This window comes from Pelobates fuscus, chromosome 3, assembly GCF_036172605.1.
Source record: "Pelobates fuscus isolate aPelFus1 chromosome 3, aPelFus1.pri, whole genome shotgun sequence".
NCBI classification, from domain to species: Eukaryota; Metazoa; Chordata; class Amphibia; order Anura; family Pelobatidae; genus Pelobates; species Pelobates fuscus.
Genome location: NC_086319.1, coordinates 116,765,485 through 116,837,573, shown reverse-complemented (window position 1 = coordinate 116,837,573; position 72,089 = coordinate 116,765,485).

The following is a 72,089-nucleotide window of genomic DNA, read 5'->3' as shown; positions in this document are numbered from 1 at the left end:
TGCTAACTCTTGTCACTACTTCCCATTTTAATCTCTAGATTGTAAGCTCGTGGGCTATCTGGCTAAGTACTTTGTATACAAGAGCTTCAGTGGCTAGATCTCAGTTCAAGTGCAGGGCCCTATTAGCTATTTATTGGTATGTGTATATTGTATCGATTTGCACAGAGCCACTGAATATGATGCCATTTTAAGAAATGCCAGTATAAATAATGCATAGTTTTATAAATGTACTTTCTTACTCCTCCTTATTTCTTATGGTATCTATTTTCGTGTGTATTCCTCAAACCTGGGTCTGCACAGTATCTTAGCTGTTCCTAGAACTGCACTAGACAAAGATGTCCCACCTGGAATCTGCTGAAGATACTGCCTGTGACAAGAGCAATCTCGCCACATTGCATTGGAGAAGCCTGGTTGCCCGCCTCCTGCCTTTGGACTATGGCCCTGGGAGATTGGGCCCTTTAAAAACAGTATTCGGCCATACCAGAGTGTATGTCACTCGATCTGGCCATTTAAATACTGTGGGGAAGGATTGACCACTGCTTGAACTTCAACACGGAGCTCTGTCTTGTCTTTGGGGGGATTTACTGTATGCTATTAGAGACTGATTGCCAGGAGTGTAAGCTGCTTTTCCTGTTCGTCTGCTAGCAGCTATTCGTGAGGTTCCAGTTCGGGAGTTGGAGTGCTATTTTGTATCCAGTTTGGGAGTTTGGTGTTCTGCAGTAGCTGTGCCTGTATCTCTGGGAAGGGGAAGATCTACTAAACGGTGGTTTAACCCCTTTATGCCCGGGGTGCCGTTACACTGCCAACTTTCCCTCTCTGTCTCTTCCAACTTGGGGGTTATAGCCCGGGTGCTCCTAGCACAATTAGGACATCACTGTCCCACCTGGAATCTTCTGAAGATACTCTAGAAACTCTCCCTCTTTGAATATCCTACCTTGGGGGTTACAGACAAAGTGCTCCTAGCACAATTGCCTCACTTTCCACATTGTTTCAATCTTTCTTTAGTCCTTGATATTTGTCCACCTTTTCATGTTCCTTCTTCTTAAATGTTATGGTCACTGGGTATTGCCATATACACTAACACTGTAGTCTTCTGTTCCTTGTCATCCACCATAGTGTCTTGTTGGCTTGCCAGTACCTGCTTTTCCCTGCAGACAGGATTCCATTTTGAAGTACACTGCCACACATTGTATATTACAGAGGAACAAGCTTGCAATCAGCAAAATCAGTGGCACAGAAGCATACTACAAATCAAATAATCTGTAATAATCCTAAATTGGTAAATCTAAGAAGGTGTAAGTGACACTGGCAGTAGCAGAATAGCAGCTAGCCAAGATAATTTTTTGTGTCCTGTCTAGTTAGTTTCTAGTTTTGTGTTCCTGTCTAGTTAGTCTTTATTGACCATTGGCATCATCCTTACATACCTCTGTTCTGCCTAAAATTGTTGGTAGTAGTGGAGGTGGTAGTGCTGGTGATTGTTGATTGAACAGAATCAGGTACAGTACCAATGGAGTTCCTGTCTATAGACTTGTGGTTTGTTTGTTCATGTTGGTACAGACCAACACTACTGAAATGACCCTTCCCTTGTTCCCTACTAACATCCGTACCACACAATTTGCCCTTTACAAATTGGCCTCCAGGGAGGCACTCAAAGCGATTACAAAAGTTTTTTTTTTTGAATTTGACAATTTTTATTCTTTTCATCATTGAAGGCATAAAACAATATGCATTAGGATACAGAAGAAAAAATAGGGAAGAGGGGGAATGCATGTATTGAACATAACATCAGTATAATGCACTCAGTATAGGGTACAGAAGAGAAGAAGGGGGGGGGAGAATATGTTAGTTAAACCTTACTAAGGTAGCGTCCCATGTGCACACTGCAGTAGGGCTGGTCTCAGACCGTCAAAGGGTCCCACCGAGCAAGAGATGTAGTGGTGGTGTTTCGTGGTAGGTTGCCTACGTCTCTTGGAGTACTCGGCTGAGTATGTTCGGGTTGCAGGTGCCTATCTAATGATCGCTACAAGGGGTCGTTTGTGGCTCGCGGGATGAAGGGGTCTTAGGGGGGAGGCGGGGGAGGGAGTGGTGAGTCTCAGAGATAGGTGCATCCCAGGTAGGGTCTTGGACCCTGGTGTACCTGTCCTATAGAGGTTCGTGTGTTGACCTTTGTCTCTGGTCTGGAGGTCGCGGGTGCTTATCCAGTATCCTTGTGTGGTTGTTAGTGTGGGTGGGCTTACGGGTCTCCCAGATTCCCCAAGCTATAGACCAGTATGACCTCTTGTCATGGGTTCCTCTTGCCATAGATTCATATGTTTTGGTTGTGTCTACTGCTTGGATGCATTGGGCAATGGTGGGAGGGGAGGTTTGTTTCCACTTCCTGCTAATGACCGTTAGAGCGGCTATGATAATGTGATAGGCTAGGTAGCGTTGGTACATTTTCAGCTCGTGTGGCAGCTGGAGGAGTAGGAAGGCCTCAGGTTGGTGTGGTAGTTTTGTATCGATGCATTTCGTTGTTAATTCTGCCACTTGTTGCCAGAACTGTTGGAGCTCTGGGCATTGCCACCAGATATGCAGCATGGTGCCTCTGTCCCCGCTGCATCTCCAGCAGGTGTCAGATGAGTTGGGGAAACAGCGCTTCAGACGCGTCAGGACCAGGTACCACCTATACAGCACCTTTCGTGCTAGCTCTAAGTGGGTTGTGCAGAGAGACATCTTTTGGTGCATCCGGAAAATATGTCGCCATTGGGCCTCTGAGAGTTGCCGACCAAAATCTCGTTCCCACGCCATTATGTGGGAGGGTTTTTTTTTTTGAGGCTGGGCATTTTCAGATAGATAAATCGCGGAAATAAGTTTGGTGGGCGATTTAGGAGATAGATAAAGTCTTTCTAAGTTCTGCCAGTGTGCGTTCATTGCCGTGACAGGCAGCGGTTTTGGATGTTTGTCAAACCATGACTTCAGTTGCATGTAGGCGTATTTGGCTATCGAAGGGAGAGCAAATTCCAGTTCTAGCTCCTGATATGTCTTTAGTTGCGTGTCACGTAGTAGTTGCGACATCGTCTTGATGCCATGTCTATGCCAGAGGGAATGGTTAAAATCCGGTATGAGGTATTGTAAGGAGGTTATGCTGAGGGGGGGCGAGATTTGGTCAGGGTTATCCATCCGCTTTTTGTAGGCGTTCCATATAGAGAGAGTGAGCTTGGTCGTGGGCAGCAGTTCGAGGAGTTTTGGTATTCGATTTTTTGGTAACCAGGCCAGTGTAGAAATGTGCATGCCATCCGCGTGGTCTTTTTCTATTGTGGCCCAGGCCTTCGGTTCTTGTTGTGGAGAAGTCGCTAATATAGGTGCTATCAGCGTTGCCCTATAGTATCCCATTATGTTCGGCATTCCCATGCCTCCTTGTGCCACTGTGCCGTATAGAGTAGATTTCGCCACTCGTGGTTTCTTGTCGTCCCAGCCATAATTAGTGAGTAGGTTTTGTAAGTCCCGAATGTAGGTGCAGGAGAGTCAAATCGGGAGGGTTCGAAAAAGATACAGTATTTTCGGTAGAGCTATCATCTTCACCGAAGCAATGCGTCCAGCCCAGGACACGAATTTCTCTTTCCATCCTTGGAGGAGGATTCGGAGTTCAGTGAGCAGTTTGAGGTAATTTGATTTGTACAATGCTGTTGGCATGGGAGTGAAGTTGACCCCCAGGAATTTAACATGGTCTTGCCTCCAATCATATGTGAAGTTGGTTTTAAGTTGGTCCATCTCCTGTTTGGGGATATTGATTCCCAGGGCTAGGGTTTTTGCTATGTTCAATTTATAATAAGAGCACTGGCTATATTGGGCGAGGAGGTCATGAAAGTTTGGGAGGGAGATGTGTGGTTGTTCTAGCATCAGGAGGATGTCATCTGCGAACAGAGACAATTTATATTCGCGGCCTTTAATCTTAACTCCGTGGATGTTTGGGTTGTCCCTTATCATTTGCGATAAAGGTTCCAGCGCCAAAATGTAAAGGAGAGGGGATAGTGGGCATCCCTGTCTGGATCCGTTGGATATAGAGAAGGGTTTGGAGATGAATCCCCCATTGACTACTCGGGCAGATGGGGAAGAGTAGAGAGCTTTGATGAGTGAGATGAACGTGGGAGGGAAGTTAAACTTGTGGAGGATCGCGAGGAGAAAGGGCGAGTGAAGCAGATCGAAAGCTTTCTCCGCGTCCAGAGAGAGAAGTACACTTGGGGCCCTCCCTCCTCGCAGCCCATTAAGAATGCCATCTGCTCCCTGCCTGCCGCTCACAAACCCCACTTGGTCCTCTTTAATCAATGACGGGATGACTGGTGCTAACCTATTCGATAGGATCTTGGCTATAAGTTTTACATCAGTGTTTAGGAGGGATATAGGGCGCAAGTTTTGGCACCTGTCTGGGGGCTTCCCTGGTTTAGGGAGCGTGGCGACATGAGCCATTAGCATCTCTGGGGGCATGGTGCCGGTTCTGAGTACATGGGTGTATAATCTCTGGAGATATGGGCTGAGTATTTGTGCAAATTGTTTGTAGTAAGCATTAGATAGGCCGTCGGGGCCAGGGGACTTCCCTATCGGGATTTCTTGTGTGGAGATGGGGTGCTGTATGATTCGGATGTGGGCTTCCGAGAGGGTGGGTAGGGTGGTTTTTTCGCAACCAAGTAAGGGATTTTGGAGTTCGCTTGTTTGTGTTTCAGTAGTGTTGCCAGGTGTTTCCCTGCTTTGTTTCCCTGGGTGTATGATTTAATCTTCAGTTTTGTTAACATATAGGTCGTTTTGCGAAGGGCTATGGTATTGAGTTGAGCGGTGATGTCCGCAATGGATTTGGCTTGTGCTTCAGATGGGTGGAGGAGATGGGCATTTGTTGTGTCCCGGAGTTGTCTCAAGAGGCTTAGATAGTCTCTCTCCCTTTTTTTGTTTAAATAGGAAGCTCGGCCCTCTTATGGCTGTTTTGTGGGCCTGCCAGAGGGTTGCTATGGAGACTTCAGTCGAGTCATTCTGTTCGAAGTACTCATGAAGGTGGTCAGTTAGCTGTCGTACAAAGGGTGCGTCCTTGAGAAGGGAATCATTCAGACGCCATGGTGGTTTACCTCTGTGTTGGTATGTGTCTTGTAGGGACATTGTGACAGGTGCGTGGTCGGACCACATGGAGCATTCCGTGGTTTGTTGTAGGAGAGGCCCAGTCAAGAGGATATGGTCTATTCTGGAATATGTTTTATGGACTTGTGAGTAAAATGTGTATTCCTTGTCTTGTGGATGGAATGTCCTCCAGGCATCATACAGGCCATGGTTGTGTAGTAGTTTCGTGAGCGCTTTGTTGGTGCGTGTGAGTGAGATATGTCTGGCTGATGTCATTGGGACAGTGGAATCCATGCGTGAGTCCATGGTGTGGTTGAGGTCTCCGCATATTAGAACTTGGGCGTTGGTGTTGGCTGGCAATTTGTGGAGATCTTTATGTAAGAAATTGTGTTGGTTGACATTCGGACCGTAGAGACCTACCAGCAGAAGGGGATGGTTATTTATTAAGCAGTGTAGCATTACAAACCTGCCGTTTTTGTCTAGTTTGACTTGCAGGGGCTCTACAGTGAGGGAGCTGTGGAGGAGAATGGAAACGCCCCGGGATTTGGAAGAGTGGGTGGCATGGGACTGGTGGGGGTAGTCCCGTGTGGCGAAGGTGGGGGTCCGGTTATGGACAAAGTGCGTCTCTTGGATGCATACTATGTCTGCTTTATTGCGTTTTAGGTCATCCAATAGCATGCGTCTTTTATGGGGTGTGTTCAACCCTTTGACATTGTGCGAGTAAATTCTCATGGTGGCAATAGGAAATGTGGGTTGTAGCCAGTGGTGGCCTGACACATCAGAAGGTCAGTGAGTGAGTATGTTTGTGGGTTCTCTGAGCGGGTGGGTTGAAGGTTCACAGTTAAGGGGTAGGGGTCGTGACCTGGAGAGGTCTGGTGTTTCTGTCACACCTTGGGGGGTTGGAAGTCTAGACTACCAGTCAGTGGCTGTCTGGGCTCCGTTTCAGAGCAGCTGAGTGTGCAGAGAAATTTAAGAAAAAATAGAACATATAACATTAAAACATCATAACTATGAAGAACATGTTGCATAGATCATATATCATATACAGTTTCTAGTACCCTAGTAAGCGAGGTACAGTGGTGAGTGTAGGCTGTTGTACGTCTCGCTGGCGGTATGGGTTGGTGACTAGCGTGTGATTGTATGTTGATATCGCTAAGGTATCGGTTTTGGAGGTTGTTATTGACGTCTCATTTCATGCAGACGGTGCCTACAAGGGGCTTCGATTGAAATGCCTAATGGGTGTGTGAGTGGGCCATCCCCGGCTGTGGATTAATTCAGAGTACACAGTCCGTAAGTAGGTGAAGATGGCCTCTGGTGGGGTGGGAGCTATGTAGTGCTCCATTAGTTAGTTAATTTAGGGACCTTGTTCAGTCCGCTGGGGTTTCCAGCGTGTGTTGGGGTGGAACAACTGGCTACGTGTGATAGTGGTAGGGTGCCCGTGTAGTTATGGGGAGGTCCTCGTCCACCCTTGCATGTCAGTATGCTGTACACCCTAGGGATGTGTAAGCACTTCATTGTCTAGTCAGCACCTCCTGACTAAAGGGCTCGAGACACTGGCCCAGCAGAAAGCCTACAGTCCTGCTCAGAGTAATCGTTAGGGTAATAATAAACAATGGTAATTAAACATGGAACAACATATATGATATGTAATAGCTAAAAATCAGAGCTATGTATTATACTTGCAGCTTCTCATGAGCAACAGTTCTTAAGGCCTATTAGTTAGTCCTCTTGCATTCTGCGCCCCTGTTTAGGGGGACGGCGGTTTTTACTAGACCCAGGGTCAGGTGGGCCCCAATTTTCCAACTTCTTTATGCCCTCTTCTGGGCTGGTTATGATCGTAGTGTCCCCATTCCGCGTAGCAATTATCTTGGTGGGGAAGCCCCATCTGTATCTGATCCCCCGGTTTCTCAGCTCCGTGGTAACTTGCTGGTATTCCCTGCGTCTCCTGAGGGTGCCTGCGGAGAGATCCGCCATCATGCGCACCGTTGGAAAGTCATCATGCGGGCTGGGTTTGCTGCGGTGCCTTTTGAGTATGAGCTCCTTGATGTGATAAAAATGCACTCTAAGGACATCGCGGGACGTGGAATCTGTGCCCTGTCTACCAAGAGCATGTCAGCCGGGATGTCAGGCGCGTATGCATGCAGGAGGCCTCTTACAAAGAGTGGCAGGTCATCCTGGGTTACAGATTTCGGAACACCGCGTAGCCGTAAGTTGTTTCTTCTCGCTCTGTCCTCATAATCCGCCATTTGCGCCTCCATGTTCTCCAGTCGGTGTTGCAGCGTCAGGACTTGGTCTGCCGTCTCGGATTGCGTGGAGGCCAGGTCTTTGCAGCTTTGTTCTACTTTGGAGGTCCTGCCCGACAGGTCTCTCACCTCCTGTTTAATTTGATCTGCGGTCACTTTCCAGGTATTGATCAGGGTGGCAGACATATTCTCCATGGCCTTTTGGAAGTGGCTCTTCGTGAGGCAGTCCTGCAGGCGAGGTCCCTCTATTGCGGGGTAGGCGGCATCTGCATCTGTGTCCTCGCCGCCATCTTGGAGCGCGGGCCGCGCAGATTCAGTGTGCGCCGTTTTTTGCCCGAAAAAGGCCATTTTGTCAGTTTTCGCCATAGATTTCTTTGCCTTATGTTGTGACATTTTGCTCGATGTCGTTATATGCTTTCTCTGCTTGCGATTAGTGGTTAATTATGGAGCCCATGTGCCGGAGCAAATCCTTACACGGCCATCTTGCTAGGCGGTCAGCCACGCCCCCGCGATTACAAAAGTTTGAAGAAAGCGTCAGTGCTTCAGAAAGTCTTATCCTTAGTTGTTAAAAAAAGGAAACAATGATATGCTCTTGTGGGTATAATGTTAGTACACCTATACAATAGAAAATATGCCTTGATAAAAACAAATATCACTATCAATATCAACAAATATCACTGTGTACCTGATGCTAACGTCAGGAATAGGGTGGTGTTGATAGTCCACAGCTTAATGTTGTAGCTTAATGTTGCAGTTACAGTTTAAAATAAAACAGAGACTATAAGCAGGATGTAATCAAACACATTTTATTTTTAAAAAGAAAAATGTCTTGTTCGTGGTGATAAAAATATAAATATACGAAGTAATCAAGAAATATATAAAAAAAAAGTGGTATAAAACAGTGACCACTAATTAGTCCAGTACAAGTAGTTAGGCAGTAGAGTTACCCTTCCGTTGAAGCATCTGTAATAGTAGAAAGTTCTCTCTTCAAGCCGCACAGGTAATGGTAAAAACCGGAGGGACGTTGTGATCTCAAAACGCTGGAAAATACTGCTGGTGCTGGGGAAATACAGATAAATAAAGATGAAAATCTGGATCATCAGCTCATCAACACGTTTCACCCGTGCTTGGCGGACTTTTCCAAGATAGTAGAAGATCTGTGTGTCATAGCATATATACTCTATATGATTGTGATGCCTGTCGAGATTTCTTAAAGATACATACATTTTACTGTGGCAGAAATTTTCATGTACAAACCACCATTACATATAAATGGTGCATTGCACTGGTCAATTAAAGGAACAATAACGTCACTTAAATTACTTTAGCTAAATAAAGCAGTTTTAGTGTATAGATCATTCCCCTGAAATGTCACTGCTCAATTCACTGTCATTTAGGAGTTAAATCACTTTGTTTCTGTTTATGCAGCCCTAGCCACACCTCCCCTGGCTATGATTGACAGAGCCTGCATGAAAAAAAAAAAAAAAAACTGGTTTCACTTTCAAACAGATGTAATTTGCCTTAAATAATTGTATCTCAATCTCTAAATTGAACTTTAATCACATACAGGATGATCTTGCAGGGTCTAGCAAGCTATTAACATAGCAGGGGATAAGAAAATCTTAATCAAACAGAATTTGCAATAAAGAAAGCCTAAATAGGGCTCTCTTTACAGGAAGTGTTTATGGAAGGCAGTGCAAGTCACATGCAGGGAGGTGTGACTAGAGTTCATAAACAAAGGGATCTAACTCCTAAATGGCAGAGGATTGAGCAGTGAGGCTGCAGGGGCATGTTCTATACACCAAAACTGCTTCATTAAGCTAGTTGTTCAGGTGACTATAGTGTTCCTTTATTGTATACAGACATAGGCAGGGCCGGTGCAAGGATTTTTGGCTACACAGGCGAAGATGAATTTTGCTGCCCCCCCCCCCCCTCCCCACACGAATAAGATGTATCTTTAGTGGTGTCTCATATCCAGCCTTTTGAAATCCCCATGTAGTGTATTGTACCCCCCTTTAGTGTGTCTTACACCCCCTTGTATGTCTCTTACAACCCCCATGTGTATCTCCTTTCCCCCCAGCCCCTTTGTGTGTCTTTCTTTCCCACAGCCCTTTTCTGTGGGTCTCTCCCCTCAGCCTGTTTTTTGTGTGTCCCTCTTCCCCTCAGGCTCCTTTGTGTAACTTTTCCCTCCCAAGCCATATAGACATAGATATATAGCTACACACACATACAGGCACATAGTCACAGAAATATGCAGGCACACAATCAAACAAACACAGCCATACAGGCACAGTCATACAATCAACACATACAGGTACACAGACATACAGTCATACAGACACACACACGGAGACATGCAGACACTGGCATATAGATAAATAAAGACACAGTTATACAAACACAGACATACAGAGACATGAAGATGTTGGCATACAGAGACATACAGAACAAGGCATACAGGCATGCAGAGACATACTTACACAGGCATGCAGGGACATATATACACAGACAGTCACACAAAGATATACAGAACAAGGCATACAGAGACATATGGATACGGTCATACAGAGACATACAGACACAGGCATACAGTGACATTCAGAAACACACGGAAACAGTCATATAGAGACATACAGACACAGACAGACATAGTCATACAGAGACATGCAGACATGTATACAGAGCAGGGGCAGATCCAGAACCTAATCTTGGGTGGGGGGGGGGGGGTGATAGTGAGTTTTAGTGGGGTAATAGGGGCTCTAATTAAGGAGTTAAGGGCTGTAGTAGGGGGACAGGAGCTATAGTTGAGAGTTAGGGGCTGTAATTGGGGGCTTAGGAAATGTAGTGGGGAATTGGGGCTGTAGTAGGGGGTTAGGGACTGAAGTAGGTTGATGGCTGCAAGTGGGAACATGGGCTGTAGTGTGGGGGATATGGGCAGCAATTGGGGGAGAGGGGCTGTAGTGGGGGTAAGGACTGTAGTAAGGGAATAGGGGCTGTACTGGAGTTATGGGGTAAAAGGGAGTGGAAGGGATGTGAAGTAAGGGAGTTAGAGGCTGTAGAAGGGCGTATAGGGGCTGTGGTGGGAGCAAAGGGGCAATGTGGTTGGAAACGGGCAGTATGGTGGGAAACAGGGGCAGTAGAGGGGGACACAGGGGCAGTATGGTGTGGGCACAGGCTGTAACGAGGGACACTGAGGCAATAAAGTGGTGTCACAGGGACAGTATGGTAGGGGGTAAATGGGAAGTAGAGGGGGGGACAGGGGCTGTTGAGGCGGGTAGAGGAAGTAGAGGGGGGAGACGGGCAGTAGAGGCGTGTGAAAGGGGGGCAGAGGCAGGGGGCAGGGGCTGTAGAGGGAAATAGAGGAGGCACAGGGGATAAAGAGGGGGGCACAAAAGCAATAGGGGGGCATGGGCAGTATAGTGGGGACAGGGGCTGTAGAGGGGGGCATGGGCTGTATAGGTGGCACATGGGCAGTATGGTGGGGCAGAGGCTTTAGAGGGAAAGAGGGGCTGTAGACAGGGCAGGGGCTGTAGAGGGAAATAGAGGAGCTGTAGAGGGGCAGTATGGTGGGGCAGGGGGAGTATGGTGGGGCAGGGGGGAGTATGGTGGGGCAGGGGGGAGTATGGTGGGGCAGGGGGGAGTATGGTGGGGGCAGGGGGAGTATGGTGGGGGCAGGGGGAGTATGGTGGGGGCAGGGGGAGTATGGTGGGGGCAGGGGGAGTATGGTGGGGGCAGGGGGAGTATGGTGGGGGCAGGGGTAGTATGGTGGGGGCAGGGGTAGTATGGTGGGGGCAGGGATAGTATGGTGGGAGCAGGAATAGTATGGTGGGAGCAGGGATAGTATGGTGGGGGCAGGGATAGTATGGTGGGGCAGGGATAATATGGTGGGGGCAGGGATAGTGTGGTGGGGGCAGGGATAGTATAGTGGGGGCAGGGGGAGTATAGTGGGGGCAGGGGGAGTATAGTGGGGGCAGGGGGAGTATAGTGGGGGCAGGGGGTGTATGGTGGGGGCAGGGGGTATATGGTGGGGGCAGGGATAGTATGGTGGGGGCAGGGATAGTATGGTGGGGGTAGGGGCCGTATAGTGGGGGCAGGGGCCGTATAGTGGGGGCAGGGGGTGTATGGTGGGGGCAGAGGGTGTATGGTGGGGGCAGGGGGAGTATGGTGGGGGCAGGTGGAGTATGGTGGGGGCAGGGATAGTATGGTGGGGGCAGGGGCCGTATAGTGGGGGCAGGGGGTGTATAGTGGGGGCAAAGGGAGTATAGTGGGGGCAGGGGGAGTATATTGGGGGCAGGGGGAGTATAGTGGGGGCAGGGATAGTATGGTGGGGGCAGGTGGAATATAGGGGGGGCAGGGGCCGTATAGTGGGGGCAGGGGGAGTATAGTGGGGGCAGGGGGAGTATAGTGGGGGCAGGGGGAGTATGGTGGGGGCAGGGGGTGTATAGTGGGGGCAGGGGGTGTATAGTGGGGGCAGGGATAGTATGGTGGGGGCAGGGATAGTATGGTGGGGGCAGGGATAGTATGGTGGGGGCAGGGGGAGTATAGTGGGGCAGGGGGTGTATGGTGGGGGCAGGGGGAGTATAGTGGGGGCAGGGATAGTATGGTGGGGGCAGGGATAGTATGGTGGGGGCAGGGGGAGTATGGTGGGGGAAGGGGGAGTAGAAAGGGGCTGAAAAAAAAACGTTTTGATTTAAAAAAAAAATGCTACAAGTTCTTCCCCCACCCCCTCCCACTCCCACTCCCACTCCCAGAGACTTACCTTGGGCCAGGAGGGAGAACCTTACCCCTGGTGGTCGGCTGGGAGGGCTGCACTGGAGGCTGGAGCTGCAGTCAGGACCGCTGGGGAGTCTGGAAGCAGTAGAAGTCCCGCCCCCTTCTGACATCATCAGAGGAGGACGGCTGACTTCACTGCCAGGCTCCTGCTGTGTGCTGGCTGCAGGGAGAGAGGTGAGTTTACAAATCCGAGTCTCCAGCCAGAGGCAGGGGATTCGGATTTTTGCGCCCCCCCTCCTCTGGCGCCCTAAGGCGGCCGCCTGTGCCGCCTTATGGACGCGCCAGCCCTGGACATAGGTATAATCATGTATCATAAAGAGTTATACAATATCTTAAAATAAATATACTGATGCATCTAATAACAGAAATATATTCAGTAAGAAACAAATGTATGTCATCTACAATGTATCTACATTTCCCAGGCACCAGCAGTATTTTCCAGCGGTTTGAGATCACAACGTCCCTCCAGTTTTTACCATTACCTATGAGACTTGAAGAACTTTCTACTATTACAGCTACTGCCTAACTGCTTGTACTGGACTAATTAGTGATCATGATTTTATACCACTTTTTGATATATTTCTTGATTACTTCGTATATTCATATTTTTATCACCACAAACAAGACGTTTTTCTTTTTAAAAATAAAATGTGTTTGATTACATCCCGCTTACAGTAATCTCTGCTATATTTTAAACTGCAACATTAAACTGTGGATTATCAACACCACCCTATTCCTGACGGTAACATCAGGTACACAGTGATAGTTGTTGATATCGATAGTGATATTTGTTTTTATCAAGGCATATTTTCTACTGTGTAGGTGTATTAACACTACACCCACAAGAGCATATATTTTTTTCCTTTTTTTAACAACTAAGGATAAGACTTTCTGAAGCGCTGACACTTTCTTCACAAATCTCATTTTCAAGGTCAATAGGAATCACCTTTCATGTGTTGAGCAGCATTCACCTCCATTATACATATTTTTATTTTATATATTTTTTAAATTGTGCTTTTGTTGTCTATATTTTATATTTGATTACAAAATTTGCCTTGTCGCAGTGTATTAGCCTCAACTCTTTGCCTTGTGGCTACTGAAGGTGTGGGTTCATTTGCATCGGAGGTGGTGGAAATTATTTCCTTCCCTTAAATTCAGTAAAGGAAATTTATGTACTGTACTAATAATCTCTACTAAAGTTGTTTCTATAATATAATTACTCCCAACAATGCTGGTATGATGGAGCTCCCATACCCTGACTGAGTACCTCCACCCAGCCTGTACCACAGGAGACTATGGAGCACTTCAGACCCAGTCATGAAGCTTGACTGGGGTCGAACTCATCCTCCAGACCAGGCTGCAGCTCTCTTCTTCCAGGCAGGTATTGTCCCCTTTGTTTCTTGTGTTCCATTCCCAGACAGCTATCGAAACCTCTGCCTGCACTGTGATCTGCTGTTGCCTTAGCTCTCAGGCTTACCTCTTTTTAACTTGTCCTAGAATCCATAGAGCAAGCAGCCATCCGAAAGGTCCTGAATATATCATTATTGAAATCCCCAAATAAAGCAACCAGGACACACAGTTCCAAATGGAACTAAAACACAAAGATTTATTCGTACTCAGTACTAGCCTATGTGCACATCACTTTCAGCTTATTGTGACAACCTCAATATAATACAAATAACCAAGTTATCCGGGGAAACATACAGGAACTCAGAATGACAAAGTAGGATATTTATAAGGGGGTATGGCAGACAATATCTCTACTACCTGCAGGATAATTAATATACAAATCTACCGAACATGCATATTAACAAAAATTGCTACTCAGGTACATATAGCTGTTTCAGGATCCCTACAAACAACAGATGGGAGAGCACACAAGAGAATGAGAAGAAAAGGAGAGCACACAAAACATTTAACAATTAACAATAATACACAGCCTGCACCTATTATGGGCACAAGGTGACTTAAACATACAAGGCATCTGGTAAATCACAAGAGGTGTCAGAGATATACAATCCGTTTTATAACTCACAACAGCAATTCCAGTCATGTACAATCCCAGCCCAAGTTGTATTAACTCTAGGGAAAATGAAGGCCGACAGTTATATAATCACTGCCAGAGAGAAGGGCACAGTTTATATAGTTCCAGTGATGGTGACTTCCATCACAACTGATAATTTGTTTATATTTTTTGATGTGACATTACTCATTTAAGAACCAGAGAGTGAATATTTTAGCATTTAAGGTGAGCATAATATTGTATGTTTTAAGAAAATTGTAGGGCTAATCTGCAAATTTGCAGAATGTCAAATTCTTTCTTTTTTTTTTTTTTTTTTTTTTTTTTATATATTTTTTTATTAGAGATTTTTTTTCTTTACATATACAGCAATATACTGGTCTCATATTTTGTTTAGCAGACAAATACAGAATCACATAGCATTCTATTAAATTATATATCATCGAGATTTGTCTTGTATTCAATTATAGCTCAGTATATATCACATACGAACATAGTCTACAATCACAAAAAAGAAATAAAAACACAAAAAAGGAACAAAAACACAAACAATAAAAGCCCCACACCAAATCTAGAGCACATGATCAATTAGTTTCAATACTTGCTTATATGTATTATATTATCACTTATCTATATTCATCGCTTTCCATATATCAACTGCTAAATTTCGAATAGTGGTATAATCAAGAAGGACTATTGGAGGAGCAAAATAATATCTTATATTTATACAGCCAATCACCATACCATTGTTTTTTCTTCGAGTTCTCATTGTTGATCATCTCGTGTTCCATAGATATTTGGAACAGGACCTGATCAATCAATAACCGTTTGGTATACGGCTTAGATGATTTCCATTGTCTCGCTATAATAATTTTAACAGCGACTAAACAGTGAATAGCAAAACAAATGTCTTTTTTTGAATCAAATGACAAGTTTAGATGTAAAAGAGCAGAAGCGGCATTCTCCATAATTCTATTAGTAGTCACAGTTGTAAAAATATTAAAGGCCCAAGACCATATATATTTGACAGCTGGGCAGGCCCACCAAATATGTATGTATGTACCTGGGTGAGTACCACATCTCCAGCAAGTTGGATCGGAATTATGGAACATTCTCGCCAATCTTGCCGGAGTATAATACCATCTATAGAGGACTTTAAAGTGGCATTCAGACAGGTTCAAACAGTGAATATATTTATTCACCAGGCTCAAAGAGACATTCCAATCATCCAGAGAAATTTGCAGTTCTAGTTCTTGTTCCCACGTCTTAATCAAGCTGTGGGGAGACTCCTTAAGAGCTTCCAACATTGATGCTGCAGCAGACATAATCTTATTAATAGATTGGAAATTAAATATGACTTCTAACTTTTTAACAAAAATGGAAGATGATTTAATCACGTTTTTGTGAATAAAGTTTTTTATGCGGAGATAAGTAAAAATTTCTCTGCGCGGAATATGCAGAGTGTCAATAATATTCTGGAAGGGTAGGATATTGTCTCCCTGCATAATTTCTGCAATTCTTATTCTATCCGCGCAGACCCAATTCTTTAACGAAAAGTCTTGTATAAGTAGTTGGAATATATCCAAGGGACATGTCTTAGGTATCATATTTATTAGGCCTAATTTTTTTTTAATTAGTATCCACTCTTCTAATATTTGGGATAGTATCGCTGAATTATTTATAGGCGAATTTATTAAATTTTTACTTGTAACTGTCCACATCAAATATTGTAATTTGTCCACATGGGCCACTTCGGCCTCCATAATATACCATGGTTCCAAGACCTGTTTAGGGTCCTGAAGGAAATATATATGCCTAATAATGCTAGCGTGATAACTATAAAGAATACTAGGGAAATGTAGGCCTCCATTTGTCAATTTTTTGGTTAAGATCTTTTGGGCAATTCTTGGTTTTTTGTTATTCCAGATAAAATTGTTGAAGTATGTTTGGATCATCGCCAACCAAGGTCTGGAAACCCCAAGCGGAATCATGGAAAACAGATATAGCCATTTGGGCAAAATATATGAATTAATGATGTTTATTTTTCCTTGCCAGGAGTTTTCTAAATTTCTCCATTTTCTAAGTTTGAGGTTCATATTTCTCATAAGAATCGAGATATTCCGCTCCATTATTTCTGACACTTTAGACGTTATAACTAATCCCAGATAGTTTATTTGTGAATCGGTCCATATAAATTTATAGCTTAGGGCTAAACTATTTACTATCTCATTATTCAAGTTCATAAACATTGCCGTAGATTTATTTATATTTAGCTTGAAATTTGAGATAGCAGAGTATCTGTCGATCTCAAACATTAAAAATTTTAAAGACGACTCAGGGGTAGACAACGTAAGTAACGCGTCATCCGCATAGAGAGATATTTTAGCATTCAACGAATTGGTTTGTACACCTTTTATTAATGCATTGTTCCTAATGTTAATGGCCAAAGGCTCAATAGACAAAATATACAACAGAGGAGAAAGAGGGCATCCCTGTCGCGTACCATTTTTGAGTGCAAACCACCCTGCTGTGATGTTCGGACCCACAGTTCTGGCGGAGGGAGAAGAGTAGAGAGCCATAATGGCATTGTGTATCCAGCCCATGAGTCCAAAAGCCTTAAGGGCTTCACTAAGATAGCCCCACCCGACCCTGTCAAATGCTTTCTCGGCATCTAATGACAGGGTCAGGAGGGGAAACTCATTTCTGTTGGCCCAATCTATAATGTCGATTATTCTCCTGGTATTGTTGGATGCTAACCTGCCTGGGACAAATCCAATTTGATCAGGGTGAATCAGTGACGAAATAATTTTCTTAATTCTATCGGCAATTATTGCCGCGTATAGCTTCATGTCTGTATTGATTAACGCTATGGGTCTATAATTACCGGGATCAGAGCTTAATTTATTTTGTTTCAGTATTGGAATAATATTCGCCTGCAACAATTCAGATGGGAAAGATTTATTTAGGGCTATTTGATTGAACATTTCTGTTAAAGGATTACTTAATAGAGGCTGCATCTGTCTATAATACATATTCGTAAAGCCATCTGGTCCCGGAGTTTTGTTAATAGGAAGTCTATTTATTTGCAATTTGACTTCATCCACCGAAATGGGCCTATTTAAAATTATTAGGTCTTGCGATGTAACTTTAGGAATCTGGGTACAGGCTAGATAATTTTGAATATCGTTTAAATTAGGAGACAGTTTGAGATTGTACAGATCCTCATAAAATTGATTAAATCTCTCCCCAATTGCAGAAGGTGTCGAATAGATCTTTTGTCCATCTGTCAATAGTTCGACTCTATTTTTGGCATACTGGTTTTGCAGTCTTTTTGTCAAGTTTTTATTTGCCCTGTTTCCCGTATAATAATTGTTTAATTTTAGTTTGTGAATATTTAATTTGATTTTTTGCTCAACCTTCAAATTGATCTGTTTTTTTAAAGTATTTAGCTTGGTTTTTAATTCTATAGATGGCTTCTGTTTATTAAGTTTCGATATATTATAAAACTCAATGTATAAATCGGTCAGGGTCTTACCATTAAGAACCCTCATTTTATGGGCTAATTTAATTAAGTAACCACGCATAACGGCTTTGTGTGTACACCAATTATTTGCCGGTGTTGTATCAGAGGAACTATTTTCTAGCCAAAAATTATTTAATAATTGAATTAATTCCTTTTTATTGTCTGCATCATTAAGAAGAGCATCGTTTAGTCTCCATGTAGTACGGGCCATAGGGGATTTATTTCCAAGATCCATTAATATGAGGCTATGGTCTGACCATAGACTCTCTCTGATTTCAATTGAATTGCACAGAGATATCGAATTTGCGTCAAGGAGACAGAAATCAATGCGTGCATACGTACCGTGCACACATGATTGATGAGAGTAATCTTTATCAGTGGGATGTAATAGTCTCCATATATCATGGATATTATATTGTTTAGAAATATTGTAAAGTCTTTTAGCCTGCTTAATAGTTCTTTTATCACAAATTTTTTTAGAAATATGCGTCTTGTCCATTTTAGGATCCCATACGCAATTAAAATCCCCCGCTATAATTAAATGTCCCTTGGATACTTTATCGACTCGGTCCATTATGGTCGCAAATTTAGTCATAGGATCAACATTCGGAAGATAGACATTAACAAGAGTGTAGGTCACTTTATCAATAATGCAAACAATAATTATGGATCTAGCTTCTGGATCCAATTCAATATATTTAATTTCCAACTCTATATTACAATTAAACACAACTGCAACTCCTCTTTTTTTGTTATCTCTTAGTGAGGCGTGGACAATATTAGAGTATTTATGCCCTCCCCATCTTTGTTTGATATCTTTGAGCCAATGAGTTTCCTGTAAGAATGCCACCTGCACATTATGCTCATTAAGAGTATTAAATAGTCTTCTCCTTTTTTTTATTAGTATTCATGCCCTGAACATTCAGTGATAAAAACCTAAGCATCTGGAGTTATCAAAAATTGCACATCTATTATACTATTCAAAGCCCCGATGTCTGGAGGCAAAAAAGCTTTAGTATCATTAGATAAAATATCTTTGTCAAGGGTATCGTATGCTCTAAAAAAAAAAAGGACAAGAAAAGAACACCCATAGAAAAACACAACAACAAACATATTGCGCCTAATCTCGCCGAATAAATTCGTAGTAGATTCAGCGTCAATACACAACATAAAACAAACTTAAAAAGAACGTAGTTATTTTTTCTCTTTTTTAACCCGTAGATTTCTGATTGCAATAGAAATCAACGGAAACAGTGTAGTAGCACTACACCAAGAGGGGCAACCCATCGAGAGGCAAGGGGAAGGAAAAAAGGAAAAAGGCAGCCTCGTAGGATCATGCTATTTCTAATAGATAGAGAATGAAACAGTAACCTCTTCTAGTAACGAATAGACAAGATTCCAATTATTTCAATTAATTTCAAACGAAATAGACGCAATACGTATCAGCCTTTATTTTATACCGCTATACATCCGGGTGGCATAGCATACGGACACCTGGTGCAGGATTGTCCGTTTGCCCCTGCCACTCGGAAGTGGTTAGGCCAAGCCTTACACTACTTAAACATAGTGAGTAGTGATAATAATAATAGTACAAGAAGGGGAAAAAAAAAAAAAAAAAAAAAATTTATATCAAACCCCTATGTCCTTATATTGCATGATGTTATCTATGGATAGGCCAGATATCCTTAAATGGTTTATTCCCAAATTTAAGCCATAGCCATAGATCAGATTATTCTATAATGGTGCTGTTAGATACACTATGTTATGATCATCACCACGGAACAGTATCCATTGATATAGATCTATAGGATCATAACATCTCATTGTGTAGTTATATTCTATTATATCAAAATATTTGTGGATAAGCCACATATCCTCGTCGAAAGCACAGTCTATACATTGTGCGCCACCGTCAATAAGTCGACCATAATAATTAAATTGTTCTATGGTGACACCATTACGCACAGTATATGATATTTAGCACCTTACAAAAATATAAACAATATACATCCACAAACAAACAAAAAACAAACAAAAAAAAAACAATTTTATCTAACCCGTGTGTCATTATATTACATTATGTTATCTGTGGATAGACCTAATATCCTCATCAAAACACAATATATACATTGTGTACCACCCTCGATAAATCCCGCTTAATAATTAATTTGTTCTTTGGTAAAACCATTACACATACTACATCATATTTAGGACCCTACAGAAATATCAAGCAATATACATAAAAAAAAAAAAAGTGTCATTTGTGTTACTTCGTGTCCGGATATCTCCACACAAACCAAACCCAAATTCTTTATAGTAGTGTTAAATTGACGTTATAGTCATTATATAGTGTCTCTCAATTAACATCTATCTACCCTGCATCAAACCTATTACATACATTATTTATCACCTCATTTAAGTCATCCAAATTAGCTAAATTGTTCTGTATAAGTGCTATTACATATATTATCCAGTACTCAACCCCATAGAAAAATATTGATTACAATACCTATAGTAATGAATCGTGCTATTATATTATTTCGACATATCTGTGCATAGACCTCAAAAAATATTTTTCCATATCATCTATAATAGTGTTATAGTGGTACAATTAAGCTAGTAGACATTATACAATGTGTAGCAATTAGTGTCCAAAATTCCCAAAACGTTGCAGCAAACAACCAATTTACTTTATATCTATTATTTACACCCTTACTTAGGCCGCAATAGTTGGTTAAATTATTCTGTAGTAGTGCTATTACTTTTTACGCTTATTATACTTATTATACGCTTATTATACCATTATCATCCCCGCATATCAGGAGACTAAGCAACCACCACCCCAAAAATCCTGTTTCTAATAATATTAATAAACCTAACAAACCTAAACCATGTGTATAAAAAAAAAAAAAAAACACAACTAAGTCAGATGATTAAACGACTGCCCTATCTATTAATCATCCTGATTCACCCTCCCCCCCTCCCCCTGACCCCACACAGCACTCTGGATCTGCTATAGTAATTTCTTGCCCCTCAACCATTCAAGTAAATCAGAATTTGAATCAAAAGTCTCTCTTTTTTCTTCATGTGTCAGAGACAGCTTTAGGGGATATAACCACCTATATCTTATGTTGTGGGCTCTGAGAATTTGGGTTGCTGAGCTAAATAATTTCCTGTTTTGACGAGTTTCATACGATAGATCCCGAAAGACCTGAATGTTTTGGAAACGTCCAGAATTACTTTGCCCAGTTCTGACCGAGTTTAGAATTGATTCTTTGAATTCATAAGAAAAAAAACACGCAATAATGTCCCTTGGTAGATCTTTCTGAATAGATTGGGGTTTGAATATCCTGTGGCACCTTTCTATTATTTGGTCATGTGGGTCAAACTGAATTCCCAATGTTGCAACAAAGTCCAGCAGAATTTGTTTAGTATCTTCTTGTCTATCTTTCTCCGGAATATTCCTAAAACGTAAATTCTTACGACGACTGCGATCTTCTAAATCAATTAATTTATTTTCAAGAGCCAAGATCTTGCTTTGGGCCTTCTTATTCTCGTCTGTAAGAGATTTAACTTGGAAGTCAATTGCTTTAAATTGATCCTCCATCCTTTGGATATTGACCGAAAGGAGATTTATCTCTTGTTTAAATTCTATTTTTATTTCTGCCGCGGTCACCGCCAATTCATTCTTTATTTCTTCCAAATGTGATCTTAAAGTAGTGCGTAATAAAGTAGGCGTAATTAGATCTTTTTCAATAATAGTTAACCCCTCGGCTTCACATGCCTCAAGAGTAGAGTCATTAACATTATCTTTCAACTTCGGATTTTTGTGATGTTGAGGGGAGAAATAGGTATTTAATGACTTGTCCTGTGAGACCTCTCTCTTATCCTTTCTTGATGAGGATTTATTATCAGTGGATTTCTTTGAAGCCATAATCAGTTGTATTGTATTGCCACTTATATTATGTGATATATAGGCAGAGGATATATAAAATTGCAAAGTATAAAATTGTAATGTGCGCCTCGAGGCTTTAACAGTGTCGAGAGCCCCAGCTGCGTTATTCAGAAAAGAAACATAAGTTCTCCCACATGGTTAATATGAATACTTGCAACCTTAAACAGCAATGATAAGCTGAAGACGTTTAGGAGAGCTCTCAACTTCTCGTTTGGACAGATTCTTAGGGTTAAGAAACCACAATCCCTGTCACTCTAAGAAGTAAACCAGGTCCTTGACAGAAAAAAAAAAAAAAAAACCTCATAAAACACAGGTGAGGAAGGTTAGATTAGTTTAAACTGATTCTGCCAAATGTTCCAAACATCCAAAAACATCCAAAAAAAAAAAAAAAGAGACTGGAATAAGAAAATCACAGTTAAGGAAAATATATCCAAATTTCTGTCTCAGGAAATGAGCAGGGTAATACCCTTGTTGGTCCTTGAGGGCTAAACAACCCAGTTCATTCCAATGGTCTTTTTGTTATAACAGATTTGTGGCAAATTTATGGCAAAAAAAAAAAAAAAGAAAGCGACCACGTAGGAAATCAAAAGTACCTTCACTTGAGAAGAGAGAAGTCTCACCCGAGGCAGAGCCACAGCAAAAGCGAACTGCCGTTATTATATGCTGAGTTATGGGCTAAGTTGAGGGGAGGGGGAGCGGTGTGTATGCCTCCTAGGATGAACCATCGAAGCTGACGCGAGGATGCCGGCAGGAGTGCAGACGCCTCATCCGAGAGCGGCCGCTTCAAAGCCCGCCATCGCCCGCCATCCCCCTCGCCAGCGGATGCCCCTCCTCTTCCGTCACGACGATACCGCACGCGGGCACGTCCACACGTCAGCACGTCATAACGCCATAAACCTCGTAAAAAAACACATTATACAATGTGTAGCAATTAGTGTCCAAAATTCCCAAAACGTTGCAGCAAACAACCAATTTACTTTATATCTATTATTTACACCCTTACTTAGGCCGCAATAGTTGGTTAAATTATTCTGTAGTAGTGCTATTACTTTTTACGCTTATTATACTTATTATACGCTTATTATACCATTATCATCCCCGCATATCAGGAGACTAAGCAACCACCACCCCAAAAATCCTGTTTCTAATAATATTAATAAACCTAACAAACCTAAACCATGTGTATAAAAAAAAAAAAAAACACAACTAAGTCAGATGAAAATTCTTTCTTTTTAATGCAATCATAATACCATACCACAGTTTTACAGTTTGTATCTCATTTAATACTGAAATAAAGTTGTGTCATGTCTTAGTTCAAAATTAAAAAATGTGCATCCAAGATTATTTCAATATAGCATTTTATTCTTTCTTGTATGTGAATAATTTGCAGTTTAAAGAACTTACTATCACTTTGGTAAATAACATTACTTTTAGGAAACATAAAAATGCAACAATTTATGTATCGCACTACATTTTATGAACTTTTCAATTCACCCTTCCAATTTTGATTATCTCTTGAAAATATTCATATCTATCATCCCACTATTACTATTAAATTACTATTAAATTTAAAAGGCTTTGCCCTTATAATTTGCTGTTTAACTTTCTAATACTTTCTAATACATATTTTATGTTAAATATTAAAAATTGATTTTGATTATCATTACCTTACCTTTTACCTCCAGTAAACTAATTCAGAAAATTGAAAAATAACCTTTAATGATTTACCACAAATATTTACAATCTGCATACAGTGACAATTATATGTCTTCATATTATATTCACTGTAACTGTTGACTTGACTAAAAATATGTATTTTAAAGATTTCTCAGGTAGATAAAATTAAAAAATTTCTGTACATTTGTCTATTCCATGGCTTCAGAACCGCTTTAGTTAAATGTGTACAAATTCTATAATATTATATTTCCAGTATACATTAAAATTGTCATTTATGGTCATTCTAGCCATAATTTTCTGATTGCTTACTTAGGATATTTTTGCAAGTCTTTTGGCAGTTGTTTATTCTTACTGGCACTCTAGAAAAAAAATGTTGGTTAAAACACTTTCAGTTTTTCTTGACAATTCAATTTCAAGTTTTAAAAGGCATACATGAAATATCAACCTCGTGAAGTGAAAATGTAAAATGGTCACCCATTAGTGAGTATGAATGGTAAACAAAAATAATATATACATTTTTAAATTTTTTTGCCTATATACAATTTTTTTTACAGTATTAACATTTTATTCAAACTAGCAACAACAATATTGCTTGCACTATTACAATTTATAAGAAATTATTACAATTGATCAGATATTACCGTATATACTCGAGTATAAGCCGACCTGAATATAAGCCGAGGCCCCTAATTTTACCCAAAAAAACTGGGAAAACTTATTGACTCGAGTATAAGACTAGGGTGGGAAATGCAGCAGCTGCTGGTAAATTTCTAAATAAAATTAGATCCTTAAAAAATTATATTAAATGAATATTTATTTACAGTGTGTGTATATAATGAATGCAGTGTGTGTATGAGAATGCAGTGTGTGTGTATGAGAATACAGTGTGTGTATGAGAATGCAGTGTGTGTGTATGAGAATGCAGTGTGTGTATGAGTGCAGTGTGTATATGAGTGCAGTGTGTATATGAATGCAGTGTGTGTATATGAATGCAGTGTGTGTGTATGAGAATGCTGTGTGTATGAGTGCAGTGTGTGTGTATGAAAATGCTGTGTATGAGTGCAGTGTGTGTATGAGTGCAGTGTGTGTATGAGTGCAGTGTGTGTATGAGTGCTGTGTGTGTATGAATGCTGTGTGTGTATGAGTGCAGTGTGTGTGTATGAGAATGCTGTGTGTGTGAGTGCAGTGTGTGTGTATGAAAATGCTGTGTATGAGTGCAGTGTGTGTATGAGTGCAGTGTGAGTATGAGTGCTGTGTGTGTGTATGAATGCTGTGTGTGTATGAGTGCAGTGTGTGTGTATGAGAATGCTGTGTATGAGTGCAGTGTGTGTATGAGTGCAGTGTGTGTGTATGAATGCAGTGTGTGTGTGTATGAATGCTGTGTGTGTATGAATGCTGTGTGTGTGTACGAATGCTGTGTGTGTGTATGAATGCTGTGTGTATGAGTGCAGTGTGTGTGTATGAGAATGCTGTGTGTATGAGTGCAGTGTGTGTGTATGAATGCAGTGTGTGTGTATGAATGCAGTGTGTGTGTATGAATGCAGTGTGTGTGTATGATTGCAGTGTGTGTGTGTGTATGAGTGCAGTGTGTGTGTATGAATGCAGTGTGTGTGTATGAATGCTGTGTGTGTGTATGAATGCTGTGTGTATGAGTGCAGTGTGTGTATGAGAATGCTGTGTGTATGAGTGCTGTGTGTGTGTATGAATGCAGTGTGTGTGCATGAATGCAGTGTGTGTATGAATGCAGTGTGTGTGCATGAATGCAGTGTGTGTGTATGAATGCAGTGTGTGTATGTGTGTGTGTAATGCAGAGTGTGATGCAGAGCCTTGGTGGGGGGTGGGCATTTTTATTTTTTAATTATTATTTTAATATTTTTTTGTTTCATTACATTTTTTTATTATTATAATTTTTTTTATTTTATTATAATTTTTTTTTTTTTTTTTTATTTGTATTTTTTTATTATTATTAAGATATATACATTTTTTCGTCCCCCCTCCCTGCTTGCTAGCTGGCCAGGGAGGGGGGCTCTCCTTCCCTGGTGGTCCAGTGGATGGGCACTGTGTAGGAGGGGGCTGTGGGGGCTGCAGAGAGATGTTACTTACCTTTCCTGCAGCTCCTGTCAGCTCTCTCCTCCTCCGCCGATCCGTTCAGCACCTCGGTCAGCTCCCAGTGTAAATCTCGCGAGAGCCGCGGCTCTCGCGAGATTTACACTGTGAGCTGACAGAAGAGCTGAACGGACGGCGCGGAGGAGGATAGAGCTGACAGGAGCTGCAGGAAAGGTAAGTAACATCTCTCTGCAGCCCCCACAGCCCCCAGTCTGTATTATGGCAACGCAAATTGCCATAATACAGACAATTGACTCGAGTATAAGCCGAGTTGGGGTTTTTCAGCACAAAAAATGTGCTGAAAAACTCGGCTTATACTCGAGTATATACGGTACCTCTTTTCATATTTCAATTCTTTATATTCTATAATCTTTAAGAACATTTGCTAAATCTACTTGTACTCAGAAATAACCTTTTTATTATTATTATCATTTATATAACGCCAACATATTCTGCAATGCTGTACAATAGGTGGACTAAGAAACATTTAATTGTAACCAGACAAGTTGGATGCACAGGGACAGAAACATTGAAACATAGAATGTGACGGCAAATAAGAACCATTCGGCCCATCTAGTCTGCCCAATTTTCTAAATACTCTCATTAATTCCTGGCCTTATTTTATAGCTAGGATAGCCTTATGCCTATCCCACGCATGCTTAAACTCCTTGACTTTGTTAACCTCTACCACTTCAGATGGAAGGGTATTCCATGCATCCACTACCCTCTCAGATAATAATACTTCCTGATATTATTTTTAAACCTTTGCTCCTCTAATTTAACACTATGTCTTTCTTGTTGTGGTAGATTTTCTTCTTTTAAATATAGTCTTCTCCTTTACTGTGTTGATTGCATTTATGTATTTAAATGTTTCTATCATATCCCCTGTCTCGTCTTTCCTCCATGCTATAGATGTTAAAATCCTTTAACCTTTCCTTGTAAGTTGTATCCTGTAATCCAGTAAACCAAACATCTAAACAAATATCAATTTAAGATAACTCAGAAAAAAATCTTTATTTTTATCACACACACGAAATTGCACTCTCCCGCAATAGACGCAGGCAACTGTTTCGCACAGTAGAAAGGCTCTGCAAACCAGCATGCATGCATACCCTCACCAACTTTTCTCAGGATAAGTGTGAAGCATTTGCGATCTTCTTCAGAGACAAGATTTCCTCAATCTGAGCCTCTATCACAGCAGGCCAAACAGTTACACATCAGAACCACTACAATGGAATGCCAGATTGCACCAGTTTATGGTCCACTTTTACAATTGTGGATATAAGGGGAGTTAATAGAACCTTGCAAAAGTTACACTCTACTACATGTGACTTAGACCCTGTTCCAACTCGGTTTATATCTGCATGCATTAAAACACTTGCCCCAGCCCTCACAAAAATATTGCAGTGTTCACTAAAAACTGGAGACTTCCCAGATCCTCTAAAAGAAGCTGTGGTAAAACCACTCCTAAAGAAACCTTTATTAAACCCAGACTGCATGGCTAATTACAGACACGTATCCAACCTTCCATTTCTGTAAAAAACAATTGATAAAGTAGTGGAAACTCAAGTAGAGGCCCATCTATCAAGTTTGAACATATTTGATCCTTTCCAGTCAGGTTTCAGATGCCGCCAGAGCACTGAAACAGTGGTAGCCCAAGTGATAAATGATAAAGTAGTGGAAACTCAAGTAGAGGCCCATCTATCAAGTTTGAACATATTTGATCCTTTCCAGTCAGGTTTCAGATGCCGCCAGAGCACTGAAACAGTGGTAGTCCAAGTGATAAATGATCTCCTTATGGAGGTGCCATCATGTCTAGTTGAGAGGAGTGGGTGGAATTGTAGAGGTTGCAGAGCTAGGGCAGGTGAGGTTTGAGATATGTAAAAGGAGAGTTTGGAGGTTAATGGAGAAGACAGTGGAGACTGATATGCTGAGGGTGGTGCCATTTGTCACTGGGTATACCGATGTCAAAGGTTAGCAGATGGTGGTCAGATAGAGGAAAATAAATGATGGAAAGATTAGAGATGGTCCAGCGACTGGTGAAGGTGAGATCAAGAGTGTGTCTTGCTGTATTGGTTGCTTAATTAGACAAATGCATTAGGCCAAATGAAGAGGTTACAGAGAGCAGATAAGAGGCATCAGTGCAATTGGGTTTGTTGATTGGGATATTGAAATCCCCAACTATAAGAGAAGAAATGCAAGGGAGAGGAAGTGGGGTAGCAGGGAAGAAAAGTGCACAATGAATAGCCTAGGTTGACCAGGGGAGTGGTAGATGATAGCTATTCTTGAAAGTGTGGGTTTAAATAGGCGGACAGTGTGAACTTCAAAGGAAGAAAAATATAGGGCATGGGCAGTTATGATTGCTTGAAAGGTACATTGAGGGGAGAAAAGGATGCCTACAACACCCCCCCTTACAGTTGAGTGTGGGAGAGTTGTAGCCCACTGAAACATAAAGAGGCAGGAGTAGAGCTATAACTGATGAGGTAGCTAAATGAGCTATAACTGATGAGGTAGTTAAATTCCCTAACTACAAAGCCTGTTCCAAAAAAGCAAGGTCACAGGTTCAAATCACATGTTCAAATTCCTCACATTTAGCCTTCGATAAAATGAGTACCATCAATTGGGTAAAAATAACATCTATTACTATTCAGCTGACGATTTGGTTAATTCTGAGAGCCTGCACTGAAAAACGCTTTGAGTCCCACTGGGAGAAAGGTGCTATATAAATACTAGTTATTATTATTATTATCAGAAGAGGACAGTCAGATATCTGTGAGTGCTAGTAGTGTGATAGAGTTTTAGATGAAGAGAGTGCACACTGAATAAAGTGTAAAAAAAATAAAAAAAATCAAGTAAAAGATGGCGCTATAAAATTAGTACTAATGAGAATGATCTAAAATATCACAAAAACGGCTAGCAAGCACTAATAAAAGTCGCTCTAAAACCACTTGAATAATGTATGAAAAAGAAAAAAAGTGTGCTGTGCCTTTAAGTGCTAATTTAACAGTATTAACAACCTGTGAACAATTATTAATACAATAGAACAACAGCGGATAAAGTGCAAATACAATATATTCATTAATTCAAGTGCAAGCAAATGTATCCAATTTTACACACTGTGTGAATTTTGTGCACTTTGTGAAATTAGACAAAACCCACTTACTCCTCGAAGTGTAGAAACAACAGAAGATTTGAAGGAGTATTTCTCTTTAAATCACTCCACATATAAGCAGAAAAATAAAGAAACAAGAAAACACAATATAGTGTAAATCTGTATAATAAATATAATCAATAAAATAGGAGAATTGGCAACTCACAATGGTAGAGCAGTATAAAGTCTGCTCTAACTTTAAGCGCTTTCTAATCCTATCTGCAGGACTCTGTCGAAGCAGTAGGATGATGTACTTGAAGCAAGCAGGACGGCAACGGAATGAAAGTAAATCCTTTATTGATACAAAGTATAAAAGCAAAGACCGTCTCCCTGGAAAGCTGTAGTATTTCGATCCCACTTCTGACTCGCGGCATGCACTTGCGGTCTTCCAGTGGTCAGGTGCTTCCGGTAATAGGAGGTGCTTGTGGCACGTACAAACGTTGTGCATCGAATAGCGTGATGATGCATTTCGCCTGGGCGGCTTCCTCAGATCACATTCGGGTGGTTGCTGTCTCTTGGAATATATACCCGTCTATGTAGGCGTGGTAGCCTCTTCAAATACACATAATTAAAAAAGAGTCTATGAACTAGAGGGTATATTGCCTAAATGTCTCTTTGTAAAAAAAAGGAAAAAAAGTCCACTTCATTGAATACTCTATACATAATAACAAAAATTTAAATACAGAAACAGAAACAAACTTATAATACCACTCAGTAAAATAATAACAGGATCTGATGCAACTATACAGGTAATTCCATCCTACTATGTGGGAAAGAAAGATATAAAAATTACTTCATATAAAAAAATCTTAGAGAGCACACTAAATATAAGAACCAATAAATATGATTAAAAAACCCCAATGCACATGCAAATAGGAATAAAAAAATAAATAAATAAATAAAAGACAAAGAATAATGAATAATAAAAAAAAAAAAGAAATAATAAATAGGCACTAAGATTATGTTAAAAATAGGAGGGACTAATAACATAATAGCAAATTATACAAATCAAATTCTATGTTCAGTCCATTGGGCTCTATGGTACCTAATTTATGTACCCATTTATTTCCTTCCCAGTGTCTAAAATATAATTACCACCTCTCCAAGACTTTTTAAACTAACCGGATACCTAAAAATGTTAAACCACTTGGATCTTGTTTATGATATCTTTTCAAATGAGCTGAAACACTATGCTTTTCGAAACCCTTTTTAATATTATTAACATGTTCGTACACTCTTTTATGGAGAGGACGAATAGTCTGGCCAACATATTGTAATCCGCACGGACAAATTAAAAGATAAATAAGGTTTTTACTAAAACAAGTTATAAAATCATTTATTTGGAAATCTTCTTCTTTGTGCTTTGTTTTAAATTTGCTAATGCCTTTTATAGTTTTATTTTTACTGCATTTGCATCCCACACATTGTCCACATGAATAAAAACCTTTTTTATTATTTTTAAAAAAAAAGTAGTAGCTGGTTCAGCTTTAGGGTGGTTAAAAGCTAGCATACGTTTAAGACTTGGTGCTCCTCTAAAGGTAATAAAAGGTTTGTCTGGGATCACTTTTGATAGCTCTTTATCTTTTTTAAGAAGGTGCCAGTGTCTATTTATAATGGATTTGACTTACCTATTATCATTATTAAAATCTAAAACCAAGGGCATTAAATTAGAATTATCACATTTTTTTGAAGTGTTGTGTTTGGAAATCAATTCTTGTTGATTCAATATGTTAGTTTCTCCAAGTGCTTTTACAAGTATAACTTCGGGGTATTTCTTTTGTGCAAATTTATCTAAAACTATTTATCTAAATTTATCTAAAACTTAAATCTAAAATCTATTTTAGCTTGTTCTTTAAAAATTTTGTTATCAGACAATTTCTCCTAATCCTTTGTAACTGTCCTTTTGGTCCTTTTGCATCAGACCCTGTTATTATTTTACTGAGTGGTATTATAAGTTTGTTTCTTTTTCTGTATTTTAATTTTTGTTATTATGTATACAGTATTCAATGAAGTGGACTTTTTTTTTCCTTTTTTTTTTACAAATAGACATTTAGGCAAAATACCCTCTAGTCCATAGACTCTTTTTTAATTAGGACTGATTATGTGTATTTGAAGAGGCTACCAAGAGATATTCATAGAGATGGCAACCACCCGAACGTGATCTGAGGAAGCTGCCCAGGCGAAACGCGTTATAACGCTATTTGATGCACGGTCTTTGCTTTTATACTTTGTATCAATAAAGGATTTACTTTCATTCCGTTGCCGTCCTGCTTGCTTCAAGTACATCATCCTACTGCTTCGACAGAGTCCTGCAGATAGGATTAGAAAGCGCTTAAAGTTAGAGCAGACTTTATACTTCTCTACCATTGTGAGTTGCCAATTCTCCCATTTTATTGATTATATTTATTATACAGATTTACACTATATTGTGTTTTCTTGTTTCCTTATTTTCTGCTTATGTGTGGAGTGATTTAAAGAGAAATACTCCTTAAAATCTTCTGTTGTTTCTACATTTCGAGGAGTAAGTGGGTTTTGTCTAATTTCACAAAGTGCACAAAATTCACACAGTGTGTAAAATTGGATAAAATTGTTTGCACTTTAATTAATGAATATATTGTATTTGCACTTTATCCACTGTTGTTCTATTGTATTAATAATTGTTCACAGGTTGTTAATACTGTTAAATTAGCACTTAAAGGCACAGCACACTTTTCTCTTTTTCAGTGCACACTGAATGTTGATAAATGGTATTGGGATGAGGTTTATGTGATTTCTGGGTGTGTAAAGAAAGTGAATGGCTCTGGGTTGGGAGAGACATCACCAGCTGCTAGAAGAAGGAGGAGAGAAAGTGTCAGGAGGTGTGAATATGTTTTGTATGCATGAGATGCATTCTAAAATGAGATTAATTAGGGGGTAGGAGAAAGAGCAGGGAAATTAGTGCAGGGCATGATATGAGAGAACGGGGGAGTGTAGCAGTGAGGGACAAATGTGGAAGTTGTTGGAGGGATGAGGGAAGTGGGTGTAAAGAGAGATTTTGATACTGAAGGAGAAGACAAAGCATTGCTAAACTGGGAAAAAGTAAATTGGAAGGAATTGGAATATAAAAAACAGGAGTAGGAAGGGTGAATATTCAATTTCAGGGACTGGAAAGTACTTGTATGTATGTAGTGGGGAATCGCGATGCAGCCTAGAACAAAAACTAACCCCATTCAACCCCCCAATAACGACAGACCACTTAGTATGGATGAAACAGGCCACAGCATTTATTATCACAAACTAAATTACTGCATAACACATCCATAACTTTATTTATTAAATCTCTTCTTTTTCTGTAACCAAAACGTTAGATATAAATAAGCATAAATTAACATATATACATATATAACTCCACCCATAGTGTTACAGCCAATAAACATCCAGTGGTTCCTAATCACCACTTCCTCTCACCTCCCCCCTCATCATAAAAATCATATATTTCCAATGCCTGCCAACAGCCGACCTTTTCCACGCTCGATGGGCACGAGACCTCAGGCAACCTAATGTTAAACCTTTGAAGCAGGGGAGGTTGAGACCTTAAAAACTTGTTCACCTCATTCCATATTCTTAAACGTAACCCCTCAAACTCAATTTACAAGGACATACCCACGGCTAGCTGTGACTAAATATACCAATAGGGTGGGCGGGAGGGAAGCTGTTTGCTGGCCCGAATCCCAAGTGGCACTGAGGTAACACCTCCCCCACACTAACTTACACAGAACATAATCCCACCCACACACTCTTTCCCAGCCAATCCCATGCATCTATCCCCACACTCCTACATGTGCCCTTGTCCGCTTAGCTGTGCTATCTCCCCAGGGCCTGATTTGAGGCTGTGTGTATACCTACTATGTCTGCTTATCTAAATCTTAGTGTGACAACTAAATGCAATAAGGAGCTTGGGGAGGAGTGAGCAGGTATCAGACTTTCTTGCAGCAGTATTGGGGCTGGAATGTTTTTTAAATCAGACTGTGAAAGAAATATATATGAGTGTTTAGATAGGCCTGCAATAAAGCTGAGGGTGGGGGATATGCATCTAAGCCAAGAGATGAGGGGATAGTTGTTTAAACAAAAGCAAACATTTGGGTTAATATCAATAAAAGATAGGAAGGGATCAGAGGGGATATAGAGGTATGCATGTAGGTGAATAAAACAATTAAATGCAGGGCTAGTAAAACTACACTTTAGTATAACAGACAAGACATACATAAGAAAATATGCAATGAACCCAGATTATACAAAATAAGGCTAATACAGGTTGCAGAAAAAATTAAATAAATAAGTAAGTTTAAAGAGTGTTTAAAATAAGAATCAAATGAGTGTGTGCAGGACAGCGTTTAAGCAAGGTCCTCCAGAAGGCTACCTTGACTTATGGCAGATGATCAGCTGATCAAGCTCAGACTTTCTTGCATCAATGCAGAGTCTTAATATAAATGAATGATTATAAAAAGTTATCAAATACCTTGACAATTCTGCTTGCAGTTACTGAGACTCAGTCTGAGAAAATGCCTGCCCTTTGTTATGTTTGCTTCTCCAATATTTCCCAACATTACACATTCCTTTGCTGAACTTCAGCTGTAATTCTTGTATTTTAACCAGCAAAGAGGACATCAGGTGAATGTTGTTCCTGCTTTACCTAGACCTCTACTATAATATAACATGTAGGATTTAATTTGCACTGGTGCGGTTTTTAGAAACCTTAAGCTCAAGCTAGGAGTAAAATCCTCCATATATAGTCCCTCCCAGTTAATCATATTCAAACCATACAACTCTCTGTATTTGATTTTTAACCCAATGTTTTACTCAAGAACACAATTTTTCATCTAGACCAATTTTTTTTTTAGTTTGAACAATAACCTATTGTGTAGAACTATATCAAACATCCACATCCACTGCAATACTCTGATTTATATGTCTACTTACTTCTTTGTAGAACCAATTAACTTAGTTTGATAGGCCTGTGTTTCATAAAACCATGCTAATTTTTGCTATTAACATTGCTCTTCTCATTGAATTCCTAGTATTCATTAATAACCCTTCAAATACTCTCCCAGCTAGTTATACTCACGGGACTATAAAATACATGTAAAGATTTTGCATCATTTTTAATATATGAACCTCATCTTCCTTGCTGCAGCATCTTATCTTGAGTCATCCAATCAAGTTTTTTGGTAGCATTTTTCCACTGCCGACCGCTGACGGTCCTGAACCGTCCTAACTTTAAGATTTACTTACCCGATTGCCGCCGTTCCACCGGCGGCGATCGGCGGTGCTCCCGTTGTGGGGAGACTGCCTGCAGCCCAGACAGTCTCCCCATGGCAGATTAGGACCTCTGGGGCCATGTGATCGCCCAACAGGGCGACCACATGGTCACAATAGGTGTCCATGTGTCTGCCTGCAGGGGGACTGTCTGTGCTGACAGGCAGTCTCCCTGCTAGTGTAAAATCTTAAAAAAAATAAAGTTAAAGTTAATAAAAAAATAATAATTAGATATGTGTATATATATATAAATGATATATAGACATATATTATATCTATATAATATATGTCTATATATCATATATATATATATAATGTCATACTAAGTGTATTTTTATATTAATATGTACATATATTAATATAAAAATACACTTAGAATTAAATTACACACGCATATATATAATATATATAATAACTATATATATTGTATATATATATATATATTATTATAAAATACAAATAATAAGTAATTTAAATTAAATTAAACATGTAAAAATAATAATAAAAATTTAAAAACAATTATATATCTATGCAAAATTTTATTCTAACTGTATTTTGATATTAATATATATATTTATATCAAAATACACTTAGAATGAAATTGTATATATAGCTATGTATATATAAATAAATAAAAAGAATACAAACTATTCATGTCCATATACAAAATTACATAAATAATTATATAAATATACACACAGACTTCAAATATATAAATATGCATATATATTTAATTTCTACGTGCGTATTTATGTAATATTTTTACATAATTAAGTTATTTTATTGAGTGCAATTTAAGGGACCTGCCTGCCAACCCAGGCCGAAAGTCCAGAGAATTTAATTTGCTATCACTGTATTTTACCCTGTAACATTCTACGACAACCTAAAACATGTACATGTGGGGTACTGTTTTACTCGGGAGACTTCGCTGAACACAAATATTAGTGATTCAAAACAGTAAAACATATCACAGCGATGATATTGTCAGTGAAAGTGATTTTTTTTGCATTTTTCACACACAAACAGCACTTTTACTGATGATATAATTGTTGTGATACATTTTCCAGTTTTGAAACACTAATATTTGTGTTCAGCAAAGTCTCCTGAATATAACAGTACCCCCCATGTACCGGTTTTATAGCGTTTTTGAAAGTTACAGGGTCAAATATATGGGTCAAATATTTTTACATTGAAAATGGCCAGGTTGGTTACGTTGCCTTTAAGAGCGTATGGTAGCCCAGGAATGAGAATTACCCCCATGATGGCATACCATTTGCAAAAGAAGACAACCCAAGGTATTGCAAATGGGGTATGTCCAGTCTTTTTTAGTAACCACTTAGTCACAAACACTGGCCAAAATTAGCGTTCAATTTAGTTTTTTACTTTTTTCACACACAAACAAATATGAACGCTAACTTTGGCCAGTGTTTGCGACTAAGTGGCTACTAAAAAAGTCTGGACATACCCCATATTGAATACCCTGGGTTGTCTACTTAAAAAAAAAAATATGTACATGTGGGGTGTTATTCAGCGATTTATGACAGATAATAGTGTTACAATGTCACTATTGATACATTTTAAAAATGTATGTTTTGAAACCGCAATATCCTACTTGTACTTATAGCCCTATAACATGCAAAAAAATAGCAAAAAGCATGTAAACACTGGGTATTTTTAAACTCAGGACAAAATTTTGAATCTATTTAGCAGTTTTTTTAATCGCTTTTGTAGATGAGTAAAAGATTTTTCACATAAAATTTAAAAAACATATTTTTTTCAATTTTTCATCATATTTTTTTCATTTTTTAAAAATTAAATTACATGAGATTATATAAATAATGGTATGTAAAGAAAGCCCATTTTGTCCTGAAAAAAACAATATATAATTTGTATGGGAACAGTAAATGAGAGAGTGGAAAATTACAGCTAAACACAAACACCACAAAAGTGTAAAAAGATGACTGGTCGCAAATGTACATCGCAAAAACAGTCCGGTCCTTAAGGGGTTAATATAAACTAAGGAAAAATACTTATTTAAAAGTTCTGCCTCATCCTGATCTTCATTAACTAATCCACCCACTTCTCTTTTCAGTATACCTACACTTTCAATTTTAGTTTTTTTTTTTTAATTCATGTACTTAACATTTTGGGGGTTTTGACCTTGCTCTCTTTTTCTAGTTTAGCCAATCTAAACACCTTTTTTTGTATGCATTATTGGTTTCCTTAATCTTATACAGGATGCCATGATTTGTCTGATTTAAATGCTTTAAATGCCCATTTCTTATTTATAATTTCTTGGTTTACTTTTCCAGTAAGCCACACTGATTTCTATTTGTTTCTTTTATCCGCTTATGGACACAAGACGGAAATATTCCGTCATGATTCCCTTTTATTCCAGAAGTTGTATCCTTAAGGGGTTATATTTATTACACAATGGTACACACTGAGAAATGCACCTTTGTAATATTTGCTTGAAGATATTGCATTTATCATCAGTGTTTATTCCATTCAATATGTTGTAAAGCTGCCCTAATTGCTCTTGTTGAAATTGCCTTTTTAAAACCATATGTTTTAGAATACTCTATGTCAAATCCGGACTGGGAAAAAAAATCGGCCTTGGCATTTTTTAATGACAGCGGCCCAGTGAGAAGGGGACGGGGTAAGAGAGTGGAGTGTTTTGTCATCATCAATGACAAACATGCCCCTTCTCAATGTGAGCATGTTGGCTCAATTATCTTCCCGGGCAATCCATGTGCAGAGATCTGCTGAACAGCTCTTGTATTAGAAAACAGTCATGTATTTGTTCTGCACAGCACAAGCAAATGTTCTGCACAGCACAAGCAAATTTAAACAAACACCTTACCAGAAAACAAAAGGACCAGGAAATCCTATTGTGCATGTGTTTGAAGACTTCTTCTGTGATTTCATGTGTGTAGAGAGAGCTGTTTGTGGAGTGACATTTTATGTAAATAGGTAAGTTTAAGTTGTGTTGTGTTTGTGGTGTGAAATGTGTGGCTATGTGCTGTATAGGGTTGCATCCAAACTAAAGGTGTGTGTGTTTATAGGAAGCATATTGTATAAAAGGAATGTAGTGCATGCATGAACAGGGGCTCTAGTGTATGTGTGTTTAGGTTATTTAGTGTGTGTAGGGGCTCTAGAGCGTGTGAGTTTATGGAATGTAGTGTGTTTGCATACAGTTGATCCTAAATATTTTTGTCAGGAATGTAGTGTATGTGTAGGAGATCTAGTGTGTATATAATGGATGTACCTTCAATGTAATGTGTGTTTTTTCTGTAATGTAGTGTATTTAAGTTGCGTAGTGGGTGTGTATCTGGAATATAGTGTGTGTGTATAAGGGATGTAGTGTCTATGGGGGAATCTAGTGTGTAGAGGTGCAGTGTGTGTGTGTGTGTGCGCGTGTGTGTGCAAGGGGTTCAGTATGTGTGTGTGTGTGCGTGGTTCAATGTGTGTGAGGGGTGAGATGTGTGTGAGGTGGTCAGTGTGTATGTGTGATTCCACATTTTCCTCATCACATTCCATGTACTTAATATTTGACTTTAACCCATGGTTGACATACACACTTATTCCACCATCTTTCCAGTTTTTCTATCCTTCCTAAATAATATGTAGATATCTGTGTCCCTCCTCCCAAAACTAGTTTAAAATCTCCTAGCTGTTCTGTTCCCTAGCAGAGCAGACTTTTCATTTAGGTGCAATCCATAATGGCTCTAAAGATTATATCCAAGCGCAAAATCAGCACAGTGATCTAGAAATCCCAAACCCTCCTTCCTACACAATGACTTTAGCCACACATTAACCTCCCTAATTCCCCACTGTCTTTCTACTGTAGCATGTGGCACAGGTAATATTTCCAAAAATACTACCTTTTCTTAAGTTTACTTACTAATTCTCTGAACTCATTCTTTAAGACCTTCCATATTCCTTTGACTTTGTCATTGGTACCAATATAGACAAATTATCTTTGCACCAAAGAAGAAAGAAGATCTCTGACTGTGAAGATGTTAGCCAACAACAGAAGCATGTCTATTAGCCTAAAGTCTCTTGGTCGATAGACTGGTGTAAAGAGTTTTTAAATGAATAAATCTGAGTACTCTCTCTGGTAGGAACACTAAAGGGGTTGGCACAGATTTATGGCAATTTCCCTCATAATGAATCAATACTCAACCCCTTGATGGTTGTTTACAGGAATGTTATTGGAAACAATATAAGTGACAATGTGGTGATGAGAGAGTAAACTATATATTTTATTCTCTTGAGAGTACCCATTATCCAAGGTGGTTAAATGATTGGAAATTAATTGTTTGAGTACTTTATTCTGAATTGGTTGTATGGAAGCAATATTAGGATGCAGTGTCTGTCCGGGTCATCAAGTGGTTGAATGTGATCCAAATAAAGAAAAGTAGTCACTATATGCTCTGAGAAACACAGAAATCCTAAGTTAAAGTGTTCCCTTGAGACACTTAGAAAATACAAAATTTACAAAGAAAAACCAAAAGTAGGAAAGTGTGTATAAATCACCAAAAGTGGCAACAAATGGTACAACCTGTACAGTAATAGGTAGAATCTACAATAAGCACCGTATATCTAGCAGAACAAAAGAAAAATATAGTGCAATACAACAAGCACAAGCAAGGGGTTTGGGGGTGGTAGAAAACTCACTAGATAATAGAAAATTGAGGCATGTCTACCTCAATAGTGGGTATAAATATATCTTCTTAGGTAGCTCAAAATATAAAGGTAAAAAAGGATAGTGCAGATTGTATAAAAGTAACAAATTTATTATTACAAGTTGCACTTACAAAATGTCAGATGACAAACAGCATATCTCCACACCAAAATGGTATCCAGGTTTCCAACAGGTAGCAGGAAAGGTCCCAGGATCACAGGTGCAAATAAAAACAAACAAAAATAAAAGGTGTACAATATAAACAAGTTGACGTAAAAGTCCTATGTGTTTTGTCCTGTTCTGGACTTTCTCAGGTCCCTTGGGAAGTCCAGGACTTTTACATCAACTTGTAGGACTGTAGGACGCGTAGGACTTTTACATTAACTTGTTTATATTGTACACTTTTTATTTTTGTTTGTTTTTATTTGCATCTGTAATCCTGTGACCTTTCTAGATACTATGTTGTACTGCCACTTATACTCTGAGAGGATCATCTAGACTTGGTAAGAGGTGTCTGTCACAAACGCACCCTACTCCAAGAGTGTGCGTGACGTAGTTGTGGTGGTGAAAGGGTTAAAGTACACTATTTGTCTTCACTAGACCGGAAATAATGACAAAATCCCCCTTTTTAACACCACCCACACTTAAACATAATAATATAACTATTAATATTTTAAGGCTGCCACCACCAAGACAATTTATAAATGGGGTGCCTTGGTCCCCCAGGTAAATCAACAATAAAACCCACCAAATATTACTTAGTACAATATTTAAGGAATTACAAAAATACTAACTAGTATCTTCAGGTAACGTGATTCTTAACCAGACAAAGGCAGAACTTAATAAATTAATGTTTATTATGAACAAAGAATAGTCACAGTGCATATAACAATATATGATAAATAAGTTATTTACACCAACAACAGATAAAAAAAAAGGATAAAATACAGAAGTCCTAATTACTCACTGGAGCGGAGTAGCAGTATGATCACGGTATCTCCGCTGGTAGTCAAGAAAAAGCAGGCAAAACACAGGCAGCGTAATAATAATCCCTCTTCCCCAAGGACTAGAAGACACACAGTCTGGGAGCCAACTGTCAACTGTCAACTGACCTCTGTGGGGGTCCCAGTTTCAAAAGATGTAACCCCTGTTGACCTCAGCAATAACATCTCTGTAATTTGTGCCATTTACTACACAAATTACATTTAAGGATAATATTCCAAGGGTGTAATAATAAATTATACACCCTTGCCGTGGCAGTGTCCGTAGAGTAAGATGTGAAAGCGAACATGCCAGTCATCGTAAGTTTTAAAAGAGAATGTATGCATGATGAAAAAAAGTTAGACAATTTAAAGTAAGAAGATTTGCTATGCATAGGTTAAATGTAACATGTCAGACTAAATGAGCACAATAGGTGTGCCACTGAGCCCAAACCCACCACTGCTCTGCTTAAAATACTTCTTGCGTGTCCCCTCTAAACTATAAAGGCACTGTACACATCATGAATATATGAGCATAAACAAAAGAGAAAGAAAATTCACAACATATGATTAGAAGTGTAACGGCACGCAGGGCATAAAGGGGTTAAACCGCCGTTTAGGAGATCTTCCCCTTCCAGAGATACAGGCACAGCTACTGCAGAACACCAAACTCCCGAACGGAATACAAGGGAATGCTCCAAACTCCCGAACTGCATACAAAATAGCACTGCAAACTCCCGAACCGGAACTTCACGAATAGCTGCTAGCAGACGAATAGGAAAAGCATCCAAGCAATCAGTCTCTATCAGCATACAGTAAATCCCCCCAAAGACGAGACAGAGCTCCGTGTTGAGGGTCAAGCAGTGGTCTGGTTTAATGTGGGCTACCTGCCCAGTATTTATGCAGGTCTTCCACCTGGTGGACACTCCCCTAGGGGACCAGATGGAAGACTGGTACACAAATGGTAAAATGACCAATCACAGGCATACAGGGTTAAAACACTTCCACAGTACATTACAATCCCTCCCCTCTATCCTGGAGATGATTGGACAGAGGACAGAGGCAAAACTCCATTAACCACATGGTTACAGTAAAACACTAAAATACAATAAAATACATAATGTTACATTTATCACATAAAATATATACATGTAACCCAGCCCCAGATAGCTGGGATCTGAGCGCACAAAAGTACCGACTAGCGCTCAGATCCTATGCACACAGTCCAATCGCCATGGAGTTAAAGTGTTCACAAAGTCTGTTCTCCATACGAATAGACTCCACGGGATGGCTATCTGGGGAAATGCTGTAAATACGGTTTAAACTACCGAATGAACAGGCATCCGGTTAAATGACCGACTGTAGAAGCGAGGAGGCTGATGGCTCAGCGGTGTTCGCGCAAATAAGTGTCCAGTTCCAGTTCCATAGTTTGGGCGCTGAACACCGCTGGCCATTCGGGACTTTAAAATGTCCGCCACCACGTGTTCGTCAAACGAACAAAGGCCACCCACTATTCGTCAATTAAGCTGCGGTTAACCGCAGCTTCTGGGAGGTCAATTGATGGCACACTCCAGCTTCCAGGTGGTCCAGTCACTCGTTTGTTTGTTCGGTAGATTGAATCTACCGACCGCCGGGCAGAAAGGCACGGACAAGCCTTTTCTGCAGGGGAAAAGAAGGCTTTTTAACATGGGACCATAGTCCAGAGGCAACAGGCGGGCAACCAGGCATCTCCAATGCAATAAATAAAAAGAATAAGACAGCGCTAGATAACTTTTGGCAGCAACCTTAAAAAAACGGAATCCCTCAAACCCTTTGAAATAAGATAAATAAATACAATAAAAAAGGCTGCGCACAAATATAAAATCCAATGGTTAAACAAAAAAGGAGAGAATTAGTCCAGCTATTGTGTCCTTACAAGTGTCCTTGGATGTTGAGGTCTTCTACTTGTATAGTGGTATCACTTGGTATGAAAGATAAAAAGGAACAAGGAACAACCAATGGTGTAGTACGTAAAATTCAGGTATAGGTGTGAAAAGTAATAGTATAAAACTCACATTTACCAGAGCTAATGTCCAGCTCTGGAGTGAAGTGCGTACAGCGGTTTAATCCCCGCTTATGGGATATAAGGCAGGTTCCTCTCCGTGAGTGGTTTTCAATTCTCGGGATAAAAAGAAGAAACAGCCAATAGTGCTCACTGTATGGCAATATGAATAAGAATAATAAAAAAAATTTGTACTTACAAAATAAGAGCAGACACACTGCTCTTTGATGACAGCTTGGGTGGATTGATCCCCACCTAAGGATTTCTTTGAGTACAGGAAACTTCCAGGAGTATTCAAGGTTTTTTATAAAACCAGTAAAAAATGATAAAAATAACAATAAAAAGCCAGGGTAAAATAGAAGTTATGTGTCTATAAAAAAAGATAATTGGCACAAACAAATGACCAAATAATACTTTAATATATAAAACACAATGCAATGTGGCGAGATTGGTCTTGTCACAAGAAGTTTAGGCAAGGAGATGTCAAATGGCATCAGCGGCCATCCATGAGACTCCAAAATGGCCCTAGTGGTAGGCCTGGAAAGGAAAGTCCAGCATCAGCCGACACCAGTACTCGGGAACCAACGAAGGCGGTTAAGGTTTGTTGCAAGCCAGGAGCAGATTAAATCCTCCCTTCAGCCCCAAGCCTTGATGAGGGTCGCGCCTTTTAACCACTGACTCGGTAACTCGGTAAGTCTAAGTCTTTCCTGAGTAGGAAAGGGCAGAAGCTCCAGGTGTTCTGTCGCCAGCGGCAGTGCTGTTGATTCAGCCTCTGTGGTCGATGCAGCGGGAGTGTACCCTATCGGCTCTCAGCCCAGGTGGGCTAGTGTGCGGAGAGACATGTGTGCTTGTGGAAGTAGTGCCCAGTGAGGGCACACCTAGTCCTTGCCCGTCTTTATCCTGCTCCCGCTTTCATCTCCAAGACGGTGCTGCCAGCATTTGGGCCTGTAGTTTCACCCAGAATTGATCAAAGGTCTCATCAATGCTCTGTATCTGTCGGTGAATTGTGCTCTGGTGGGGCTGTATTGTTTGCGTGGGCCATGCTTATGAGGTAACTATGAGTCGGCCATCTTGTTTGCCTCTGCAGTGAGACCTGTGCTGTGTCAGAGACTTGAAGGCTGTCAAGGTAGGACAAGTGGGTCAGTGGGGACTGGGATATGCACCATAGGTCCAAATGGGGGGCAGGGGCACCTAGAGATAGGGATCGGGACAAAAGGCAATGATTCTCTTGGTAAGAGCGAGATGAGAAATGACATTCAAAGGACAAAATGTTTACACTTGAATCCTTAAGTTTGGCTTGCGTACCATAGGCATATCCCCTGGAGTAAGTTTAATCAATCAGTTTAACTTGGGAAGCTTTTGGGAATTTTTATCTTCTGTAGGAAAACAATTTTAACAGCAAAAACATATGTGAGGAAGGCTGAACTTGATGGACGCAAGTCTCTTTTCAGCTATGTAACTATGTAACTATGTAACTATGTAACTTTGGAACATTTCATGTACATTTCATGTACTTTTGTATCACAGGGGTGGGGGCCGGGGAGCGGAGGACAGTAGGTCCCCCCCCCTCATTATCATTATGGCCCCCACCCGAACCCAGGGGTGGGGGCCGGGGGGGAGGAGAGTAGGTCTCCTCCCCCCCCTTCAACCACTATTGTGGGTTTTAAAATTCGCCTGCCTATTGAAGGCTATGGCGGTTCGCACAGTTCGTCGGTTCGCGAACATTTGCGGACGTTCGCGTCCGCCGTTTGCGAACCGAAAATTTTATGTTCGCGACATCACTACTTCAGTCCAATCAAGAGGCAGCAAAACAAAAAGATTTATAATTAGAGGACAGCCACTAAATATTTTTTTTCTTTACAGAGGAGCAATTAAACACCTATATTCTTATGCAGGATTCATATAGATATGTTGACTTCAGCTGTGGGGGAAAAAGATCAGGAGTGATCCTGTGTGTCTACTCTTGATGTGCCTGTGTTGGAGTGGGAGGTAGCATGTGCCAACTTGTTTGTATCTAAATTTGTAAAAGAATTGTAAAATCTAGTGGTGAATAAAAAAAAAATCAAATTAAGTTTCCACTGCTGCAGTAGCTGCCCCTTTTTTCAAATGCAATTCATTGTAGTGGTTTTGCTCTGCGTGAGCCTTGCGGTGCCTGCTACCTTCTCAGATACAGTTGGGAGATGTTAATAGGGCACTGTGTATGTTCTACCCTAAAGTACAGACAGTGACTCTACAGACTGGATATGTGGGAAAGCTTCGTGTGGTAGGGGTGTGTAGGTGGTTAATTATCTTCTAACTTTTTCTTTAATTTTTTTTAGAAAAATCCACTATTTTGATTTTCAAATAACTCTTGTGCCGCATTTTCCATAATACAAGATAGCAAAAGGAAAAATATTAATATCAATCACTATAAAAGTAAGTTAACTCACTTTTCGCTTAATGTTGGTAACAGCAACATTAGTAATTTGAATTTTTTGTTACTCTCTCATTTTTATTTTTAAACCCTTGTTGATTAAAATGATTTGTTTGTCATATGTTTTTATTATGCATGCACTGTGACTATTTTTTTAATTTTTTTTTTCAAAAATACTGCGTTTTGACTTGTAATGAAACATTTGGCTTGGGGTTCACAGTACCTTTTTTTTTTAAATTCTTTATTTTCAGTGCGCATGAAAGAACATTAGGCATACAGGGCCACGACAGCAGCTGCATGCGTATTTCACAACATTATAACATTGTAAGACATGGCAGATTATACAGCACATTTTGTTTTTAAAAGAGAACATATACAAAAGTCACTTACTTAATAACATTGGTAGAGTAGTTGAAACATGTGTAGGTTGTCAGACTGATAGTTAGTGTGACCTCGTTGAGGTTCAGCGTAGGTGTATGATATTGCTCTTCTGCGAGTGTTTAGCGTTTAGATGCTTAGATTCTCGCTACGGGAAAAAGTTATGGACAAGCTACGCGATATAAGAGATTCTTATGTGTTAGACATTCGCATATGAAGTTGTGCGGTTCATGAGAATGAACCAGCCTATTCACCGCAAGGGTAAGCATTTTTAAAACCTAGGAGAACAATGAATGTGTACCTGATATAGATTAACTACCGTGGTGTCGGGAGCAAATGGTAGCATTTGTTTTGAGTGGTGAGGTCTACAGCCTCGTCAGTGTCGCTGTAAGATAATAAATTAAAAAATAAAGGTATATACATCGGATGCCTATTATGTCTCCTCTCACTAATCCATATTGGATAATGTGTGCTGTGTCAGTCAGAGCAGGTTTGGTGCCACTTCGAGGTTCACCCCGGTAGCACATGTGTACTGCTAGTTCCGAGAATTAGAAAGGAGAGCACGGTGTCATGTTACATATGCAGTATATACCTGGGGCTCACATACTATAGCCCAATTGGGGAGACAGCCATACACATACACAAAATTATTAATTAGGCAAATGAACATCTGCAAGTTATGACAACAGCTCAAGTCCCGATCTATCAAATGAGTGATGTATGAGACAAGCTGGCAGTTTTGGCTTCAAACAAATTCTTGGTTACTCAATAAGAAGTTAGTAACCAATTAGAAATAGGTTATACTGCAAAAAACAATTTGTCTGATGTACGCAGACTGAGTAAAAAATAAAAATAAAAATAAGAATAAAAATAAAAATAAAAATAAAAAAAATAAAAATAAGAATAAAAATAAAAATAAAAATAAAAACAAGAAAAAACGTGTTGTGGTAGTAAGCAGTCGTGGAGTTATATTTTAAGTGGCATTCACAATGTGCATATTTCTGCATTGTGGTCCAGTGCGGTTTTAGCAGAGTTAGCAACGTGGGTTGGAATCCGTCTTCAAGTGGTGGCCTTGGCGTATGGGTCTGAAGGCTTTCCCCGGGGGATAAATTCTGGGGCGTTCGCGGCATTACCTCCGAGTGTGCTTGTGCGGTCTGCTGGGTGCGGCGTGAGTGTAAGCGAGCCTGCGGGTAAGTCGAGTAGGCCCAATGTCCCAACCACTTCTTGCATGTCGCATACAACGTGTTTTGAGTTCCCTTTGTCGATGTGTATGGTGCGGCCGGGTCCCCAGAGATACCTGATTTGGTGGAGCCTTAGTAAGGCCGTGAAGGTCTGCAAAAAAAGGAGAGGGTCATCCCTTCAAAATGGTAAGTGGTCTGGTTTCTTGTGGTTTCCAGAACCGCTCTTTTGTCTCTAGCGGATTGAAACTGAACTATTAAGTCCCTCGGGGCAGCTGGTGGGGCCCTCGCTGGCTTTGGTGTGCGGAAAAGGCCCTCCAGGGCGATTGCTTTTGCTGTTTTAGGGGTCAGTAGCTCAGTGAGGAGCCGCCTGACAAAGTGTGGGAGTTCTTCCTCCGGGATTGAGTCGGCGACTCCCCGGAGCTTTAAGTTATTTCTGTGGTTCTTGTCCTCCTGCGCAGAGATTTGTTGTTCATGCTACCATGATTTTTGCTGCAGCGCCCGGACTGCCGCTTGGAGGTCTGCTATCTGGGTGGTGTGGTCAGCGGAGGAGACCTCCACCACTCTCAGCCTCACCGTTATGCCCTTGATGGCTCCTCTTATGAGGGCCACGTCGGCCGCAATTTTTTTGTGGTGGGCCGTCATTAGCTCCCCAATCGCCTCCATAGTCACTGGAGTGGGGGTCTTCATGTGAGTTGGCGCCTGTGTTGTTGATGGGGCTGATTTGGCCATCGTGGAAGCACTCCCTTCCTCATCTGATGAGCCTTCTGTAAAATCGGAGCAGCCGCCATGCAGGTAGGCCATCTTGGCCTCCGCCGCCTCGTGCGCTTGCCGCCACAATTCCCCGATGTCCCTACTCAGGCCGGGGTTGTCGGGTTTAGCTTTTTGGTTTTTACGACTCATTTGGTTTCTGCGGGTCTCAGGCGTACTCCTGGTGAGTTCAATTTGGGTGTGTGAGCCCTCAGGACCTGTTTGTCAGTCTTTCTAGCCCGGAGGTTTGCGGCCATGCGACCGTCCACTTCAAGCGCTAGGGTTCACAGTACTTTTGAAAACATAAATATTTTGCCAGATTGTGTTTTGTTTTCTTTTTTTTTTTTATTCTGATTTGTTTGGTGCAACCTAAGGCATTCCTTTATAAATTGTCTTGGTGGTGGCAGCTTTTGATACTAGAGATACGTGTAGGTGATATTATTTTCAATCTAGTAGAGATAAATAAAGTTTTTGTAACCCTCTAACCCCTGGAAAAAAAAGACAAAAGCATGCTTGGAATAGCGTGTACTGTGACAGGCCTTACATGGTCCAATGAAATAACTTTTGTGAGGTACTCCAGACAAAACAGTTAAAAAAAGTTACAAAGTACATTATAAGGTGTACAGACACAGGAGTGGAAAGGTAGCTGATTGTCAAGTTTTGGACATACACACAATCAAATAAGGTATATAGTGAGCCAAACAGGTTCAGCAGGGAAGAGAGATTACAGAGGTACAGGGACTCAGGCATCTAGTAATGTCAGAGTGAAGCCTTGAACCACTAGTGAATGGTGCAATAAAAATAAAAAAGTAAAAAGGAGCAGCTGTGCCTCTAACTGTGCACAACACGTGTTTCACTGCATTTGTGACCCCTAGGCTAGAGAGTTTAATCCAGCCCCTGGTTCTATTCTGAAACTATTTAAGAAAACATAAATATAATCTTAATTACTTTTTTTACTTATATGAATTTAAAAAAAAAAAGTTAAAGGACAGCAATGGACAACAGTGTGTAATAAATGAAAACACAGAATATTGAAGAGTCAGTGCAAAGAAGAAACTGAAAATTATTTTACTTCCAGAGAACTGACCTTATTAAGCAAACAAATCAACTAATTTTCCCAGCAGACAATTTCTACCAGAAATTAGTCAACTATTCCATAAATTAAGGCAGGTCTTAAACTTTACACAAAGAATGGTATGAAGAGCTGCAATCAGCAGACTCCCTTGCAGGTGGTCAGGACACAAAAAAGGTACCTCGAGGCACAGGACAGGGTATCAAGGCAGAAGTTACGAATTGACAGCTTGTGTGAGGAGAGACAGCACCTCTAATCTGCAAATTCAAGGCGTAAGCATAGGGGGTGCGCCTCCTCACTTGCTGCTAGCTAAACTCTGCCCAGGACTCAGGTAATTAAGAGAAAGCAAATAGAGAAAGGAAACATTAAAGAAAAAATAGAGAGAGGGGATATAAATGTGAGAAAAATAGACATAGAGGAGGGGGGAGTAGATAGGAGGTAAAAAGGTGTGACAGTGAAGGTGGAGATTATTTTTTTTACAATGGGGGAGCCCTGAATCAAAAAAGTGAAAAAGAACACTCAAACCTTAAAAACAAATACAGTTCATGTATTTCTATAATCATAGTGTTCCTTTAAATCATTTAAAGTACTTTGCTTCGACTTGACTGATTATGGCAATCTCATAGATACAAATATTTAAACATTTTAAATGTAGTCAATTTAATAAAATACAATTTCTCTTGCTAGAGATAATTAAAAATTGTTATTGGTCTTACTGTCAACTACCTTCTATGACAGTTCTTAATTAAAATCCCAATAGTCCTGTTTTTTTCGAAATGACTGTAAAATGTAAAATAATGTGTTTTCAGATATTCACTAATAACTGTGTTTTATTCTTGATTTTTATTAATAGCAAGTTTATTTAGTCTTGCCTATATTTTACTTGAAACAATGTGATACAATAACTAATTAATATTTAAAGCAGGTTCTCTAACATCCTTGTATTGTTACATAAGAGGGAAATAGAAGATGGAAACATTCTGAAAAACTCGCAGGTATAAAAGAATAGCACTAACTGTTCAGAATAATGTGGCAGATTGAGTTGTAGAAAAAAGTATCAATCCTACAACTTATTTTGGTTAATGAATATTAATGATCACTTTGCCTTTTTCACAATTTAAGATGTATCGGGAATAGCACATGACCCTGACCTTTTATGATCAGTCAGATGAATGATGGTAGAAGAGGAATGTAATTTACATTTTTTCTCAAAGTTACCTTTTGTTCTGAGCAGTTAAACATAAATAATTCCTTCAGTTTTCTGGACTACTTCCAGCATACATCCTTGTGATGTCTCTCCGTACGTTTGATCTCAGGTCTGGTTTTGGGACTGATCTTTTGGCAAGATATGAAACCTCATGGCATTGATGTAAATTAAAATTCTTTAATAAATATGCATTAGCTAATGAATAAACTATCCACTGTTCTGTTGGTACAAACTGTACTCAGTCTTATAAAAAAAGATACACTTTTTCAAATGTATTTGTTTTCTACTGATCCTATTAATGTCAACAATTATCAGGTGCAGTGATGCGAAAACATAAGTTACACTGTAAAATAACAAATCTTTATTAAACAACAAATTATATAGTTACATTTCATATCTAGTTCATACTGAGCAATTAGTGTCCACTGATGATATTTATATTTCTATGCATGTGGTATTTAACAGAAGCTTCATGAAAATGCTTGTGGGAAATCTTGCTATCCCATCGGTCTCTGTCAGATATCTTCAACTGACTATATGTCATCTATTGCTGCTCTACTAACTCCATATTCTTATACTCTGTTTAATATATTGCACTTGTTTTAATACACTGTATTTCCCCCATTAATAATTATAATGGTTACATATACATACACACCTACAGAGTTATAACTCAACAGTTTAAGAACGTTATACAAAAAATATATAGAATAAAATAAAAATGCTATATAACAAATCTAAAGAGAGTATCCTTAACAAGTACTCAGTTTGTAAACACCAATGTAGAGGGATTTGTTATGTAGCAGTGGGCAGATTTACTGGAACAATCTTGTAGTTGTAGAGGATACCCAATGTAAATATGATTTAATGTGTATTGTCCAGATACTGACATTTGTTGAACATCAATCTCTTTTCTATGGGAAATCATTGTGATTGACTGATCATCACTTTCTGATTTTTTCAGCCAAAGATCAGGGGCAGAGCCAGCATCAGTACACTGGAATAAAGGTTAGATTTTACTATATTTAGGGAGACAAGGAGGGGCCAGGGGAGCTAGATAGTGTTTTTAACATTATAGGCTCAGGAATAGACGTTTGTGTTCCTGACCCTATAGTGTTCCTTTAAGTATCTATCATGCTGATACTCTTGTACAGTGGCGTACATACCGGGGTCGCCCCTGCGTCCCAGTATGTACCCACTGGGCCAGCCTCTTCTCCTGGGGGGCCCAGGAGCTGGACACCTCAGGGCCCCCCGAGGCTGGCCCTGGTATCACCTGCCGCCCAGGAGCCCAGAAGCACCACTGGACCCCTGGGAATCCCCTCAGCACTCCAAAACGTAAGGAGGCTAGGGGATTAAATTTAAAAATAAAATGTGTGTGTTAGTGTCTGTGTGTGTCAGAGTGTGTGTGTTAGTGCTAGAGGCTGTATGTGTTAGTGTTACAGTGTGTGTGTTAGTGTGTGTGTTAGTGTGTTAGTGTTAGTGTGTGTGTTAGAGTGTGTGTTAGTGCGTGTGTGTGTGTTAGAGTGTGTGTGTGTGTTAGTGTTAGAGTGTGTGTGTTAGTGTGTGTTAATGTTAGAGTGTGTTTGTGTGTGTGTGTGTGTGTGTGTTAGTGTGTGTGTTAGAGTGTGTGTTAGTGTTATAGTGTGTGTGTTAGTGTGTGTGTGTGTGTGTGTGTTAGTGTGTGTTTTATAGTGTGTGTGTGTGGGTGTGTGTTTTAATGTGTGTGTTAGTGTGTGTGTGTTAGTGTGTGTGTTATAGTGTGCGTGTGTGTTAGTGTTAGAGTGTTTGTGTGTGTGTGTGTGTTAGTATGTGTTAGTGTTAGTGTGTTTTAGTGTGTGTTTATGTTAGAGTGTGTGTGTTAGTGTGTGTGTGTGTGTGTGTGTTAGTGTGTGTGTGTGTGTGTGTTAGTGTGTGTGTTAGTGTCACAGTGTGTGCGTTATTGTGTGTGTGTGTGTGTTAATGTTAGAGTGTGTATGTGTTAGTGTGTGTGTTAGTGTGTGTTAGTATGTGTGTGTGTGTTAGTGTGTTAGTGTGTGTGCGTGTGTGTGTGTGTTAGTGTGTGAGTGTTAGTGTGTGTGTCTGCTAGTGAGTGTCAGTGAGTGTGTCTGTTATTGAGTGTGTGTCTGCTAGTGAGTGTCAGTGAGTGTGTCTGTTACTGAGTGTGTTTGTTTGTGTCTGTTAGTGAGTCTGTTTGATGTCTGTTAATGAGTGTGTGTTTGTCAGTGAGAGTATATGTTTTGTGAGTGTGTATGTCTGTCTGTCGCTGAGTGTGTCTCTGTCAGTAAATGTGTGTGTCTGTTAGCTAGGGTGTATGCGTCTGTTCGTGAGGTTGGTCACGATCTACTAATGTTTTTGGCTAGATCGAGAACAAATTAGCGTGTCTGCTGGGCTGGGCAGCTCAGTTGAACGCTTGGGGTAACATAGTAAAAGGAGAAATAACATTTAAACCATACACAGAAAGATAAAGAAAAGGCAGAGTTAGTCCATGATATGTGCACGGCATAATGTGTCAGTGCAAGTATACTTGCAGTCTTTAACATGTGGATATTGCAGCGGGAGCTCTGCTCCATTCTAGTTGTTGCAGCTTGTGAAGGCCATCCTCCGGGGAAGATATGACCTGTGCACTTCCATCTTTGGTCACCAGCATCTTTGTTGGGAATCCCCATCGGAATATGATGCCGTGCACCCTCAGGGTATCTGCTACGTGGGAGAAGTCCTATCTCCTGTGTAGTGTAGAGGCTGAGAGGTCTGCAAATAGCTTCACGGTCCGAAAATCTTCTGGTGGTTTTCCCCTCATCCGGCTTGCACGGAGTATGTGCTCCTTGATGTGAAAATAGTGTGCGCGGGGCAGTTTCTGGTAAGAATCTTGGACGTGGCAGATGGTGCACTCTCTCAATAAGTAGCATGTCCACCGGTAATTCAGGGGCATATGCTTGGAGTAGGTGTCAGGATTACTGTTTGATCCAGCAAGTAGAACTGTATAGCACGGATGACAAATAAGTAACGTATTACTGGTCCTTAGAATGGCCGGATTTAACGTACATAAAATAGTCAAAAATACTAGCCGAGGTCAGGAAACACAGAAAGGGACGCAGCAATGAGGAAAGCCAGGAGTCAGGATACCAGAATATAGAGAAGTCAATAAACAAAGCCAAAGTAAAAAAACAGGTAGAAAACTATAAACATGAACGCGCTCTCGGACACAAGGGAAACCACAACAGGGCACTGAGCAGGATGAGAACTGGGCCCTTAATACCCCTCCTCTAGATCTGATAGGCTGTAACCAGCCATTGGCCCCAAAGTCAGTTACCAGGTTTAATTTGCATAATTGCTGCTCCCTTAACCCTTCTGTGGATTAGGTTGCTGCTCGGCACAACTTTTCCTGTGTGGACAGTAAATGTCATTAACCACATTTCTATAAGCAGATGAATATGTGACAGTAGGCCTCTGACGTTGGCTTGCAAATTTTCGGGCAGTTGTCTCCGGAATCCCTCTGAGGTGCAGGTTATTCCTGCGTGCCCTGATAGATTTCCAAACAATGGTTTGTATTGGCCCTGAATATATTGTATAATGTTATCATATTATTGTTCTAAACTTAATAGATATAAATAGATATAATTTATAGATATAAATGTTGGCCTTTTTTCACAACAAAATTATTTCATTCAATTCATTTTATTAATTTTGTAGCCCACCTCTGCACTTTTTCTAGTGCCATTATATCTTCTTTACAACAGGTGCCCAAAATTTCACAGCATGTGTAGTCTTGCCATTGTCTTATAGAGAGGTAAAATTATATTTTTAAAGGACGACTATAGGCACCCAGACCACTTCAGCTCAATTAAGTGGTCTGGATGCCAGGTGAAATACTTGGGTATTTGGTTAACTTCTGAATCATCTCAAACCTATCAGACTAACCACTTAAGATCATTAAGAGAAATCCAGTTAGACCTAAACAAATAGAATACGCAATTTATATCATGGTTTGGGCGTATCAATGTCCTCAAAATGAATATCCTACCAAGAATTATGTATTTGTTACAGACAATCCCAATCGAACTGCCACATTCTTTTTTCGCATCACTTAAAAATGCAACTATACATTTTGTATGGAGAGGCTCACGTACATGACTTAGACATAATATATTGTCTCTACCAAAATTAAAGGGAGGCTTAAGTCTCCCTAATTTTAAGCAATATTATCAAGCAGCACACATGCTTAGAATACAAGAATGGCATGTCAGAGGATTAAAAAAGCCATGGATGGCCTTGGAGGAAAAATTAAGTCCTAACCCTTTGACAGCCTTGACATGGCTATAAAAATTAACAATACTCCAATAGATGCCTTTAGGTAGACTAATTCATGCAACACTAAAAGTATGGTTTGAAATCAGAAAGTAAACTTTAGTGGCAACAATACCTAGCCCAATATTACCATTAATATACAACCTGGATTCTGAGGGAGGCATCTCTAGATAGGAGAGGGTTTCTCAGAGATAGGGGGGATAAAAAACATTAAACATTAAACATGTTATAGGACCCACAGGGTTAAAGAAAATACATTAGAAAATAGTTTAGAATTTAGAATGCAACTAAATTAACTTGACCATGACCTTTGTTTCAGAAACCTATGCTGATTTTTGCTAATAACAATATTATTTGTAAAGAAAGCAGTAAAATGTTGTATTTCTCCTGCTGGTAATAAACCAGTCATATCTGTGATCAGTTGCTCATTGCCAAGGAAACATGAATAGGTAAGAGAGGCAGTTAGCCACAAAATCCACATGAAGTGCATGAAAGTAAGTACATCCTTCTACCACTCTCTCTAGAGACAGAGTACTAAAGAAAGCAACATCTGGGATTTTAGCCTCTAAAGCCCATGAGTGATGCTGACATTCTATCCTCCTCACTCATCCGCCTTTTTTCTTTATCCTCTATCTGATTCCTTCTTTCCAGCCCCTTCCCCTAAACCATAATAACTTGCTTACATCTCGTTAAATATTCATGATTGCGCTCTGCAGAATGAGTAAAAAAAGGTAGCCTCTAGAGTAAACTAGACTTAACTAGATCTATTACAAATTATTATATATTTCATTTCAGCATGTGTCCTTTGAGTGGATCTTTTGGTATTCCGCCAATATATAGTCAATACTATAGTCAGTACTCCAGAAAGCATTTCTTAGATTGTGGAAAATGCTTATTACTTGTGTATTGTTTGCTTATTTATACTCTTGCTACAGGTCTACAATTATCTGTAACTGAAAATAAAAAAATAATAAAATGCCAATACCTCCTGGGAATCTAATAAGGGTCAATATATATTTGTCTTTATGAGGTAGTATATTCTAGCAGTAGTAAATGATATTATTAGGCAATAATAATATTCTAAGGTTATGAAAACAGCAGAATTCAAAAACAGCATGAACGGTGAACATACCAAATAATAACTGTCCATATATACATTTACAATAATGTAGATGTATATACATACTCTTTCTAGTGAAAAGAAAAAAAACTTGGCAATGACAAACATTGCTACATTACTAATGATACATGCATAGAAAAATAAGGGTTTGTTTATGTGCACACAAACTAGGACAGAATACACAGTGCTAATCAAACATTTAAGGTTCTAGGTTTGGCAGAATTCTTAAAAACCATTGCCAGCATTGCTAATGTGTTAGTTTCTCATTTGCCAGCAACATAGATGTGCAAGTACATACACTGAAAATTGTTACTACATCTTCATTCCTTACAGATGATATGTGGAGGAGATCATTTGTCTGAATTGTCCCTTGCTTTCCTTCTTTACCACATTTTTTTTTTTTTTTTACCTACGGTTTGTATATCATCCGATATAGTAATACTAAATGTTTAAAGTATTAATAACAAATAAATGTGTTTTACATGCAGATGCACCTGCAGTGACTAGTTTCTTTTCAACTAACATTTTTAAAACTGAAGTGAAAATAATTATAGGCTATCTATTTTACATGAAATAGAGTATCTAAAACATTATCTACATAAATCCTCAGAAATGTCTTTCTGACAGAATCTGTCACTTTAGAAAGCAACCGTTTCTGTCAAGATAACAAATATAATTGCAAAATGTGAAAATTGTATCACATGGGAATGCTACAAAGCAAAAAACTTCAAACTGAATGTCATTCATATCATTACAAAGCTAAATAAATGTTGTACTGACTGTGATACAGTAATAAACACAAAATGGTTTAACCCCTTACGGACCAAACTTCTGGAATAAAAGGGAATCATGACATGTCACACATGTCATGTGTCCTTAAGGGGTTAAACATTTACTAGCTTTAAACGATCTACTTGTATTCTTGGAAGAGCAGAAAAACACATTAGTAGAAGAGTATGCATATGATAGCTACAGAGACACACCTCATGTTCATGTGTAGTATTGAGTGTCAATAAATATAAATTAAACATGCATGGCATGTTTGGCATTAAGTATGGCATTAAGAATAATATGTAACTCAAATAAACTGAATAGGCCTATCCTACAGTATTGAGTGCTTGGTAAAATAAAAAATCAAACAAAAAAAGTCCAAGGATATTTATTTAATTTGAATTTATATACATTAAGGCTGCTTTATAGAGATGTCCCGAATAGTTCGCTGGCGAATAGTTCCTGGCGAACATATGCGATGTTCGGTCCGCCCCCTATTTGTCATCATTGAGTAAACTTTGACCCTGTACATCACAGTCAGCAGACACATTCCAGCCAATCAGCAGCAGACCCTCCCTCCCAGACCCTCCCACCTCCTGGACAGCATCCATTTTAGATTCATTCGGAAGCTGCATTCTTTTTTTTTTTAGACAGAAGTGTGTTATATTTGAGCATGCTAGGCTGAACATGCGTATATCGTGGCTAGTTGCACTGAGGGTACGAGTATATAGCAGTACATTGTTGTGAAAGATGGCTGTCATGTTTAGGGTGTAGCTTGCACGTTATCAACTGTGTATTTATATCAGCAGCTCCACCACTAGTTATAAGTCAAGTGTGAGTCACCCCATGAGATGAGACTAGTGAATAACATAATACATGAATGGTTAAGGTAAAGGCATGTAAGGAACTTCGACAATAAACTCTTTAGGAGGTGAAATAATGACATGTTTAAACGCTTGCTACTTTACGATTAGTTAATGTGCAGAGAGCAGTTCATGTGATCAAAGGCATGGTGTGGAGGATCGGCTATAGTGGGACATGTTTGGCAGGCTGCTGTTTACTGCTTGTGCTCATCCGATCCCTTCTGGGCGCCAGGTGCAGACCCTGGGAGTCCCTGATACCTGGAAAAACAAAGGCAAGTCTCTGGCTGAGTGCCGGGTTCACGGCTTGAGGTGGTAGAAGCTTGTTTTGTCGGGTGGTCGGATCTGTCCTGGTGGTGCTTCAAGTCCGGTGCGGGATTGTGGTGGCTTAAGGTGGAGGCGAGTGCTTGACGTGGGGCAGGCTCTGCATTTCTGTTTGTGCCTCCGGTCCTCCGGATAGCTGCTTAAAGTGAGATATTGAGGGAGCTCACACGAAGTGCGTCTTTCCTCCATGACAACTAGGACCCGCCCCCCGGAAGCTGCATTCGTAGTGAGAGGAGGGACAGTGTAGCTGCTGCTGATTTAATAGGGAAATCGATAGCTAGGCTAGTGTATTCAGTGTCCACTACAGTCCTGAAGGACTCATCTGATCTCTGCTGTAAGGACAGCACCCCAAAAAGCCCTTTTTATGGCTAGAACATCAGTCTGCTTTTTTTTTTCTTTTTCTGTGTAATCTAATTGCAGTTGCCTGCCTGCCAGCGTGTGTGTCAGGCTCACAGCGTATACTGTGCCCACTAGCCCAGTGCCACCACTCATATCTGGTGTCACAATAGCTTGCATTTAAAAAAAAAACAAAAACTTTTTTGACTGTAATATAATAGCAGTCAGTTTCCTTCACACGTGTGCGTTTCAGGGCCTGCCAGGGCACAATGTCACACCAGTGCAACTCATATCTGGTGTAACAGTAGTGTACATTAAAAAAAAAAAAATTGACTGTGAAATAATAGCAGTCAGTTTCCTTCACACGTGTGCGTTTCAGGGCATGCCAGGGCACAGTGTCACACCAGTGCAACTCATATCTGGTGTAACAGTAGTGTACATTTAAAAAAAAAAAACTAGAAATTTGACTGTGAAATAATAGCAGTCAGTTTTCTTCACACATGTGCGTTTCAGGGCCTGCCAGGGCACAGTGTCACACCAGTGCAACTCATATCTGGTGTAACAGTAGTGTACATTAAAAAACAAACTAACTTTTTTGACTGTGAAATAATAGCAGTCAGTTTCCTTCACGCGTGTGCATTTCAGGGCCTGCCAGGGCACATTATCACACCAGTGCAACTCATATCTGGTGTAACAGTAGTGTACATTTAAAAAAAAAAAAAAAAACTTTTTTGACTGTGATATAATAGCAGTCAGTTTCCTTCACACATGTGCATTTCAGGGCCTACCAGGGCACAGTGTCGCACCAGTGCAACTCATATCTGGTGTAACAGTAGTGTACATTTAAAAAAAAAACTAGAAATTTGACTGTGAAATAATAGCAGTCAGTTTCCTTCACACGTGTGCGTTTCAGGGCCTGCCAGGGCACAGTGAAACACCAGTGCAACTCATATCTGGTGTAACAGTAGTGTACATTTAAAAAAACAACACTTTTTTGATTGTGAAATAATAGCAGTCAGTTTCCTTCACGTGTGTGCATTTCAGGGCCTGCCAGGGCACAGCGTCACACCAGTGCAACTCATATCAGGTGTAACAGTAGTGTACATTAAAAAAAAACTAGAAATTTGACTGTGAAATAATAGCAGTCAGTTTCCTTCACACGTGTGCATTTCAGGGCCTGCCAGGGCACAGTGTCACACCAGTGCAACTCATATCAGGTGTAACAGTAGTGTACATTTAAAAAAAACTAGAAATTTGACTGTGAAATAATAGCAGTCAGTTTCCTTCACACGTGTGCGTTTCAGGGCTTGCCATGGCACAGTGTCACACCAGTGCAACTCATATCTGGTGTAACAGTAGTGTACATTTAAAAAATAAAATAAAATTTTGACTGTAATAGATTGAATAGCAGTTAGTTGTCTGCAAGCGTGTGTGTCAGGCCTACAGCGTCTACTCTGCCAACTTCTGCCAGTGCACAGTGCCACTCATATCTGTTGTCACAGTAGCTTGCACGCATAGTGCCACTAATCGAAAAAAAATGACAGGCAGAGGCAGGCCACCCCGCAGGGGCCGTCGTGATCGTGGTGCTGTGATTCCCTTTGGCCCTAGAATAATGCCCAGTGTTCAGAGGCCACGTACCCTGAACTCGAAAAGTTCTGAGGACATAGTTGACTGGCTAACACAGGACACCCAATCTTCTACAGCTTCCGCTTGGAACCTTGACGCACCATCCTCCTTCAGCTTAGCTTCGGGCACCTCTCAAGTTACCACTCGCCCGCCTGCCGCCACCACCAACACTAGCACCACAGCCGCTACACTTGGTCTGTCAGAGAAGTTATTTACACATCAGTTGGAAGAAATTAGTGATGCGCAACCATTATTGCCAGAGGATGTAGATAACAGGGATATGTCTCAGTCAGGCAGCATTACACACATGGACGTACGGTGTGACGTACGGTGTGATGATGATGATGTTGTACCCGCTGCTGCTTCCTTTGCCAGTTGTCAGATACAAGTGAAGCGGTTGATGATGATGATGCGTCCGTGGATTTAATGTGGGTGCCCGCTAGAAGAGAAGAAGAACAGGGGGAAAGTTCAGATGGGGAGACAGATAGGAGGAGGAGACGAGTTGGAAGCAGGGGGAGGTCGTCGAAAGGAGCTAGTGGCACAGTCAGACAGCATGCATCGGCACCCGGGGTCAGCCAGACAGCACGCCAATCAACGCATGCTGTTGCCACCACCAGAATGCCATCATTGCAGAGCTCGGCAGTGTGGCATTTTTTTTGCGAGTCGTGGGAAGTCCAACACCCACCTAGGTACAACTGCTTTGCGAAGGCACATGATGGCACATCAAAAACACCTATGGGATCAAGACATGAGTACAAGCAGCACACAAACTCAAAGCCGCCATCCTCCTCCTGGTCCAGCATCTTCAGCCATGTGAACCACTGATGTCCTCCTTGACTTCTCTCAACCATCCGCCACTCCGTCTCTTGCCTTGAGCAGTTCCTGCTCATCTGCCCACAGACAGGTGTCTGTCAAGGACATGTTTGAGCATAAGAAGCCAATGTCACAAAGTCACCCCCTTGCCCGGCATCTGACAGCTGGCTTGTCTGAACTCTTAGCCTGCCAGCTTTTACCATAAAATCGGGTGGAGTCTGAGACGTTCAAAAAATTTGTAGCTAGTGGGACACCGCAGTGGAAGGTACCCGGACAAAATTTCTTTTCACAAAAGGCAATCCCCAACCTGTACTCGATTGTGCAAAAGGAAGTAATGGCATGTCTGGCACACAGTGTTGGGGCAAGGGTCCATCTGACCACTGATACCTGGTCTGCAAAGCATGGTCAGGGCAGGTATATCACCTACACTGCGCATTGGGTAAACCTGCTGACGGCTGCCAATCATGGAATGCGTGGCTCTGCAGAGGAGTTGGTGACACCACCACGATTTGCAGGCAGGCCTGCTGCCACCTCATCTACTCCTCCTACTCCATCCTCTTCCATAACCTCCTCGGCTGAGTCCTCTTTTACTGCTGCGTCTTGCTCCACATCAACGGCACCCCCCCCCCCAGCTCCCCAGGTACTATTCCACATCCCGGATAGTGTCATGCCGTCTTGGGGTTGACTTGCCTGAAAGCAGAGAGTCACACCGGACCAGCACTCCTGTCCACTCTGAACACACAGGTGGATCAGTGGCTTACTCCGCACCAACTGGAGATCGGCAAAGTGGTTTGTGACAATGGAAGAAATTTGTTGGCGGCATTGAATTTGGGCAAGTTGACACATGTGACGTGCATGTCACATGTGTGTAATCTGATCGTACAACGCTTTGTGCATAAGTACCCAGGCTTACATGACGTCCTGAAGCAGGCCAGAAAGGTGTGTGGCCATTTCAGGCGTTCCTACACAGCCATGGCGCACTTTTCAGATATCCAGCGGCGAAACAACATGCCAGTGAGGCGTTGATTTGCGACAGCCCGACACGTTGGAATTCAACACTCCTAATGTTCGACCGCCTGCTCCAACAAGAAAAAGCCATTAATGACTATTTGTATGACCGGGGTGCTAGGACAGCCTCTGTGGAGCTGGGAATTTTTTTGCCACGTTACTGGACGCTCATGCGCAATGCCTGTAGGCTCATGCGTCCTTTTGAGGAGGTGACAAACCTAGTCAGTCGCACCGAAGGCACCATCAGCGACATCATACCATTTGTTTTATTCCTGGAGCGTGCCCTGCGGAGAGTGCTGGATCAGGCCATAGATGAGCGTGAAGAGGAAGAGTTGTGGTCACCATCACCACCAGAAACAGCCTTATCAGCATCGCTTGCTGGACCTGCGGCAACGCTGGAAGAGGATTGTGAGGAAGAGGAGTCAGAGGAGGAATGTGGCTTTGAGGAGGAGGAGGAAGACCAACCACAACAGGCATCCCAGGGTGCTCGTTGCCACCTATCTGGTACCCGTGGTGTTGTACGTGGCTGGGGGGAAGAACATACCTTCAGTGAGATCACTGAGGACGAGGAACGGGACATGAGTAGCTCGGCATCCAACCTTGTGCAAATGGGGTCTTTCATGCTGTGTTTCCTGTTGAGGGACCCTCGTATAAAAAGGCTGAAGGAGAACGACCTGTACTGGGTGTCCACGCTACTAGACCCCCGATATAAGCAGAAAGTGCCTGGAATGTTGCCGAATTACCGCAAGTCGGAAAGGATGCAGCAGTTCCAAAATAAAATAAAAAGTATGCTATTCACAGTGTATAAGGCTGATGTCACAGCACAACGTGAATCTAACAGGGGAAGAGGTGAAAGTAATCCTCCTCCTCCCACGACCACGCCGGCAAGGACAGGATGCTTTACAGACGTGTTGTTGATGGAGGAGGAGGAGCTTTTTAAGTCCTATGCATCGCCACAGCCCTTCGGGGTCCACCCTCAGAGAACGACTCGACCGACAGGTAGCAGACTACCTTGTCTTAACTGCAGATATTGACACTCTGAGGAGCGATGAACCCCTTGACTACTGGGTGTGCAGGCTTGACCTGTGGCCTGATCTATCCCAATTTGCGATAGAACTTCTGGCCTGCCCCGCTTCAAATGTCCTGTCAGAAAGGACCTTCAGTGCAGCAGGAGGTATTGTCACTGAGAAGAGAAGTCACCTAGGTCAAAAAAGTCTAGATTACCTCACCTTTATTAAGATGAATGAGGGATGGATCCCGAAGGGACTGACAGTGGGCGATACATTCGACTAAAAAAGGCCTGATGAGGGGGACATAACAGGGATTAAACTGATAAGAATAGTACTACTTAAAACACCACTCCTATCTGGTGGCACATTAGATTACACGCGCAGTGCCCCAAATGTGAAGTAGGAGGACCAACCAAGCATCTTTTTCCATCTCTCGTGGCTGGGTGGAGGAAGAGACCTTCAATGACATCAGTAAGGACAAGGAACGGGACATGGCTAGCTTGGTATCCAACCTTGTGCAAATGGGGAGTTTGCGGTTGTGCAAATGGACTGTTGGCGGTTGTTTGCGGTGCGTTAAACGGGGAGTTTGGTCTGTCACTGTGAAGCGGGCGTAACCCTTACACTACCTGATCGATACAATATCATACCTGATGTTATAAAGCACGTTATTCTAAACAATTTAGGAATGTTAGGTGATTTATGCCCTTTATGGATTAAAACCAGACTCTGCATCAACTATGTAATTTTCCATGGGAGTTTTGCCATGGATCCCCCTCCTGCATGCCACAGTCCAGGTGTTAGTCCCCTTGAAAGAACTTTTCCATCACTATTGTGGCCAGAAAGAGTCCCTGTGGGTTTTAAAATCCGCCTGCCTATTGACATCTCTACTGCTTTATTTATATTGTCTGGAAATGTCCAATAAAACTGTCTCTGCCCTGCATAACCAATACATTTTATGTGATTTTTTTTTAGGTAGTCTAAATAATATAAAGTTATAAAGGAACACACAGGGGTGATTTTTTTAATTTTATTTTTATTATACTGTTATAGTAGAGTTTATTAGAGGACAGGACATTCTTCATTATTTTAATTTTTGTGCTGTAGATTGAACTACAGATGATCAAGGTCGATATATACAAATACAATTGTGCAGAGATTCACCTTCACAACGGGATTATAATTATATTTAAAGCAGCTCAATGTTTTAGGATGGATCAGTCAAAACCAACTGAGAAGCTATGGGAAAATGTTCAGATTCTTCAGCAGTGGTCTTCATACAATCTGACAGAGTTTGAGAACTCATGAATGGTAAAACGGTCAACATTGTACATTTTCAATTTGCACAGATGGTGTAGATTTTGTCCCAGGAGACTCATACGTGTAAGAGAAGCCAAAGAGATAAATATGTATGTAAATAACTGTGTGGTCCTTGTATTTGTGCATTTTACTGTGTCACAATAGACATCATTTGCAGGAGTATGTTTGGCTCCAATTGAATGTCTTCCTCAAATTACTGTGCAGTAAATTAACTGAAAATGTATTCACTGTTTGAGGATTTTCCTTTGGAATTCACAGTTGAGATTTAATTTCAGAGTTTTCTGAGAACGTCTCATAAAGGGACTCTGCTCTACAAGCCTTGAAGTGGAAGACTTTTCTCTGGAACTCCCCAATCTGCATTTCCATGCTTGATTTGTCATAAAGAGTCATACATTGATCCATCGACATATGGTTCTTTACATGTAGAAATGTCCTTGTGGAGTGGTTTATGTCAGAAGACTAAGCATAAAATATCGGATAGGTTTCTTCGCCATTAATAAAACATTAAATATAATTTAATAAATGAATCTCAGCACACTTTTGTGAAAGCAGACATAATGTATTGCAGTGAAGGGCTCTATTTAAATGTTGTCACAACTTTTTACCAGCCAACCACTAATCGCTATAATGCCTGCTGCTTGTGTTACCAACTGCAAAATTTACATTTTGTTTCAATAGCAACAGGGAAGTAATAGCTCCCTCTGACTAAAGGTACACTACAAAAACATAATGCACTTGATCTTACTGAATTGCTCTATGCAGAAAGAGTATGTCCTTTTTTCCATTTTATAAAAGTGCTGATTTCAATTTAACCCCTTAAGGACTGGACTGTTTTTGCGATGTTGTACATTTGTAACCAGGCCTCTTTTTACACTTTTGTGGTGTTTGTGTTTAGCTGTAATTTTCTGCTCTCTCATTTACTGACCCAGGGGTCCTAATCCGCCACGGGGAGACTGTCTGGGCTGCAGGCAGTCTCCCCACAACAGGAGCAACACTGATCGCCGCCGGGGGAACGACGGCGATCGGGTAAGTACATTGGACCGTTAGGACGGTTCAGGACCGTCACCGGTCGGCAATGCAAAAATGCCGATGACGGCCCTGAACCGTCCTCGGTCCTGAAGGGGTTAAAATAACTTTGTTACACTTCCCCAACTGTGAATCAAACAGCACATCCTGATACATCCTGGTAGATTAGCTCTGTGCTAAAGTTATGTTCTTGGCACAATTCAGAATCACAATTTAATATATTATACTTTCACTATCTCTTGCTAAGGTTGATCATATGGTGAAGTATGTAAGATCAGAGTGAGCCTTTATTATTTGCAGAGCATGGTTACTTTGCTGATACCTGACTTTATCAGATATTAGTTAATTTTGAAATTGTTCAGTATTTTGTTTTCATCAAGTAAACATATTTGCACTCATATGATTTCCCATACATGGTCACCACAAAATTACATCAATAAGAAGTTTCTCTGTGAGGTTTTAAAAAAAGGTGAGACTGATTTGGTATTATATCATAGGACTACCGTGAGTCTGGAGATCCCTATCTTATACTATAGAGGTTCTTAGTTTGACCAAGCACTTAAGTTGATCTCCCTATGAGGCATATTGCTGGATGAGGCATGTCTTTCTTGGAAGTTTTTTTGTATTGCTCTGCATTGACCTAAATAAAAATTGTCCAAGCAATTTCCTACCTTCCACCCCACACGCATATGCTCTTTGAAGAAGCTGTGCTTTTAAAGAGGACTCATGATAACTGAAAATGCCTGAAGGTGAATACTATGTATGGTGGTAGTCAGTCATGACAGTGGGATTTAGCACTTGTCTGGGCCATCCACCAACTTTTGGAATTCTACAGGTGAGGATGAACATGCACCTTGCTGAGATGCCAAATTTATTATGCACCCTTGATTTTTAAGTGTCTATGACAAGATGCAGAGGAACATATCAAACGTTAATTTAAATTAGACTAGGCTCAATTTCTGCTACTCACGGCATACTACAGACAACTCTTTCAAGATAAATTTCAGTGATTTAGGAAACATGATTTCAGCAGAGAAATATATTACAACTGTACAATAACAAAAATTATTATTAGTGTGTGTCCCACCTCTGTGTCACCCAAAACAGATATGTGACATTCCACACACAGTAGTACTTAGTTTTTATATGATTGATGCAGCTTTCCAGGTGGTTTCCCAATTGACAGCAAAATAGATAGATAAATATTTATCTGAATATATTACAACAGCTGGTGGAAGATCTTTGACAACTGTTACAAGCTACTCATGTGTTCAAGTCTATATCACAATGGTATTTGGACATGATCAGATTATTTCAAATTTTCGAAGTCACTCTCCTGTTTCTTCAAGGGGCTATATCACTGCGTGTTAATACTTCAACATGGGGTGTCAATGCAAGAAGACACAGCTCCATGATTTGAGATATTTAAGAAAATGACAGACATATTATATGTCTGCAAGACTCACCAGGAGACTTGTTGCCCGCAACAAGATTTTGTTTCAATGACAGATTCATGGGTTCCTGAAAATTATATGGGTAAAAGGATGTGTTTGTGCATGGTCACTTGTGTAAAATATTTGTAATTATTATTTGTCACTTTCCCAATTCTTCCTTTTTTTTTTTCGCTTGCTTCCTTTACTACCAAATCCTCCTGCCACCTTCCTGCTCTATTTTTCTCGCCTTTTTGCTGATTTGACTGTCTCTATGTACTCTTATTATTATTCTCCCTCACTATTCTCTATTGTTTCTCATATTTCTGCCGATTTGCCTGTATATGTGTGCTCTCATTTTCATTTTTTTATCATTACTCTTAATGCTATCTTGTTTGTGTGGTTTACATTGCTTTTGTACTATTGTTCTTACTTATTCATTTTCTCCATGATTCTTAATTATTATGTTTATGTAGAAAAATAAATAAGGAGGAAAGTAAAGTCCAGGATGTATTCCAATATAAATAGATTTAAGGTATAATCTATAAGGATGTTACTATTTGCTTTGCCATATGCCATGCACTTCTTATATTGTAAATGGATCATGATATATGTGTTGCAATGTACTCCACTATTCATTACAATAAACAGAATGATATATATTCTTCAGTTAAAGACCATGGTCTTTTTGTGATCAAGCAACAACTATATTGCTCAGTTACTACATTGAATTTACAGGATTATTGTAGTTATACCAATGCTCGCCATTTCTCCTGGAGTCCACAGAGAGTGTGTCACATGCCATTATTTATTACCATTACATAGTTACATAGTTACATAGCTGAAAAGAGACCTTCATCCATCAAGTTCAGCCTTCCTCACATTTGTTTTTTGCTGTTGATCCAAAAGAAGGCAAAATAAACCCAGTTTGAAGCACTTCCAATTTTGCAACAAGCTAGGAAAAAAAATCCTTCTTGACCCCAGAATGGCAGTCAGATTTATCCTTGGATCAAGCAGTTATTACCCTACATTAAAAGAGAATATCCTTGAATATTCTGTTTTTGCAAGTATGCATCTAGTAGCTGTTGAACATCTGTATGGACTCTGATAAAACCACTTCTTGAGGCAGAGAATTACATATCCTTATTATTCTTACAGTAAAAAAACCTTTCCTTTGCCTTAGATGAAATCTTCTTTCTTCCAGTCTAAACTCATGACCTTGTGTCCTATGTAAAGTCCGGTTTGTGAATAGATTTCAACACAATGGTTTGTATTGGCCCCTAATATATTTGTATAATATCATCATATCCCCTCTCAGGCGATGTTTTTCTAAACTAAATAGGTTTAAATTTGTTAACCTTTATTCATAGCTGATATGTTCCATTCCTTTTATTAATTTTATTAATTCATCCATCACGGTCTGGTTTTAAGGTTTCCTTGCTTATCCCTTCTCCTATAGACTGGTTATTATACTGTACTGCTATTTTTATCTTCATTTTTATATTTTAACTAATAAACTGTTTTTTTTTATATCTCCAGTTGTTCTCTCACTTTTTAGTGTTTTATAGATATTGCTATTATTGCTTTTCAGCAACCAGGTCCATATACTGGTATGCTTTACTATATGTGGACATATTTTGATCTTTTATTCTTATAAAAGTATAATATTTGGCATTGGTGCCATCCACCCTGTATTATTTTCATAAGCAGGGTCAGGCACCTATACCATACATATTCATCCTACATTGTTTTTGGATTTATACTGCTATCAGGACATCCAAGTGTTTTATTATCATCTTATTAAGATTAAACATATATTTATCATTCATCTATTCTGCTGACTAGCTCCTGGATACTTTACACTGTATTATATAGTGTATTTTACATTATTTTAAAAGGTTTTGGCGAACCCATTTTTTCCTTTCCAGTTTTAGAGCTTCTACCTTTTGTCTTATTCCCTCTTTTTTCTGTATATTCTATTTTTGAATATCAGGATATTTTGTACCCAACAGATTGACATGCTGGAGGGATCGACTTATTAACATGGTCTATTAATTTAAACTGAAATAGAGGTATGCTGGTTGATGAACATGTGCACATTAAATCTACCACGTCATAATTGTCTACTAGTCCCATCAACAGCATCAGCAGCATAACACGAAGACAGTAGAATTGGAACAGTTAAGTTTTGGCTTGATTTAGTTTGATAGGAGCGAGTGAAGCAGCAAGGAGAGTAGTAGAGTAGAAATATTCAGAGCTTACATGTGTAAACCTACTTTGTATCCTACTGTCTAAACTACTGGGATTAGATGAAAAGTGTGTGACCTTCTCTTTGTCTGTTGCATACAAAGTATGGAGAGACTAATTAATAGTATAAACAATAAACACTTGGGTGCTATTCACAAATGGTGAATGGTATTCACAAATGGTACTCCCTCAAATACCAAAACAACCAGTACAGAAATGAACAGAGAATGCACACCATAAACCATACAAAATTGATATCTTGGTTTAATAAGCCAATGTCAGGTTTACAAGTATGATGCAAATATAATACAACTAACGTAATAGTAAACAGGCTAGACAAAAGATCCACCGTAAATATTTACCAAAATTCCACAACCTGATATGGCAGAAACACGAATAAAAAAGAACCCCCCAACGTTATAAAATGCCCTTGATAAAGGCATCCAGGAGGGGCCGAAACGTTTGGAGGTTCTTTTTATTCGTGTTTCTGCCATATCAGGTTGTGGAATTTTGGTAAATATTTACTGTGGATATTTTGTCTAGCCTGTTTACTATCACTTTATTTGTATTATATTTGCATCAAACTGGAGGGGGAATGACAATCCACTAACAGTTTAAATGATATGCTTTCCTGAAGAAGTATGTTTTCAAAGATGTTTTTGAAGGTTTGCTAGACATGCTCGACTATGCAGATTATTATGTATTTTGATGTTAGATACAATTTACCACAGGTGTGATCTCACTGTGCCTTACTGAATGTGAAACTGTTGTTCTTTACATACATTTCTAATGTTTGATAAATGAACAAAACGTATGCTCTAAAATATATTGAACTTCCAGCAGGATAAAATCAATCAAATTTAAAGTATGTCCACTGTATCTGCTTAAGTGACATGTCAATGCTACTAGGTCTAACTTGTGCAGGATAACAGAATATAGAAATGTCAAGTCGTTAGTGACAAAGATAGATCTTTGCTATCTTTTAAATTTATCAATACTTGTGTTTTGTGTTTTTAAGATGAAAAAATAAACACAAAGCAAGTGGTTGAAGAAAGCAATCCACAAACTCATAAATCCTTTCATTAAGTGAGCCTATTTCTAAAATTATGACCAATGTCCTTTGTGTATCTTCAGTAGGTAGTGAAAGATAGGCATGATGGGAAATAAAGGGACCAAATCTTTGGCCAATTCATCACCCATGACAACCTCCTCAATTTAGAGAGTTTGAATCTCATTGTGAAATTGAATCAGGTCCCTCTTTATAACTTTCTGAGGCCAAACTTCATACGTACCCCTAGAGTGTAAAGGATAGAAATATTCATTTTCTTTCATTTAAAGCCACTGATAGGAATCATTGCCTTCATAAGTGTTGTGTTACCCACAACATCCAATAAAATTAGACCATAAACTGCACACAACTCCCTGAACAGATAGATTATCCTGATTCTCAATCTCAGAATAATCTGATCTTTCCAAATAAAAAGACACTTCAGCATAACCATCAGGTTCAGACTTAATAAATGCAAAATGTTTCTTAAGACTTGTAAGTGTAAAAAAAAATGCCATCCAATAAAGCTTTGAAGAGATCAATGTATCTGGTTGGTGCAAAACCTTTTGCAAGAACCTTAATTTCACTAACTGTAAGAACTGTATTGGAGAGATTTGTTACTAGAAATACATCATTCTCGTTTTTTTTTTTTTTTTCTTTCCTACAGACTTGTTACTAAACTTTGTTTGTTAATAAACTGGCTGCTCTTCTTCATTTTCTTGATTTACTTTCTGAATCTTGATGTTGATAATTTCTTCTCTTCCATCAAATACTTGTATTAGTTCCTCAGTGTCAGATGCTATTTCACTGGTGGATGGAGAGTTCATAGCTTGATGCCCCCCACTAGTATTGAATGCAACAGATGCAGCTGATAATGTACACATTACTCAAGCAACAATCAGTTACCTTAGCATAATGTTTCTTAAAGGCAACCCTATTTTGGTTTTCCAAAATGGATCTGGATAGTCTCTCTTTATTTTTATAATCACTTCTCTGTTTAGTAGATCTTCTTCTCACATAAACACTATTCGGGTTATAGCCTGTTTGTCCCTTATAAACTTCCTCTGCTTCCTCTGTATTATTTCTGTTTACTATATATATATATATATATATATATGTATATATATATATATATATATATATATATATATATATATATATACACATGCATACCTTTATGCAAGATGTGTCATATATTTGTACATATTAATGAAAATATAATCTTTATGTAATTGCATTCATAAATCATTGATATGTAATGAGACCCATGTATACTATTAAGTTATGTATGATTCAATGGTTCTTTAATTATGGTGTATCATCCCCATCTGGAATAATGACTTCTATAACTCAATAATAAGATCTAAATCAGACAGTGTGTAGTAAACAATAATCTAGGAAACTAGGCTTTGCCCATAGATGTTTTACAATACTTAGCATATTTTATACTTTTAATCTAACACTTGCAACATATATTGCAATCTCGTCCTTTCTGCAACTCTTATTTTCTACCCAGGACAAGTTGTTCTTTATCTTCTTTAGTGGCATCCTTAACAACAATTCACACACACAGTATTGAGTATGTAACATTAAAATAAGGACTTGACCAGTTTTAAAGCAAAAATGGAAAAGGAACCGCACTCAATTCACGTAAGACACGGTGCTTAGCTGAACCAAGGGCCAGCACAAGCCCCGAAGATAATACATAACAGTATTAGAAAAAGGGTACAGGCACTAAAATGTCTTCAGGCACCTTCATTAGAACATGTTGAGCATTACAACGTTTCAACTCCCAATGTCAAGTTTGACAAAGACTCAATTGGAAGTTGAAACATTGTTCCTTTTAATAGGGCTTTTCTGATTAATTTAATTAGCTAACACCTAAAGTAAAGTATCGGGAGAATAAGAGCAAGAATTGTAGATTATGCTAACGTAGTGTACCTATAATCTTAATTTTAATTATGACAGGAGGCGAGTATTTTGCATAACTTTCTTTACTTATGCCTCCAGCAGCACAAGTCAATCATAAAACTTAAACTAATCAAAACAAGTGACACATCCCATATAAAGCCCTGTCAGGCATATATCCTCCTCTTTCTTTGGTGTAAATTAACCCCTTAACCCCTTAAGGACCAAACTTCTGGAATAAAATGGAATCATGACATGTCACACATGTCATGTGTCCTTAAGGGGTTAAGGACATATGACATGTGTGACATGTCATGATTCCCTTTTATTCCAGAAGTTTGGTCTTTAAGGGGTTAAAAGTCTAATACGAAATCAGGAACCATAACATGAACTTTGCAAATACTTGATAATGGTATATTGAGTAGAAGAACAGAGAATTCCAATATGTCCAATCTTGAGACCGTAGAAGAGGGTCACACTGAAAAGAACAGAAATAAGTGAAAGGCAATAGTAATAAACATATGTCCACATAACATTGTTAAGCAATAGTAATTCTATATTAGTGTATTTATAATTATACATATCAAACTAGGATATTGTATACGAGATGTACTAAATATCCCCATACTGCAGTAGACAACTCAACAATCGTGCCCTACCACCTGACAAATCAGCATATCTAGACTTATAATCAGTATGAAAACCATAACTGGATAAACCAATAAGAAAACGTAAACAGACTAAAATACAATAGGCACAAAGGGAGGGAAGCCAAAGGAGGGAAAATACTCACCTCCTGTCATTATTAAAATTAAGATTATAGGTACACTATGTTAGCATAATCTACAATTTTACAACATGACAGGAGGCTTCATATTTAGCATTTTTAATGCTGTGCCCGAAAAGCAAAGAATGCATGTGAAGTCTGATGGAAATAAAATAAAAAGTTGGCCTGACTGAAGACCTTAGAGATGCAGTAACCTTAACATAACGTAGTTAAGTGTTCACCACAGAGACGGGGGACCTCCGGAAAAAACGGATACGACGTGGATGTAGAATCTGTCTCGGTCCGCCGTGACACCACAAAGGAAATGCCTTTAAGCGATATCAAGAAACCATTCATGTAAAAAACGCTTGAACATTCAAAACCCGACAGAAAGAAACGAGACATAAAAGTAGTGTGAGCTTCAAAGAGAATTGTTGAAGTGAAAGATCCGAATTATCTGGCCAATTCCGTAGGAAGCAGAGAACTACATCTATGTCCCATACCAAGTGTATTCCAGGACTAGGGGTCTGAATCTTTAGATACCTTGTAATAAGCGACATACCAAAGGGTCCTGACTAACCAGTGAGTTGCCGAGATCGCCGATCGTACCACGTTGATGGAATGGTAGAAATGACCTGACAAAAAAGTGTGATGGAAATTCAAAACTATAGTGATAGGTGCCATAAAGAGATCCTAGTTCCTCTCCAAACACCAGCAACTCCAAATGTTCCATGTGGAGATGTAGCTATGTCTAGTTTCCTATAAGAGTTCTTTAGTCAATTGCAATAGTCCCTCGACTGACCAAGATCTCCTGAAATACTCCAGGCCACAAGTTGGCCACAATCTGTCCTGTAGAATCAGCGGATGAAGTACTCATTGAGAGTGTGTTAGGAGAAGGGGAAACCATGGAAGGAGCAGCGGATGGTCTTGAGAGAGAGACAGTAGGTCCAGGAACCATGCTTGACTCTGCCAAGTGGTATGATGAGTATCGTGGGGATCCCTGTGATGTGAAGAAGATTAAGGACCCTAGCCAACCTCTATAAAGTGGGAAAGCAAGGTTGGAGAAATGTATCCACTGCTTTGCATTTTGGGTCCAGAAGCTAGCTGTAGCACCTTGTAGTTTGTTCGTCCGTGAGGCAAAGAGATCTACGTGGAACAGTCCTCGGATTGTTCTCAGCATGACCAATACCGATTTGGGCAGTTGCTAAAACAGAAACTCTGTTCGGAGAGGGAAATTGCGGGGAAGGCAAAATCGGTAATCTCATTGCCTCTGTGACGCACAAGATCGGGCTTGTGGTGAAAGTAACCTCGCCACTGGGTTTTGAAGAGGCCTGCTTGCCAACCTCTTGCCCTGTGACTATGGCCCCTGGGGTGTATTGCCTTTTAAAAACACTATTTGTGCATATTGGGACTTAGCACAATGCCCCTTTCAAACATGTGGCCACGGTCATCTTAAATTGTCCAGCAGTGTTTTGTCGTCAGGTGTATGGAACTGTTTTGGGCATGGGACAATGTGCACGGTGGAGCAAAAATAAGACTTCCAGGAAATTCATGAACCCCTGAACCGATCTGGGTGATTTTTGAATATGTTGTTCACCCAGATCTGGGATATCAGGGGCTATTTGTGGGGATATTTTGTATTT